At 41.3% G+C, this 72089-nt stretch overlaps 1 long non-coding RNA gene across 2 annotated transcripts; it reads right to left on the bottom strand.

Annotated features, from left to right (window-relative positions):
- Positions 1-23801: 23801 nt before the first annotated feature.
- LOC134293668 (uncharacterized) lies at positions 23802-43861 on the bottom strand. 2 transcript variants are annotated; one of them, XR_010000624.1, is made up of 4 exons: positions 43676-43861; positions 25141-25295; positions 24891-24968; positions 23802-24397 (listed from the first exon to the last, which is right to left on the bottom strand). It is a non-coding gene; the product is annotated as an uncharacterized LOC134293668 (long non-coding RNA). The 2 variants fall into 2 exon arrangements; XR_010000623.1 differs by lacking the exon at positions 43676-43861 and having other exon boundaries at positions 25141-27687.
- Positions 43862-72089: the final 28228 nt, after the last annotated feature.

The raw sequence follows: 72089 nt of genomic DNA, 5'->3' as shown, positions 1-72089 counted from the left end.
AGCTTTTGCACCATGCACCCTTTCTTGGGGAATTCAGGTCTGATCACAATGGTTCATACCTTAGTTACCACTCAATTAGGTTATTGTAATGTGCTCTATGGGCAGCTGCCCTTGAAAATTGTTTGGAAACTGCAAAACATATCATATATCTGCCAACAATTTGAGATTTTCGTAGGAGGCCCTGTTGTGTATCCCGATGCCTTCTGGAGTTAGGCGTTATACATGGAAGTTCAGGATATGGGAGTTGGAAGTTAGGCTAGAGGGTTCTTATAGGCAAAGTGTAATCTGATTTACTATGTTACAAAAAAGAGAAATGGAACCTAATTCCAACATGACTGTGCCACAATTTAATGGAACCAAGCTGTAGCTTTTAAATCTCTGATTCCCGACTTGCCAAGAATGATTACTTCGTAAGGTTCCAAATTTTATTTTCCAAATTTAAATTGGGAATACAGTATTATTGACATGATTATTGTATTTAAAAAGAATAGATTTTAAAAAACCCTCCACAACTCATATTGGATAATAAGATTATTATGTCACTATCACTTGTGGTGGGATGGGGGGTGAGCTCCACGCACTACATTTCACCTCATCATTTCTTTTAGCTTAAATATTATGCCACATAGTGATTAATACCAGACCAATAAAATCATCTTCACAATCTGGTTAGAGTCTTTTGTCTACCCAGATGGCCTGCAACGTTAATGTGTGACAATTTCAACAATGAACTAGGACTGTTTTATGGAACAAACATTTGTTCCACTGCTTTTACTTTTTAGGCTTCAGATTTTGACACAGATGGTATAAATTACTAAAAAACAAAAAAGGAGAGGGAGCTTTCCTTTAGAAAGCTTAACTATGTGCTTTACTCTGGCCATCAGAATCCTTACAGTTCAGTCAAATTACTTACAATTCTTTATAATTATAGTCTCTAAAATATCTCCTCACCCCAATACTAATTTTTATGCTGACAATTAATACTTTTTAAACAAAAAACCTAAAGAATGGGATTAATGTATACTGTAATAAAAAGACATTTCATCTAACAACATATTTATCTGCTGGAATTGTTTAAACGTTACTGAAACATGAAGAATCAATGAATATTATGGGAGAAATACATAACATGCATATGCAAGGAACATAAGCTTAGCTGCTGCTTTGCTCCTTCAAAAGAGAGAGCAGAGAAGCAAACACTATTCATATCTTTGCTCTCTACATCAGACATTCATCAAATATTTTTTATGCACATGGAAGATGGGGGGAAATGGAGAATCCATGACTTGTGTGGTTGAAAATAAGGATTGGAAATGTGGACCACCCCCTTGAGAGAGTTCAGCAGCGGGAAATGTCTGGGCTGGTTATGACGACCTCCCACAATATTGTGTGGGATGTGTGCAGTTTTAACGGGGTCACTGCTGGGCAACTGTTGACTCGGAAAATGTGATACCAAATAGATTTTTTTTCATCAGCTTAGATATGCCCAGAGCCTGACAACATTTGGGGATAGTCAGTTTTTTTTGTTTTTTTATTTATTTGTTTTTTGTTTGTTTTTTGGTGTCAGGAGCAATGAGAATCATTTTTAATACAGTACAATATGAATCCCGGCCAATAAAGGTATTACACATGTGCATAGCAAACCAGCTGATACTTAAGGAAATATTTCTCTCTATGTATGGGATTATATCCTAGGAATGGAAGTACAAACAAAGAATTTCATGTTGGAATAAATCATGTTGCATTCTAACACAACTTCTTTTCTTAGATAGCCTTAAAAAAACTGTGTCTGTTGGACTCTTTACCTTTAAAAACCTGAATCTGGGCTGATTCCTGAGTGTGGGCTAGCTGTAATTAAGGCTTGCTGTCTGCTGTTGTTTGGAAGCTGAGGCAAGGCTATTGTTATTGAAAGTGTTGGCTTCCTGTTGAAGCTTTCTGAGCCAGTGTCGCTTGCGCCTGATGGCGCTCGCGAACCCACCCCTACACTACAACACGTTCTTACAGTATATACAATAAACAAAACAACATTAAAAACACACACACACAGGAAGGTGGATAGCATTCTGCCCATAACACACACAATCCTGCTCGGTCACTTCACTCACCAAGAGATGGATCAACAGCAAATACTTGCCACCACATGCACAAGTTGTGGCATGTTCACCTTCTTTGCACAACTACTCAACTACACCTGCACCAAGTGTAAACAGATTACTCTGATGGAGCAGAGGATCGAACAACTCGAGGCCCGCATTAAGACCCTTAAGGACATTCAGGCACTTGAGCTCTTCTTGGACACTGCACAACACGCTGCTGTAGATCTGCAACCTGCATCACACCAACACCACCATGATCAGGAACTTTATGGGGAGATCAACTCAAAGGTAGACAACTCTCAGGCTCGGAAGGAGGTCACCCATAGAAAGAGACACAGGACCAGGCAGCCTCCACAGAACTCCTCTGCTCAGCTGCATTTGCACAACAGATTCCAAATTCTCACACCATTAACAAACAATCAGGAAACACATCTTGTGGAGGACCACAGTTACTTAGATACCACTCAGTGGGCCACTCTTGATCAATGCGCAGGGGATAGCCCTGACGGGGACAATGCATCGCCACATTCAAACTTATGTAATCATGCAAATGCTCCATCCCCAATTGTAGACGAGGCACAGCAGGAACACCCTTGGGAGAGTGATGGGCTCTTGGACGCATCTCAATGGATTGTCATTGATGAATGCACTGGGGATGTCGAGGAGGAGGGCAACACTTTACACCTACACAATTCACTCCAACAGGAACACACTTCAGGGGACATACACACTGTCTTGCACAAAAGGGACCCTGTCAATCCTCAAAGGAAACAGGTCTTGGTAGTAGGTGACTCCCTCCTTAGAGGAACGGAAGCCATCATTTCCAGACCAGATGGGATGGCTCGAGAAACATGCTGCCTCCTGGGGGCAAAAATACACCATATCACTCAGAGGCTCAGCAGGCTCCTAAAGCCCCATCACCCTCCCCACCTTATGTTGATTCATGTAGGTACCAATGACACCGCTAGGCATACTTTTCAAAAGATCACAAATGATTTTCGAGCCCTCGGAAGTAAGCTAAAATTGTGTAATGTACAGGTGATCTTTTCATCCCTCCTCCCCGTTGTAGGACACAGCTCTACAAGGGCCGGAAAAATAGTACAGGTCAATAACTGGCTCAGAAAATGGAGTCAAGAGGAGCATTTTGGCTTCCTTGACCATGGTCTACTCTTCCAGGAGGATGGCCTACTGGCAAGTGATGGAGTGCATCTCACACAAGTAGGAAAACATCTTTTTGCACACAGACTCACAAACTTCATCAGGCGCACTTTAAACTAGATCCACTGGGGGAGGGGAACAACAGCCTGGCAAACACTATATCACCCACGACCACAGGGAACTGCCAAAAGGCTAAATGGAGGGCTGCACAAACACAGCAAGGACCAGCTACCGAGAGCACAATAATCCCAAATAAACAGCTCAAGGGGAGGTCACAGGGGCTTACATGTCTTTACACTAATGCACAGAGCATGGGAAATAAGCAAGACGAACTTCAACTTTTAACACAGCACCACACGTATGACGTCATAGGTATCACTGAAACCTGGTGGGATGACTCCCATCACTGGAATGTAGCCATTGAGGGCTATAACCTCTTTCACAGAAATAGAACAAAGGGGAGAGGAGGGGGAGTAGCTTTATATGTCAAAAACAGTTACGTTGCAGAAGAAATGCAAGACTGTAATCTGGGAAACCAGCTTGAAAGCATCTGGATAAGAATCAAGGGAAGATCAAAAAGATCTCTTCGTGGGTGTCTACTACAGACCTCCGAACGAGGATATAGAACTTGATGAAGCCTTTTGTCAACAGCTGACCAAACAGGCACAAAGAAAAGATATAGTAGTCATGGGCAACTTCAACTATCCTGATATCTGCTGGAAAACAAACTCGGCCAAGAGCACAAAGTCCAACAAATTCCTCACTTGCCTTGCAGACAATTTTATGGTCCAGAAGGTAGAGGAGACAACAAGGGGATCAGCAACTCTTGATCTAATCTTAACAAATGTGAAAGACCTGATCAATACAGTAGAAGTCGTCGGATCCTTAGGGGCAAGTGACCATGTGCTCCTGCAGTTTGTGATACAATGGAAGGCTGAAACTAAGACAAGTCAAACACGCATTCTGGACTTTAAGAGAGCTGACTTCCAAAAAATGAAGGAAATACTGAGCAGCATTCCATGGATGCCAATATTAAAAGACAAGGGAGTTAACGATGGATGGGAATTTTTTAAAAGTGAAATACTCAAGGCGCAAATGCAAACAGTGCCAACAAAGAAAAAAAATATGGCACATGCGAAGAAGCCAGAATGGATGTCCAAAGAACTTCTAACTGAGCTAAAACTCAAAAGTGACATGCACAAGAAGTGGAAAAGGGGAGAAATCACCAAAGAAGAATTCAAACGTATAGCCAACTCCTGTAGGGAAAAGGTTCGCAAGGCTAAAGCGCAAAATGAGCTCAGGCTTGCCAGGGACATTAAAAACAACAAAAAAGGCTTTTTTGATTACGTTGGTAGAAAAAGGAAGAAAAAGGAGGTGATAGGGCCTCTGCGAGGAGAAGATGGGGTGATGGCGACAGGGGACAGGGAAAAGGCAGAACTGCTTAATACCTTCTTTGCCTCGGTCTTCTCACAAAAAGAAAGCCATCTTCAACCTCAGCAACATGAAATGGACGAAGGATTTGGGGAAATCCAACCCCAAATAGGGAAAGAAGTTGTCCAGGAACACCTGGCCACTCTAAACGAATTCAAGTCACCAGGGCCAGATCAACTACATCCAAGAGTACTGAAGGAACTAGCGGAAGTTATTTCAGAACCACTGGCGATCATATTTGAGAGTTCTTGGAGAACGGGAGAAGTCCCAGCAGATTGGAGGAGGGCAAATGTGGTCCCTATCTTCAAGAAGGGAAAAAAGAACGACCCAAACAATTACCGTCCGGTCAGCCTCACGTCGATACCAGGCAAGATTCTGGAAAAGATCATTAAGGAAGTGGTCTGCAAACACTTAGAAACAGATGCAGTCATTGCTAATAGTCAACACGGATTTACCAAAAACAAGTCATGCCAGACTAATCTGATCTCTTTTTTCGACAGAGTTACGAGTTGGGTCGATACAGGGAATGCCGTAGATGTAGCGTACCTGGATTTCAGTAAGGTCTTCGACAAAGTCCCTCACAACCTTCTGGCAAACAAACTAGTAAAATGTGGGCTAGACAAAACTACAGTTAGGTGGATCTGTTATTGGTTAAGCGAATGAACCCAAAGGGTGCTCACCAATGCGTCGTCTTCATCTTGGAAAGAAGTCACGAGTGGAGTGCCGCAGTGGTCTGTCCTGGGCCCGGTTCTGTTCAACATATTTATTAATGACTTAGACGAAGGGTTAGAAGGCACGATCATCAAGTTTGCAGATGACACCAAACTGGGAGGGATAGCCAACACTCCAGAAGAAAGGAGCAGAATTCAAAACAATCTTGACAGACTAGAGAGATGGGCCGAAACTAACAAAATGAAGTTCAACAGGGACAAATGCAAGATACTTCACTTCGGCAGAAAAAATGGAAATCAAAGATACAGAATGGGGGACACCTGGCTAGACAGCAGTACATATGAAAAAGATCTTGGAGTCCTTGTGGACAACAAGTTAAACATGAGCCAGCAATGTGATGCGGCTGCTAAGAAAGCCAACGGGATTTTGGCCTGCATCAATAGGGGAATAGTGTCTAGATCCAGGGAAGTCATGCTCCCCCTCTACTCTGCCTTGGTCAGACCACACCTGGAATACTGTGTCCAATTTTGGGCACCACAGTTGAAGGGAGATGTTGACAAGCTGGAGAGCGTCCAGAGGAGGGCAACTAAAATGATCAAAGGTCTGGAGAACAAGCCCTATGAGGAGAGGCTTAAAGAACTGGGCATGTTTAGCCTGCAGAAGAGAAGGCTGAGAGGAGACATGAGAGCCATGACAAATATGTGAGGGGAAGCCATAGGGAGAAGGGAGCAAGCTTGTTTTCTGCTGCCCTGCAGACTAGGACACGGAACAATGGCTTCAAACTACAGGAAAGGAGATTCCACCTGAACATCAGGAAGAACTTCCTCACAGTGAGGGCTGTTCGGCAGTGGAACTCTCTCCCCCAGACTGTGGTGGAGGCTCCTTCTTTGGAGGCTTTTAAACAGAGGCTGGATGGCCATCTGTCGGGGGTGCTTTGAATGCGATTTCCTGCTTCTTGGCAGGGGGTTGGACTAGATGGCCCATGAGGTCTCTTCCAACTCTACTATTCTATGATTCTATGATTCTATGATGATTGCAGAACCTTGGTAGCAATTAAAATAGCTCACAAGGAAATCTTGGAATTTTTTTAATGCTAGGTTACTACTATACATCAAGGTTACGAATCAAAAAAACCCTGAAAGCTTCTCAGTTTCAATCCCCAAAACCTCAATCCTGAAAGTTCCTCTGTCCAACCTTCATGTCTTCCAGTCTGATCCCATTCATGTTATCGGGCTCCTTCCTGCTCATTCCAGATGTTTTCATTCCTTGACCTTGGCTATGAAACCCATGGCTTGGAGGTGTTCTGGTCTCTCAAACACTCCAGATACGGATCCATGACATTCTTGTCAAATAGTATTAGCTTCACTATTAGGATGTATTCATTGCTTTGCCCATCCTGATTTTCTGAGAGATTAGTGGTATCTCTACTCACTGACAATTCACAATCTGGGCCCTTATGTGCCATAAAAGGGGGTGCATATGAACTGCAGAAAGATACCTGAGAGGCAAATAGATTCTGGTATATCAGTAAGTCTGACATCACATATTGAGCCAACAAATTAGTATTCACTGTTTCTATTCCCCAGAAGCAAATTGAGTTCGAGTGCACAGGGATTAGCCGTGACTCTTTGTGGTCCCAGCTTCAACACTACAGGCAGCCCTTCACATTTGCTGGGGTTAGGGACCTCCAGCATGAGTCTGTGGTGAATTTCTCCCAGAAATTTGCCATAGCATCATGCTGGAAGACTAACAATTTCCTAGAGAGGTGCTCTCTCCAGAAAATTCTAGGTCCTAGGTTCACCTCTATGGTAGATGTGTGATCCAGTGTCATGCTGGAGGACCTAGATATCTTAGAACATATAAATCAAAGCAAATAATAAAATCTGCAAAAGTGAAATCTACAAATGGAAAAGCCAACTTCACACACCCATGGCACCACTGATTGCTTTGGTGAACACAGATATAGACCCAATGTTATATAATATAAACAAAAAGGCATTACTGAACGCCTTTCCAGAATATAATTTATTTGAGCTTCAGTCTTCAACTCAAACAAGATTCTGTTAAATCTGCCAAACAAAGAAATGTATTTCGGATTCGCTGTCCATTAGAATCAATCACTCTATACAATTAAGCTGATAGTTGCACCGTTTTTGCTGCTATGAGCAAAAGCATCCTAAATTATATTGATATCTCCTATACAATGACACAAATTAGGTTGAGAGGGCATATGCCTAAATGTCACCAATGGGAATATATCAATTACTCTTTTCGAAGGCTACCTGATTTTCATACCCCATAAGGCCTTGTAGAGAGTTTCACTGCACTAAGGGCATGCATTAATCAATGTTTTGCATGCTACAATCAATAGCACACTTATGTTTGAGTTTTTGCACTCTTTTACAATAAATATTGATATGTAACAAACTATGTAGAAATGTTCATTGGACTTTTGTTTGCAGTATGTACTGTATTCATTCCACAAATAAGTTAACTAAATGCTGTTTGTTACAAAACAGATGCCAGATAAAATTATGCCATATGTGCTATTAAACACTTTCCTTACTTCTGCTTGCTTTCTTTTTTTACATCAAAACCCAAGACACAATTTTAGAACTGTATTTGGGTTTTCAAGGATTTGAAACATGAAAGCAATATTTCTGAATATTTTTAAAACCTACTGTGCATCATGTAAATCTGAGTAAGTCATTTTAAGGGTATGTTCAAAGAAAAACCCTCCTCCCTGTAAAAGGAATCTCCAAAAAAATGAAAAATAAATAAGAATTTGAATTGTATGCTCCTTGGAGCAGTACTTGTATTTTGCCAATGCTTTACACAGGGATACCCCAATAGATGAAATAAATGTGTTCTTGAGCATTACTTCTTTTAACAAAAACATTGGTACCAGAGGCAGAAATAATATGGAAAGAAAAGGGATAGGTTCCTACTCCTCAAAAAAGAAGAGCAATTCAATATATTTCAACAAACTTTTTATTCAAAAATATTAAGATCAAGGAAGCCATGTATAGTCAAACAAAAACATTTTGAGCCTTCTAGAAATGATTTGAAGCTTTTTCTAATATGCATTCAGGGAGAATTGTTTTTCACCAGCCTGTACCTTTTTATGAGTTCTGTTTTGGCAGCCAACTTACAGATCTATACCATTTAACATGCTACTAGTAATATGACCATACCTCATCACTTACAATCCAGGAACAATGTATTTTTGTTCTTTATTGGGGGGGTTTTATCATGTCAGAAACGACTTGAGAACATACTGCAAGTCGCTTCTGGTGTGAAAGAATTGGCCATCTACAGAAATATTGCCCAGGGGATGCCCAGATGTGTTACCATCCTGCTGGGAGGCTTCGCTCATGTATCTGCAAGCTACAGCTGACAGACGGGAACTCACACCATCTCGCAGGTTCGAACCGGCAACCTTCAGGTAAGCAACTCAACCTTCAGGTCAGCAATCCAGCCAACACAAGGGTTTAATCCATTGCGCCTTCTTGATTGATGTGAAGGCTCTGGTTTATCCTCCCGTTGTATACAATCTATTGTTTTTGACCACTTAACTGACACATATATCTACAACCTGTAAAGATTACCCTGTTATCTTTCTTGTTTGACAATTAAGAAAACATCTAAGTTTCAACTTGTGTGCTTGGACACTTTAATGACAAACAAGCAAAATGGAGCAGTATAATGTATATCACGGGGCGTCTGCTGTCCAAATGCAGAATGAGCACATTGCACAAAACAAAATGTTAAAAGCCATATAGTGGCACAAAATCTGGTTATGCAAAAGACTGACCCTGGTATAAAGTGAGAAGAAATGTAAATGCACCAAAGAAAATAGAGTGCTCTAGTTGTGTATACTTAGTGAAAAGAAGCAGATGCAAGAGAGAGATGAAACAATGGAATTCTTAAGTCACCCCCTTAACACATATATGCAATCCTTTCAACTAATTATAGGAAGCAAAGGGATGAAAATGTTTTTTCAATACAATGGATGCTAGAAAAGCCAAAGCTGGAATCCAGCATGGGATTTACATCTTCATAAAGAGATTTGTGAGTGGAGGAAACAGGACAGAGCACTTTTGCAATATCTGTATTCACCTAGGTTCTGGGGTGAGTTGATTGCAAAGGGGAAAGTGGAAAGAGGGGAAAGAAACTGGGACATTTCAAAAGCTGAAAAAGTAATGTAACAGAGAATTAATTGGGACTGTCTCTACCAGATCCAAATATTAGGAGAGTCTGCAATTCATCTTTTCCTCACTTACAGCAATTTGAGGCACCTTGCATATAGAGAAATCCAAGATTCAACAAAGCACAGGTTCTTCCTGCAAACAGATGCACATGAATATTTAAACTGCACTGGCAAGGCCCACTGCTTGTGTCTTTCCTGCCTGGTTGTCATCCAGTGAAGACTGAAGGGAAGAATTGCAAAAGGAAGACCCATGCATTTAGCCTCATCCAAAAGCTCTCACGTGTACACATTCTGTTATTAAGAAACTACAGCACTATGAATCCATTTCCAATTCTGTAAGGTTGAGTCAGTATATGAAACCACGGATTTCTTAAGCGTCTTTGGCCTCTTTTCTTTTCCCCGGCTGCTTTATTAAAGCAGGTAAAGCACTGGGTCTGTTGTACAAGTCTTATAATATTTCTTCCTATTTTAAAGCACAATAAGGTCAATAAATTGTGTTTACGAAAAGAAGCGAGTAGGGAGGGATTTCAGCAGAGAGAAACAAAGAAGATGATTACAAAAGTCAGACCTCAAAATGTTAATCAGATTCAAAAGCATAAAACATGACAACTTAATGGTGTTTGATTAAAACTGGGGGAGGGATTTAAAGTTCTAAGCATCTGACATTGAATCCTAATACTTTTTTTAATTATAAGATATAAAATGCTTGGAATTTTCTCCAGAAAAAAATTAGACTTGGTAATTTATTTTTCTTGTTTATACAGTACAATTTGCTGATGAAAAAATGTGCTAAACTTATTGATTCATGACCATAATTGTTTAATTATTTATCATTGCAGAATTATATTAGCATTTATAATAATGCAGATGTGCACAAAGGCTAAGAAGTCATATACAGCTTTTGTTTTCTGTTTGCTGTGCTGAAATTAGGTTGATCGGGGTTGTGTGTGCACACGGCCTTATTTTAAGTGTTGCAGTTTTGCAGCTCCCAGTTTTATTGGACTTGCAGCACATATGCCAATAAGCTGTCATCACAAAAATGCTCCCATATTGAATAGGAAAATCTATAACCAAAGCCAGCACTATCTCCAAAGAAATCTTTCCTGAGATTGATTCCTTTGTTATGATGGGCATTAAATCCTCCCTGCACCACAGGTACAGCTGTTTGCCTCCCTGTACCACCCACAGCAAAAAAAAAACAGCCCTTGCATGTTTTGTATAATAGCAACACCAGCACAAATAATTAAACTTACGTGCAGAAAATGTCAGCCTTGTGTCGGCTGAAGTCGTACATGGAAATGACAGGAGAGGAATAGACTGATATTCACTTCATTATTAATCTTTCCTGTTTCTTATAAGCCCAGGACAAGATAAACAAAACCTTTCCTCCAGCCTATGTTCTGTTCCTCTCTTTGAGGAAAATCAATTTCCACAAGAAAGCTACCAGACTTGGGCTGACACCCATCCCTGCCTCAAAAGCTGCTAAAATAGCTTTGCCACGGGCTTCATAAAGAATTTGTTCCCACTAAGTGCTGCTTCCCAGCTTCCTCTTCTTAAAGCGCTGATATTCAAGGCTTTGCCTGCCCCTCTTCTTGCGTGCTCTTTTCACCTAACACTATTTACCAGCAGTACCTTTTCATAATTACAGTCCGTAGCAAAGCAGTTGTAACCCTCTTTAAGCAGATTTTCTGAGGGATCAAATCTCTGTGAAAAAAGCAAAGTATACCAATGTTCCATCTTTTTACTGTGCTTAACTGATTTGCTCTGCGTTTTATCCTCAAGGAGTTGCAGATTCCAAAAAGAGAGGCGAAGATCCATTCACAAATATATACACAGATGCATCTCACAGAGGCAACGTAAAGCATCCTTTCCCATAAAGGGACTCTAAAGGGGTGCCAGTAACAATGCAGGAGGTTTGGTCAAATATGTATCTTTTCAAAAATGTATTCACTGGACTTTCAGACAAGTGTGGCTGCTTTTAAAATGTCCCTGTTTCCCTCTTTTGCTACTACTTTCCCTTCTTTTCCTCAGGTTATCGAGTTCAAAATGCAGAAGGAGTTTGCAATTAACTCAGCAGGGAAAAAGGAGTGGGAGACAAAACTTTGGTCTTCCCAGTAGAATCAAGAAAAAGCAAACTGCCTCTCCTTGCTTGTATGTTCTTCCACAGTCATAATTTTTGCCATCTTGACCAAGGTCTAATTGTGAATCACTGAAAAGTGTACCACTGAAGTAGCACCCACTGAAACCCTTAACTGGATGCTGTGTGAAGAAGTACACTGTTTTTCTGTTCTGAATCTCCCATTATTCAGCCTTACTTAACAAACTCTACATTCAAGTGATATTAGAAATGAAGGAAAATGCTATCCATGCATAATCTCCAAACTTGTATTATGTTATGCTTACCTTTTTTTCTAAAATAATAAGTCCCACATGTTGTAGACACAACAGACACACCGTTGTATCCCTCTGCCATCATTTTGCTACTAGAAATCATAGAATCATAGAATCATAGAATAGTAGAGTTGGAAGAGACCTCATGGGCCATCCAGTCCAACCCCCTGCCAAGAAGCAGGAAATCACATTCAAAGCACCCCCGACAGATGGCCATCCAGCCTCTGCTTAAAAGCCTCCAAGGAAGGAGCCTCCACCACAGCCCGGGCTGTTGAACAGCCCTCACAGTGAGGAAGTTCTTCCTGATGTTCAGGTGGAATCTCCTTTCCTGTAGTTTGAAGCCATTGTTCCGTGTCCTAGTCTGCAGGGCAGCAGAAAACAAGCTTGCTCCCTCCTCCCTGTGACTTCCCTTCACGTATTTGTACATGGCTATCATGTCTCCTCTCAGCCTTCTCTTCTGCAGGCTAAACATGCCAAGCTCTTTAAGCCGCTCCTCCTAGGGCTTGTTCTCCAGACCCTTAATCATTTTAGTCGCCCTCCTCTGGACGCTTTCCAGCTTGTCAACATCTCCCTTCAACTGTCCAATTGCATTGGACAAAGTAGGAAACTTTTGTCTCCTATATTAGTCACTTCTTTCTCTAGTTCTGCTGAATTTTCATAAATGCCTCAAATCTTTTAGGCTACTCACTGAAATTATCAGAACCCAGAAAATACTGTTTTATCTGCACTGTTCCATTATTCAGGTGTAGGCCACCAGGGATTGCTAGAGAGAGAAGGATAGTCCTTTTTATGGGGGTGGAGGGTGGGTTGAAGGAGGAAAACAATTTTCCTGGTTTTCCTGTCCCTGTCCCCCCCCCCCCCCCCAATGTCCCTGACATGGAAAAACCCTCATTTATGATATGGGAAGGGGGGAGAGGAATAACCAGGAAAAATGGGGAAAATTGTTTTCCTCCTTTGACACTCCCCTCATAAAATGGACTATTCTTCTCTCTCTACCACCCACTAGTGGCCTCCACCCAGATGATGGAACAGTACCGTTTACCTTGAAAGAAATCCTGTATTCTCATTCTAGGTCTCCTAGCACAACTCTACATTCAATTTCCACTGAAAGCTGGCTATAGAATCACATTGGAGAGTTGATCTCTCTAGAATCTCTAGGTCCTCCAGTATGACTGGAGGAACCTGACCAAAGAATCACACAGGAGTACCTAAATGTTTCTAAAGAGAACATTTTAAATCAAAACCATCAAAATCAAAACTGCAAAAGTCAAAACCTCAAATGTGGAAGCAGTGTTAGCTGCTTTCCCCAGTCAAAAATTGTAACTACCAAGCCACTTCTCTCTTTGCAGTGAGAACTTATTGGGACTGACTTTCTGCCTGTAGGTAGGAAACATATTGGAAGAGATATTCTGAATGGACGAACTGTGGAACTGAAAGAGTTCATTAACCCCTCTAGTATTAGTATCCTCAATTTTGAAACACCTGTGTTTGTTCCCCCTTTTTAAGAACTTGAAGAGGGGGAAAGAATATTGCAATTACATTTTATGTGTAATTTGGTCCATAATGACCTTCCTAAAGGATAGCCATGAGGGTGAATAAGATGACTGCAAAACATTTTGCTCAATAAAAATTACTATTAAGAGGATTAATAGTCATCTTGCCACATAATTAAAGTGATGTGCATTTGTAGCTTACCTACCTGCCTACTGATGGAGATGCAAGTTACAAGAATGAGAATTGCCATGATCAAAACCAAGTACACAAGGAACACATTGCTTTGTGTGAAGCCGTGAAAGCCATCATGCCCGTATGGCTGTGGTGACAGAGTTGCCAGGAGAAGTGATTGTAGCTACTGTAGCTCTGCACTTGGTGCCATGACAGAAAGAAAGATGATGGAGGCAGAGGAGAAGCTTGGAAAAGGCTGTGAGGAGAGTTGTGTGTGTTATTTCAACACCACATCACAAATGCCAGACAGTAGGAGTGTCCCATTAGAACAGAAAGAATGGACAATGGAAACCCACAAAAGTGTGACCCTCATACTTCTTGGTGAAAGAAATCTAACATACGAGGCTGTTATAAGAGAGGGAAAATACGATCACCCAGAGCACAGAAAAGGCCCTAGAGCTAATTAATAGCTACATTTAGAAGATTAAATCCAAGGAGGAAGGCTATGAAACTTTAGCATCACATGGAATGCATTGTTAGCATTCAGCTGTACTCACACACAGCTGTGATAGAAATACCTTGCTCTAAATTCTATACATACCAGTATAAGATATTAATGGTTTAGATATATTCATTTAACAGATGCCATTACAAAAACTGTGAACCATTATGAGTCAAGGTAGATCAACTTGCAGGTATGCTTCAAAAGGAGAAATAAAAAGGAGACATAAAGGAATACTTCAATCATTTCTAGATGGAGATGTGGAACCTATAGCTCCATGAGATAATTTAGTAAACTCTTATGTATATTACTCACTGTCAATACCTTAAGAAATGATCAAATATGGTGAGTTGGAATAAGAATGTATTGAACAAATGGAGGGTAAAATCAGAGCTATTCTCATTAACACTGCCCAATACACATACAATTATGGGAAGAAAAAGAAAGGAAGATAACAAGTAACAATATCTGAAATGTTCAAAGAATAGCATGCCAGCACTTAGCCGGTAATACTTGAGATGAAGGAGATAATTGAAAGGATGATTGCACTAGCTTCTTGTACTTCATTCATAAGAAAGGTTTTGGAGAGTCTACTCACTCTGCTCAGGGCTCAGCTATAATACAAGACAACTAAAGAGAAAACAATGTGGTGCTGCTCTAGAGTGGCAATGCTTGGGAGCTCTGAAATGATAATATGAAAGATAAAGCAAGGCTCAAGAGAAGCAATTGTGGGCAGAATTACTTGCTACTGAACATTTATGTAAATCACAATAAACCACCAAATGTGCAACAACAAAATGCTGAAATGTTTTGATTTAGAATTTGTTGTGTTGTTAACTACCATCAAGTAAATTTTGACTTATGCAATTGTCATTGATTGAGTCTATCCATCTGTAATGTGACCTTCCCCTTTCATAATGCCTTCTACCTTGCCAAGCACTGTTCTCTTTTGTAGTGAGTCATGTCTTCTCATGATATATCCAAAGTACAAAAGCCCCGGTTTAATCATATTGGCTTTTAGAGTGAGATGAGGCTAATTTGCTGCAGGATCCATTTATTTGTCTTTTTAGCAATCCATAGTATTCATAAAATTTTTCTTCCAAATCATGTTTCAAATGGTTAATTTTCTTCCAATGAGCTTTCTTCATTTTCCAGTTTTCACAACCATATACAGAAATGGGAAATATGATGGCATGAACAATCCTAACTTTAATATTCAATTACGGTATATATCTTACACTCCAGAATATTGTCTATTTTCTTCATAGCTGCTCTTCCAAGTCCTAGTCTTCTTGTGACTTTTTGTATGGAGTGTCCATTCTGATTAATAACTGAGCCGCATTATGGAAAATCTATAACTCTTTAAATAATTTACTATACAGTTTCATGAACCCATTGTTTGCTAGCAAAAGAATATTGTGAGCCTTAAGTGTTGGGTTTTGTGGCATAATTTTTCATAAGCAAGGACTTTCTTCATCAAGACCCTAGCATTCAAGACCTGGCTCTTTACTAGAGCTTTTAATCTATGTTAATTTTATCAATATTTGTATGTATGTATTTTTATCCTTTACAATTTTATCTTGTAAATCGCCTAGAGCATCTTGGATGGAGGGCGATTAATAAGTAATTAAATGATGATGATGATGTTGTTGATGATGATGAAGTGTATTTGTAAAGGGTTACCTTACAATTCCAGAAAATGGAGGTGGGTACGAATGATGTAATATCTATGATGGTATTACATAATCAGTCATTTTACTGTACAACAGTATTCTTCAGTTGTCTGTTGTTAGGGAACTGTGTTTTTCTCCTCTCAACCTGCTCTGGCACCATATTAACACTGTGTTTTCTTGCTGCTGAAACTGCTACTGATCAACCTTCACGTTTCTCCAACCTTCAGAACAACTTGTGCTACTTCCAAGAAGCTAGAGAATTAACTTAGAGCTTTTGCTTAAACAACTTTGAATACAATTTGTACTTTTTCCTTTCTCAGTTTCTATATACATGAAGAGACAGGGAATACGCTCACTGAAAGAGACAGTGCAGCAGGCATACATTAAAGCAGAGCTTTGATTTGAACTCTTCCTCCTGAACTCTGAACAAAGGACACTTATGAATCATTTGTGCCACACAGTGCAGCCTTTTGAACAAGTAACAAGAGAAATCAGTTTTACTAATACAGATCTCACTCTAGATCCCTGTCATGCAGATTTTAAAAATATGCTTTTTATAATACATTTTGATTGTCTAAAAAAACATCAGAGGACCAAGTTGAACTCTTTAAACATACAGAAGAGACCGTAAAGATAATATACTCAACAACTTGAAGAATTAATGTAGACCAAATATGGCATGGCTCCTTGACTTATATCTACTGCATTGGTTATTTTAAATGCAAAAGAGTGAAGATATTGCAAATCACATTGTACTCGTAGACACTCTAATGCAATTTCTGGTTGTACCACTAGGAATCATGAGAACACATAAACTACTGTTTATACAACTGGTGGGGAAACAGAATTCCCAGATGGATTTTGGATTCATGTTTCTCAAACAGCAGTGGTACCATTTACTGATTTGGCTACCAATGTTTTACACAGATGTGACACTACCATTAGAACTGTTAAGAACATGGGAAAGAGGCTTCTTGGTGGCTTTTTTGTTCAGGCAGATCTCAGCTCTGAAGTTATCATAGCAAAAGAATGTTTTAGTAACATTGTGACTTTTAGTTTTACAATATTTCAGTGAGTTTTCAACTGCTCCTGTTCAGGTTTAAAAAATAGAATTGCTTATTTACTTGTTTTAAAGTTTTGTATCAAATATGTTTCAGTTGTGCTTTGTTTTGAATTAGCTATGAATTGCTTTGGCTTCTGTACAGGGGGAAAGGCCAGGCATAAATAAAAAAGCAAGAAACTTTGAAGGTCAGAGAATATTTGCATCTTTTGATCCTTCGCTAGCATGAACGATGTTGCATTTGACACCTATTTTTGGTCTATCACACCACAGTATTTGTCTTCATAAAAGATCATAGAATCATAGAGTTCAAAGAGACCACAGGGCCCATCCAGTCCAACCCTTTGCCATGCAGCAAAAGTACAATTGTGTGAATAAGGTCAAAGAAAGTAAAAGTCAATACAATTCCACTAGAGCATTGTTACCATCATATTAGGTTTAGGGTGCTACATACAGTGATTATAGGAAGCTGAGAACAACTACAAGACATGAGCAGATGCTGAAACCTGAATTAGAAAAAGGATTCTAGTCCAATATCTAAGATCTACTGACAAAAAGGTTCATCTTCCACTATATATGGAACACCTAAGCATTAGGAAGAATGTTCTGGTTGTAAGAGCTATTTGACAACAAACTTGCAAATAAACCAGTAAAATGTGGCTTGACAATACTACTGTTAGGTGAATCTATAATTAAGCAACTGAATCCAAAAGATGTCTCTCTCCAATAATAATGTAATAATAAAACTTTATTTATACCCCACCACCATCTCCCCAACGGGGACTCGGGGCGGCTAACATGGGGCCACGCCCAGAGCAATACAATATAATAACATATAAAAACAACATATCATAACACAATTAAAAGCAATACAATAGATGACAATAGACATTACATCAAGAAATAAAAAAACAAACAAAAACAAAACAAAAACAGTAAAACAAGGGCAGGCCGCATGGACACAAGGATAAAACTCGGAGTCAGAGGGACAGAGGGGGTACTCCATTGTGGACAAGGACACATGAAAGTAGGGCAGTCTAGAAAATAAATGCTGAGGGGGGAGTAATGGTTCCTCTTCATCCTGGAAAGAAGTGACTAGTGGAATGCCGCAGGGTTTGGTCCTGGGCCTGATCAACATCTTCATTAATGACTTGAATGAAGGTTTGGAGGGCCTGCTTATCAAGTTTGCAAGTGACACCAAATTGGGAGGGATAGCTAATACTCCAGAAGACAGGGTCAGAATTCAAAATGACCTCAACAGATTAGAGAGCCAGGCCAAAACTAACAAAATGAATTTCAACAAAGATAATTGAAAGATACTATACTTAGAAAAAAATGAAACACACAGATACAGAATAGGTGACACCTGGCTTCACAACAGAGACTCATGTGAAAGAGATCTTGGAGACTTCATGGAGAACAAGTTGAACATGAGCCAACAGTGTGATGCAGCAACTAAAAAGCCAGTGGGATTTTGGGCTGCATCAGAAGGAGTATAGCATCTGCTGTCTAGATCAAGGGCACCAGGGAGCCTGGAGACTTGTCACCCCACACCACACACTGTCCCAGTTTCCCCCCTACTTCAGCACATGGGGGATGAATGTTTAAGCCGGCTTAACCCATCTTTCCCATTGGAAAGACGGGTAGCCTCCTGTTGTCCTCTGCTGGCAATTTATCAACAGTGGCAGGGGTTTTGTTCCAATTCTGCCATGAAGCCACCCTGGAAGTAATTTTACTGAGTGTGATGGGAGCCAGCAACCTCCATGGCAAAAGGGCAAAAAAAGTTACTACCGCCAAATTTTGGATGATGTGAAGAGTTCTTAAAACTCAATGGAGCCATGGGTTCAAGTTACAGAAAAGGTTTCACCTGAACATTAGGAAGAATTTCCTGACTGTAAGAGCTGTTCAGTAGTGGAATTATCTGCCTCCACGTCCAGTGGAGGCTCCTTCCTTGGAGGCTTTTAAGCAGAGGCTGGATGGTCATTTGTCAGGGGTACTTTGGTTGTTCTATTCTTGCCTGGCAGAAGGGGGTTGGGCTAGATGGCCCATGCAGCTCTTCCAACTCTGATTCTATGACAGTAGAATATACTGCCTCAGAGTGTAGTGAAGCCTCTTTCTCTGGAGATTTTTAAAGAGATGCTGGTTAGCTATCTTTCAGGAGTATTTGATTGTGTATTCAAGTATGAAAAATGAGGTTTGACTGGATGGGCTTTGTGGTCTCTTCCAACTCAAGGATTCTAACAGGGACCTCCAAGGAAAAATGGCAAAGAAACTGGTCACAACTGAGTTTGTACAGAATGGAGGGGAACTAAGAGTAAAATAAGTAAAAATGAAAATTAGGTAATATTCCTTATTTACAGTGCTAGATATGACTTACGATGAAAAAAGGTTTTTGCACATTAGTGTCCTTATGTAAGTTGCATAGGTCAACATCAGTCAATTTGTGCATTTGGGGGGAAAGACCCAACCATCCACAAGTGCCTTTTTCCTTTTCATTTCAGCAATGCATCAAGTCCTAACTGAAAACCCTTGAAATAACTGCTGGCTCGCTCGTGGCCAATTCTGTGTCACTGCTATGAAATTAGTCCTGAAATTAAATGGCTCAACAGCGCTAAGACATTCCCCAACTACTCCAGCAAGCAGTCACTCACCTCTGAGGTTAACAGGATAAAGGCTGGATAAAGAAACTACTCATTATGCCTGCTCTACAAAGAAGCAATTATGCGACTTTATAAAGTGGTTTCAAATATATTTTGCAAACTAGGACTCAAGACAAATATTAGAGGCAGCAAATTACAGTACTTAGGAGAATTATCACCCAAGTAAAGAGACTCTTAATCTATAAAAAATATCAACAAAAGATGTAAATATGGACTCCTCTATGGGTGGCATATCTCCAAGAAAATATACATCTAATCTCCCAGTGTGTAGCCTATAGTACCTGGGGAGAAGGTTAACAATTCAGAGCTGTTTCCTACAGCTATAGAATATATTTTGATGTAGATTTGCAGATATCAGAGACTTAAAATCTATTATATAATCATAGGGCAAAGGTAAGAAACCCGTGGATGCACTTTTCTTAGGAAAAGAACTACAATGTGGTTTTTCATTTTAATCAATTTTACACTGGGATTTTAAACAGATTATGCTTTATTCGGGAGCATTTAGTTTTGACAATATTTTCACTTCTAAGGATAAAATTGCAGGTTACATTACATCGTTAACCGTGCATTGTATATTTTACATAGAGATATATGAAAGCAAGACAATGCAGTAACTAGAACTACTCAACTTCTTCTATCCGCATACATCTACCCAAAGGACAATAATGTAACTAAGGGCATATCTACACTATAGAATTAATGTAGTTTCACACCACTGCCATTGTTCAATGCTATGGAATCATGGGAGTTGTAGTTTGGTGAGGCGCCATCATTATTTGGCAGTGAAAGTAAAATATGTTGTAAAACTACAACTCCCATGAGTCTACAGCATTGAGCCACGACAGTTAAAGTGGTGTCAAACTGCACTAATTTTACAGTGTAAATGAGCAAAAAAAAAAGAGAGAGAGAGAGAGAGAGAGAGTGATACTACCCAGGTCATATATTCCTCCAAAATTTCATAGAGGATAGGCAAGATACATGTAGTCAACAAATGTCAGTGTGGTCAAGATGTCCAAAGTTATTAATGGGGAAGAACACATAAGGTAGGAGAGGCCATAGCAGTTTGCTTTTACCTGAGCCTACTGGGAAGGTCAAGTCCCCATCCCAGCCTAGTAGCTAAGTTTAGTCTCACAACATTGTAAAGTTTTCTGATCTCTGACGGTGTTCCTACAATAAAAGTAAAGTTCATTTCCTATTACCATTAGTGCCAATAGGTAAAGGTAAAAGTTTTCCCCTGACATTAACTCTAGTCGTGTCCAACTCTGGGGGTTGGTGCTCATTTCCATTTCTAAGCCGAAGACGCGGTATTGTCCATAGATGCCTCCAAGGTCATGTGGCTGGCATGACTGCAAGGACCACCGTTACCTTCCCACCAAAGCAATACCTATTGATGTACTCACATTTGCATGTTTTCAAACTGCTAGGTTGGCAGAAACTGGGACTAATAGCGGGAGCTCACCCCACTTGCTGGATTCGAACCACTGATCTTTCGGTCAAAAAGTTCAGCAGTTCAGCGGTTTAATCTGATGCGCCACTGGGGGCTCCTATTACTGCCAATACTCCTCCTTAATGATACTGACTAGCTGTTGCAGACATGCACTTTCTAACAAAGCCCACATCACAAGTGTGGCTCAGATTGCAAATTGAATTGTGATAACCATTCAAGTAACGTCAGAACTTATAACTACAGTATAATATGAAGTTGGGATAGGATGGGGGACATATGCACTGGGGAGGTGATGGTGATTAGCTTCTCAAAATTGAATGAATTGTTGATTTAAAAAGACAAGTAGGACCTGAACCAAGTGTTGTAATGTGCTGTGCTCCTATTTGCAATTTCTGTTGGGCAGCCATGTCCTCATTCAAATTATTCAATTCTCCTGAACTATGGGGGCAGTAAAGCAAATCTTTGTTGCAGACATTTTTCTTTAGAACTAGGATAATAATCCAGCTCTTCATTCTCGTTTCTTTTTATCTTTAGAAATCATTTAGGGATGGTAACCATATTTCAAATCCATACTTCACAAAGAAGCTTAATTTTACCTTTTCACAGACTGAAACCCTGCCTCACTTAATCACATTAATATGTAGTGGTTGACTCATCACCAGAGGATCAAGTTCAGTTTGATTAAGAACAAGGGGGGGACCTCCCAATGTTTCAGTGGAGGAAAAATATGAGGCAGAAAGTCCATCACATTATATGGAATTTCCACTGGCTTTTGAAACTTATTGCAAGGGTTTTCTCACAGTACTCCAGCTTTTAATGGTTTGGCTCCTTTTGATCTCACCAAAGAATGCATTAAATGTGCTGAGCTGCTGTGCTTGCAAGAATTTCTTTCTGCACATATTTCCAATAGTCTTTGACTACTTTCCAAACCAGACAATTAGGATATCTGACAGCATCAATACTATTTTCCTAAGTAAGAGCTCCTATTCTGTGTATCAAACATATCAGTATATTTTCCGCCACATGTATGGCTTTCAACCGACAGTAAATGTAGTGATATGATTTCTCCCCCATCCCTTTGCATCAATTGCAGTATCCCATTTGGTTTTCTTGCCCTCTTTCAATTATTTACATGCACATCTAGTTGCATAAGCATGTATGTTGGCAGAATGATCCAAGAATTTATTTGTATGTGTGTAAATTCACAATTCTGATCCATGCAATATTGGAAAAGATTACTCCACCTAGCAGCAGATACTGGGTACACCTACACTGTAGTTTTAATGTAGTTTGACATCACTTTAACTGCTGTGCCTCAATGCTCCTGGGGTTTGTAGTTTGGTGAGATACCACCAGTCTTTGGCAGAGAAGCTAAAGACTTTGTAAAACTACAACTCCTTCATGATTCCATAGCACTGATCATGACAGTTAAAGTGATGTCAAACTCATTACTCACTGACATTTGAGCTGCCAATTGCGAGAGAAATAAGGTTGAACACTGTGAAAGCTACCCACTGTATGGCTATCAGCTTCCTCCCAGTAGATTTAAATCAAGGAAAAGTTTCATGAGAACCACCACTCCTCTAAATGTCCCCCCAGCAACAGCAAGAATATCCCTGTGGGCAGCAAAATCCAACTGGACCCCCCCCCGGGCCCCCCGCCCCGAGGGTCTTCCTTCATGGACAAACCAAGAATGGGCGGCTTGGAAGTCCCTGAACAGTCTTCAAAGTGGAGTTGGCAAATCAAAAGACAACCTGGCAAAATGGCACTACCTAGAACAATGGTTCCCAACCTTTGGGCCTCCGGGTGTTTTGGACTTCAGCTCCCACAGTTCCTAACAGCTGGTAAGCTGGCTGGGATTTCTGGGAGTTGAAGTCAAAAACACCTGGAGGCCCAAAGGCTGGGAACCACTGGCCTAGAAGAATCCTCCACTTTGTGCGACTGTGGAGTAGAACATACAACTCAACATCAGCATACTTGCCCACCATGCCCTGCCTCATGTACAAAGGAAGAACTGTTTAAAGCTACAGACATTGCAGTCACTGTTGCCCGTTTTTGGTCTAAAATTATTTAGCTGCTTGTGCTCCCTTTATTTCATCAGTTTTAAACTTATTTATGCAATGCTTTTGACACAAAATATATAAATTTGAGCTCAGGGAAACAACAGGCTGAAATGTTGGTCACTTGCTGATGATTGTTCCAAAGACAATAGTCATTCAGCTTTATCACACTATCACCATTCTTTACCCTTTGCCTGGGATAAGGTCATCCCTTGCAACAACTCCACCAGTAACTTCCTGCCTTGTTTGACCAGTACTTTGAATGGCAGCAACTGCCTCCAAGGTGTTTTCTAGAATGTCTCCAACATGTCTAATTCTTTAATAATATGCTGCATTGGTTTGCACTATAAATGTTACTTAGCTTCACTTCCTTAATACCACATGTGACCACTTGTTACCCTGGATTGCATTAGGTTGATAAAAGGAGGGTTGATTCCATCCTGTTGCCTGGTGGCAAGGGACCTGTGCATACATACAACAAAGGTACATACATGCACAGGGCCAGTTCATCATGGAGACTGTTGAAGCCGTCGCTTGAGGCGCAGCCCTTAGGGGGTCTCTAGGCGGCGGCGGCGGCAGCAACCATTGGGTCGCTCGCCATGGAACGAGGAAGTCCTCGCTCTTCTCGTGAGATTTTGCAAAATATCACGAGATTTCTGTGAGATCTCACGAGATTTCTGAGAGATTTCGCGAAATCTCGCAAGAAAGCAAGGCCTTTCTGGAGAGCGTGCTGCTGCTGCCACCCGTATATTGGGGGGGGCGTAATTTTGGGGGGGCGCACGGCCCTAGGCTTGCTTCCATAGCGAAAAACCTAGGGCTGCCTCTGTACATGCAGAAGGATGCAGTAGGTGCATACAACTGAGCATTTCCATGGGTCCTGCTTCATAGCATTATCATCATCCATCCATCCACCCTCCTTGCTTTATCCCTCTCCTCTTTCCTCTTATACAAGAATTGACCATCCAATGATCCATCTCCCGCTTACTATTATCTCACAAGCTGCAGAGTAGAAAGAGCCACTCAAGAAGCACACATCTGAAAGTCAAACCACAATATACACATATCCATTGTAGCAAGTTACTTATAGTTTAAAACAGTATTTTAGCTTCATTTAGCATAACCAGATGTTCCAGTTCTTTGAATTTCATTGCACTCTATATAGATTAAATGTCTTTACACACATTTTTCTTTCCTGTATTAGTATACCTATCCCAGACATTTAAAATAATGACAAATATTAACAGATGGCTGTACCTGAACATTACAGCTACTCAGCAGGATTTTTCACTTCTGGTGGTCATTTCTTCTCCTCAGTTGTCAAATCTCAGTACAAGACGGCACGCAAATGGTACAGTCCTTTTCTGTTTGGCTGAAAAGAATATGATATGCCTTGGAACTCTGTCTACATCTCAGGATATTACTTTTTAAAATCTGTCTGTCTCCTGACATTTATGGAGTACATTTTATTCTTGCTAAGTTTGCTAAGTTTGCTAAGAAGATAAAAGCTTCTGTATTGCACCACACAGCCATAAATGTTGAGAAATTATTTTAATTTCACATTCTTTATATGAATGACATAGTACACCACAAAATCAATAGAGAGAATGGGAGAAGGTTTGGCTAAGATTTTCATCATATTTATTTATCAATTTTTTAAATATCCATATGCACTAAAAAAAATTCCTATTTCTAACAACTCCAAATTATCTGCACCAGGCTTGGATGTTCATAACAAAAAACCACAAATAAAGATAAAAACACATAAAAACACATAAGTAAAACATTTAAGGATTTATTGTTAAGATGCAATTCAAGTGCATAGGTACCTCTAGACAAATATTTTTTGACATCTTGATACTCACTTTTGCATTTCTCTTTCACATATTATGATTCAACAACAATCGAGAATGAAGAGTCCTCTTCCCAATTCAGATCTAGTTCTGGAAAACGACAGATTTATATTGCGATCAAACAGGGCCTTACAAAATATTTTTCTTAGTTTTTGCCTCACTTTAAAAGTGTGAGTATAACATATATGCTGTACTTCATTTGCAAGAATAGCTTAGCTGCAAATTAGAAAACCCACAAACAAAACAAAATTCTTCCACTTACCATTTTAAATGCAGCATTCTGACAGGAGAACATTAAAACACCTCTTTCTGTTTTCTTTCCCGTACCATGGTGGAACACATGAAAGGTCAAATATATAAGATAGAATTCTCACACAAAAAGATTTCTCTCCCATGTTAATGCACCTCAGATCAAGCCTGCAGAAGTGAAAATAATAAATTTAGGAAAACAAGCAAAATGACCCTACTGGTTGGTTGGTTTCCTAGATATCATCTACATATTTTAGAAACGTACAACCTTCTAATAGAAATGAATAAACTACTCAACCATAAAGTTGCTATAGAAGATATTCTTGTTCTGATTGGAAAGGGCATCTGCTATCTGCAATATTGATAATACTTTTCAAATTTCATCTGCTTTTGTTTGCATTCTGTGTCGTCTGTTTAAACACACTGGGAATAATAATGAATCCCAGCATTATCTTCACTTTTTCAAGGCCGAACATATAACTTTATCACAAAAATAATTAAAATTCTTTGGCACTCTTGTATCTTTTCCATTAAATGTTATCAAGCAGTGACAATAAACTAACATCAGTCCAAGGCTGCCCATATGCTGCTTTTTAAAAGAATGCATTTGTCCCAGGGTGAGATACATGAATTTTGTGTTTACAGGGTCAAACAATCTGAAGTTTTTTACAATGTTAGGAGCATAAATCTAGACTCTCACACATGCACACATCCAAGGATCATTAGGTAAAGCTGGAATAAGGATAAGATGGCTTGTTAAAATGGCTCTTAATAGACAAATCTTTGCCACTCATAACTCAGGGTGCTGCAAATGTAGAAGTCTGGCACATTGTCACGGCCCAGCTTTCTTTTTTTTTTCTCCCACACTTTTGCCTTTACATAGGGAATACATGTAATTGGGACTTAACTCAAGAATTTGTCTTCAGTTTTAGTATTCCGTCCTGAAGTGTCCAGATAACTGACTGCCACCGAGCATGTGCAGAGTACCTTTTTCTCTTCCAGGAAAGCAAATGCTCACATACATTTAGGGTTGTGGAATGAGTTATTTTGAAATTTACTGTTACAGCAGTAGTTGTTTAGAGAGGCAATGGAATGTAGAGCATCGGACTTTGCCACTTAGTCATGAAAACTACTGGGGAAGTCACACTCTCTCAGCTTCAAAGGAAGGCAAATCTTGCCTAGAAAACAAACCTGAACAAATCTTGCCTAGAAAACCCCACAATTAGAGCCACTATAAATCAGAAAGGACACCAATACCAGGAGTACATTCTTAAATATTGGAAGTCACCAGGCATGTTTTCTTATCGTTGAAAGAAAAGGAAAGATAGGACCCTCTTCCAAACAGTTCCAATCTAAATTTAGGCAGTAGGAAACTCGATAAAGAAAGTAGATATGAGGGAATGGTTTCAGTTCAGCCAAAGAACACGATTTCCTTACAAAAGAGCTCCTGTTTTCAACAATAGTACAACACTCAAACTACTATACAATGCCGACTCTCAAAGTTAGCAAAACTATCACACGTCATGAACCTAAATCTGTTCCACTTACTTCAGTACAGAATAAAGTAAAGGTAAAGGTTTCCCCTGATGTTAAGTCCAGTCATGTTTGACTCTGGGGGTTGGTGCTCATCTCCATTTCTAAGCCGAAGAGCCAGCGTTGTCCATAGACTCCTCCAAGGTCATGTGGCCGGCATGACTGCATGGACCACCGTTACCTTCCCACCGGATCTACTCACACTGGTATGTTTTCGAATTGCTAGGTTGGCAGAAGCTGGAGCTAACAGCAGCTCACTCCGCTCTCGGGATTTGAACCTGCAACCTTTTGGTCAGCAAGTTCAGCAGCTCAGCGCTTTAACACACTTCGCCACCGGGGCTCCTCAGTACAGAATACTGCATAGTAATATGCGAGCCTTACTAAGCAAGTAAATAGTACTGCCTTACTAAACTAATCCATCAGTACAATTGAAGAACTCATTCCAGGGAATATACCAATATGAAGGCAAAAACATTAAAGAAATGTTAGATTTCCTGACTTTTTAGGTTTTTTAAACTCTCTCAATAATCAGAGGCAAATTTCCTACAGTCCTGCATTTCATGTGGAATGCTTAAGCAAGAAATCCATAACTTTTAATATGATGAGATTGTCCTGCTTGAGGAGATGGATTTCTTCCAATATCCTTGCTAGCAAACAAGCTCAGTTCCCTGTATCAGCACTTTTCTATTTTCTATTCTACACTTGTGTTCTTCATTTAGAAGTAATACATAACTCAGTATTTTAACATTACCTTTAAAATGATCATAGAATCATAGAATCATAGAATCGTAGAATTGAAAGAGACCTCATGGGCCATCCAGTCCAACCCACTGCAAGAAGCAGGAAAAGCTCATTCAAAGCACCCCCGACAGATGGCCATCCAGCCTCTGCTTAAAAGCCTCCAAGGAAGGAGCCTCCACCACAGTTCGGGGCAGAGAGTTCCACTGCCGAACAGCCCTCACAGTCAGGAAGTTCTTCCTGATGTTCAGGTGGAATCTCCTTTCCTGTAGTTTGAAGCCATTGTTCCGCATCCTAGTCTCCAGGGCAGCAGCAAACAGGCTTGCTCCCTCCTCCCTATGACTTTTGAAGAATGGTAAAAAGGATGTTTTTCAAATGGCAAGATGAGAAGAATCTTGGGCTGATGAGAATCTTCACAGGTTGGGACCAGGGCCGTAGCCAGAAAAAAAAATCGGCCGGGGGGGTGTGTTGAACCCTAGCCCCACCCCCCCCCCTCCGGCTACAGGCCTGTCAATATTTGCTTGAGATAGTGCTTGTAGTTCTGGAGGGACTCTGTCACGACCCAGGCGGCAGAGGCACCAATAACCATACACAGAGGCCAGAATCTAACTAATATCTTTATTGAAGGAATATATAAAGTTAATAAAAACAAGTATAGAAAATAGTCCAGAATTAGACCCTTCAGGAAAGGTCAGAATTAGTCCAAAAAAGCAATGTCCAATAAGAAATATTAAGGTCCAAAGTTGTAATCCAATAACCGAAACACTCACTTTGCCAAGCAAAGTGAGGGGAGATGACAAGGTCCTTAGTCCCTAAAACTTGAGCGTGGCTAGGAAATAACTTGATACTTGAAACAAGGCTTGAACGTGGAACAAGGTAACTAAGAACAAGAACAAGGTCCGTGGAATAACTTGGTGAAATCCGTGAAACAAGGCAAGGATTAGTCCTGGGAAACAAGGCAAAGTCCGTAGGTAAACAAAGGCTGGGAAGCAAGGCGAAGGCTGGATAGCAAGGCAAGGCTTGAGCTGAAGCGAGGCTTGAATCGGAGCGCGCTGTCCAGACACAACTCGCTCCGTAGGCTGACGAATTGACTCCGCGAAGTTGCTACGCGGGCAAAACACCTATATAGAGTCCAACTTTCTCACCAAAGCGGTTCTCTGGGAATCAGAAACGAAAGCTAAACTCTGAGACCAGATGTTAAACTCCTTAAAGATTCTCACGAGAACCAATGTTAATTGGCAACATTCTTAGCTGCTATCCTCGCACTCCTGCGCGAAGCTGAATCCAAACTTCTCTGTTGTTTACAAAACTCCCGGCGCAAGAACACGGGAGAAGTAGGCTCTGGGGTTGTTTGACATACTTCTGGGGCACAACTTTCTTGCAGGTGCAAGGTTTCCAGATCTGCCTGGGAAGGATCTGGCTGAGAGGAATCCAGTTCAGACTGGGAAGGTAAAAAACCCAAGTTTTCATCTTCATCAGGGATTACAATGTCCTGAGCAAGACTACAAGGCCCATGGTTCATCACACTATCCCCCTCCTCAGGGCCCCTCCCAAACTGGGGTCCTCTCCCCGAGGCGCGAGGTCGCGGTTTGGTGGGATAGGTCAGATGGAAGCGACGGGTTAGATCAGGAGCATGGACTGTGGAGGCGTCTTCCCAAGAGCGTTCCTCAGGCCCAAAACCCACCCAGTCAATGAGATATTGTAGGCGGCGGCGATGAAAGCGAGAATCCAAAATGTCCTCAACCTCGAACTCCTCCTCCCCATTCATCAAAACAGGAGGGGGGGCCGGTTGGTCTGTATCAGGACGCACACCATCCGCCGGAAGGAGCAGGGAACGGTGAAACACTGGGTGAATGCGCATTGAACGCGGAAGTTGGAGTTTGAAAGTCACGGGGTTTAATTGCGCCACCACTGGATAGGGGCCAATGAAGCGGGCATCTAACTTCCGGCATGGGCGGTGGGAGGGCAGAAAGCGAGTGGACAGAAAAACCCGATCTCCTACCTTGATTTCGGGGCCCGGCTGGCGGTGTTTGTCAGCGTGGCGTTTATAGTCCTCCTTGGCTTGGTCCAGTTGCTGGAGCAAAAGTTGTTGCACCGCTGTGAGTTCCTGCAGCCAATCCTCTGCTGCGGGAACTTCTGAAGTTTCAATGACAGGGGGAAAGAAACGTGGATGGAAACCGTAGTTTGCAAAGAACGGCGTTTCTTTTGTAGAAGCTTGAACTCCATTATTGTAGGCAAACTCAGACAGTGGTAACAGAGAAGCCCAATTGTCCTGTTGGTAGTTTACATAACAGCGAAGATACTGCTCCAAAGTGGCATTGGTGCGCTCCGTTTGCCCATCTGTTTGGGGATGATGAGCTGAAGATAAGCGAGAGTCTATGCCCAGTAGTTTTTGTAGTGCCTTCCAAAAACGAGAGGTGAATTGAGATCCACGGTCTGTGACTAAACTCTTGGGCAATCCATGTAGTCTGAAAACATGCTGAAGAAATAGATCCGCAGTTTCTTTGGCCGTGGGGAGGCCTTCGCAGGGAATGAAATGGGCTAACTTGGTGAATAGGTCCACCACCACTAAGATCGTGGTGAATCCACAGGAAGGTGGTAGGTCAGTGATGAAATCCGCGGAAATTATTTCCCATGGGCGAGATGGGGTAGGAAGGGGGTGCAAAAGCCCTGAGGGCTTCTCCCTTCGTATCTTGGAGCGCTGGCATACTGGGCAGGTGTTGACATATTTTTCCACATCCTTGCGGATCTTGGGCCACCAAAAATCTCTTAGGATCAAATGCATGGTTTTAAATAGTCCGAAGTGTCCTGCTGGTTTGCAGTCATGACACAGACGAAGCGCTTTTTCCCTGCCCGGTCCGGGTGGGATATAAACATGATTTCTATAGCAGAGCAGCCCATCTTTAAGCGAAAAGGGAAAATGCAGACCTTGGCGAAGTTGGTCCTGCGCCCAGGCATCTGCTTGCTGACTAGCCCTGATTTCTTGAGCACAGATGGGTCCTGGAGTAGGGGAAGTTGAACCAATGGGACTGGATTTGGTGTTCCTCACTGTGAGCGTGGCAAAGTTCTCAGGTTGTAGCAGTTGGGATTCAAAGGTCTCCTTGCGTCCTGCAGCGTATTCCGGTTTACGTGACAGGGCGTCTGCTTGCTTGGTTTGAGCTGGGGTCACATAATGGATCTGGAAGTTGAAACGTTCAAAGAATAAAGCCCAACGTTGCTGCCTCTGATTTAGTTTGCGGGCAGTTCTTAGATGTTCTAGATTACGATGATCAGTGTGGACTTCAATGGGGAATTTGGCCCCTTCTAGCCAATGTCTCCAAGTTTCAAAGGCTGCCTTTATGGCCAGTAGTTCTTTTTCCCAAATGGTGTAATTCCTCTCTGGTGTGGTTAGTTGACGAGAATAAAAGGCACAGGGGTGGAGGTGATCTCCCACCGGTTGTAAGAGTACAGCCCCAATTGCCACATCAGAGGCGTCCGCTTGCACCACAAAAGGGGTTCCAGGATTTGGGTGCTGTAGAATTGGCTGGGAGGTGAATAGTTTCTTCAGTTGCTGGAACCCTTTCTCTGCTTGATCAGTCCAGCGGAAAGGCTGCTTTCCACGGATGCAGCTAGTGATGGGGTCGGACCAGCGGGCAAAATCTGGAATGAACTTGCGGTAGTAGTTCGCGAACCCCAAGAAACGCTGCACCTCTTTCTTGTTAGTTGGCGCCCGCCATTCCAATACTGCTGAAACTTTGGCTGGATCCATGGAAAGCCCTAGAGGCGAGATGCGGTAGCCAAGGAAATCTACCTCTTGTAGATCAAAAGCGCATTTTTCTAGCTTGGCATAAAGTCCATGATCCCGCAGTCGTTGCAACACCATTTTGACGTGGTTCTCATGTTCTGATTGTGATCTGGAAAACACCAAAAAATCGTCCAGGTAGATTATCAAGAATCTGTCTAGATAGTCCTGAAAAATATCGTTGACAAAATGCTGGAACGTTGCGGGAGCTCCGCATAAACCGAAATTCATAACTCGGGACTCGAATAATCCGAATTTAGTCTGGAAGGCGGTCTTCCACTCGTCCCCTTCTCTGATGCGAACTAGATTATAAGCCCCCCGAAGATCCAGCTTGGTGTAGACCTTGGCTCCTCGAAGTCGGTCCAGTAGATCCGAGATTAAGGGCAGGGGATAGCTGTTCCGCTTGGTGATATTGTTCAATGCTCTGTAGTCCACCACCAAGCGTAATTCCCCTGACTTCTTCTTCACAAACATCACTGGGGAGGCGGCTGGGGATTGAGAGGGTCTGATGAACCCCTTGCGAAGGTTTGTCTCTAAGAATTCCCTGAGAGCTTCTTGCTCTGGTTCAGTCAGGGAGTAGAGATGCCCTCGCGGGATCGGGGCCCCCTCCACCAAGTCAATGGCACAGTCATAAGGTCTATGTGGGGGTAATTTTTCGGCTTCTTTCTCATTGAATACATCCCAATACTCGGAGTACTTCTTTGGCAAGGTGATGATGGGCTCGGAGTCTGTGGCATGGCATACCTTGGCTACGAGGCAATGGTTTTGGCAGTACGGTGAAGCAAACTGCAGTTCTCTGTTGGACCAGGAGATGTTAGGGTCGTGGAGTGTCAGCCATGGAATTCCCAAAATCACAGGGAAATGGGGAACCTCGGTAACAAAGAAGGAAATCTCTTCCATATGTTCCCTTATCCACATCCTGGTGGGTTCCGACCACTGGCTTACGGGGCCCGTCTTGAGGGGACGGCCGTCTATGGCTTGCACCACACGGGCATTCTTGAAATCATGATATTGTAATCCCAGAGAGTCGGCATACTCTCTATCGATGAAATTGTTGGTAGCTCCAGAGTCTATCATGGCGTGGATCATGACGGGTCCCCTTTTTGCTGACCATAATGTGACCACGAGAAGGAACAGGACCCCGGTTGGCGGCTCTTGGATGGATTTTTTGACCGGGTTGGCGAGCCTCTCTACACCCGGTCGTTGGCTTCCCCCGCCGGCTGTGTGCCAGTCGGCTCAGACGCCTTCGACTCCGTGGAGGACGCCGCCGCAAGACGGGCGGCAGGCTTCCCCTTGGCTGGGCACTCTCTGGCGAAGTGGCCCCCGTTCCCGCAGTACCAGCAGAGGTTCAAGCGTTGACGACGGGCCTTCTCGGCGGCATCTAGTCTGGGACGCACATTGCCCAACTGCATCGGCACCTCCTCGCCTCCTCTGGGGTATGGGGTTGGCGGCGGGGGTCTCCACACCGGACGTGGCTGAACACTGGCGGGAGCGGGGGGTTTTGCCCCGGCTCTACCGCCCTGGCCTCGAACCCATTGTTTCCTGTTGGCAATCATGACTTCAGCCCGTAAACATTGATCAATGAGTGCCTCGAGGGTCTGGGGAGGATCCACCTTGGAGATTTCTTCCAGCATTTCAATGTTGAGACCCTCCCGAAATTGTCCTCTGAGGGCTACATCGTTCCAGCCGGTGTTGTGGGCCAGCACGCGGAACTCGGCTATGTACTGAGACATGGGTCTGTCTCCTTGAAGGAGGCGCCGGAGTTTGTGACCGGCTGCCTCCAAATTGTCCTCGATTCCCCAGGTCTCCTTAAGGTGATCCAAGAAGCGTTGTGCTGAACTTAGGTGGGGGGAGGCTTGATCAAACAGGGCCGTCGCCCAGCTAGCCGCTGGTCCGTCTAGAAGACTGTAGACCCACGCCACCTTGATGTCTTCTTGGGGAAACTCGGCATCACGGGCCTCTAGATAAGCTTGACATTGGCGGCGGAAAACATGAACCTTAGCAGCTTCTCCAGAAAACTTGGTAGGCAACGCCATGGCCGGGAGGCGAACTCCGCGCTCCCTCAACCCTTTTATTTCTCCATCCTGCGCGTTGAGTCTGTCACGGATGCGGTCCACTTCGTCCTTGCTGATGGTGTAACTGAGCGGCTGTCCAGCCGGCGCGGCTCCGGTAGACATCCTGGCCTCGGTTAGTTGGTGCTTATGGGTGGCGGAGTCAAACTGTCACGACCCAGGCGGCAGAGGCACCAATAACCATACACAGAGGCCAGAATCTAACTAATATCTTTATTGAAGGAATATATAAAGTTAATAAAAACAAGTATAGAAAATAGTCCAGAATTAGACCCTTCAGGAAAGGTCAGAATTAGTCCAAAAAAGCAATGTCCAATAAGAAATATTAAGGTCCAAAGTTGTAATCCAATAACCGAAACACTCACTTTGCCAAGCAAAGTGAGGGGAGATGACAAGGTCCTTAGTCCCTAAAACTTGAGCGTGGCTAGGAAATAACTTGATACTTGAAACAAGGCTTGAACGTGGAACAAGGTAACTAAGAACAAGAACAAGGTCCGTGGAATAACTTGGTGAAATCCGTGAAACAAGGCAAGGATTAGTCCTGGGAAACAAGGCAAAGTCCGTAGGTAAACAAAGGCTGGGAAGCAAGGCGAAGGCTGGATAGCAAGGCAAGGCTTGAGCTGAAGCGAGGCTTGAATCGGAGCGCGCTGTCCAGACACAACTCGCTCCGTAGGCTGACGAATTGACTCCGCGAAGTTGCTACGCGGGCAAAACACCTATATAGAGTCCAACTTTCTCACCAAAGCGGTTCTCTGGGAATCAGAAACGAAAGCTAAACTCTGAGACCAGATGTTAAACTCCTTAAAGATTCTCACGAGAACCAATGTTAATTGGCAACATTCTTAGCTGCTATCCTCGCACTCCTGCGCGAAGCTGAATCCAAACTTCTCTGTTGTTTACAAAACTCCCGGCGCAAGAACACGGGAGAAGTAGGCTCTGGGGTTGTTTGACATACTTCTGGGGCACAACTTTCTTGCAGGTGCAAGGTTTCCAGATCTGCCTGGGAAGGATCTGGCTGAGAGGAATCCAGTTCAGACTGGGAAGGTAAAAAACCCAAGTTTTCATCTTCATCAGGGATTACAATGTCCTGAGCAAGACTACAAGGCCCATGGTTCATCACAGACTCTTAATTTTTTGCATCTCATAGACTTAGCATGGGGAGTTGGTTAACTGGTTCATGAGCAAACCAGTTTTTTTTAACCTGAAAAATTTGGGGGGGGGGGGGGTTGAACCCCTACCCCCCCCCCCCCCCCCCCGGCTACAGGCCTGGTTGGGACTTATTCTGCATTAAATTTGGTTATGAGTGCTTTGCATGAAAACAAAAAACATTTTCTGCACAGAAAATAATATTTCAACTCAGGAATATGAATTCCAGAAGATGGTACTATTTTCTGCATAGGAATTAATGACGAAAAAGAGGAAAAATAAATATATAAAATAAATTTGTCAGTCCTATACACAGTCTCTCTCTTTACAGAAAAACCCTCTGTTTCAAGAACATGCTAAATACGAAAGCATCACTTCTCACCTCCATTCTCAAGTAACACTAATACAAGCACTTGTCAGAGGATGTAATAGTAAGAGCAGACAAGAGTTTATTTTTATAACTCACAGAACAGCTACTGGTGAGTTTCCATAAATTACTTTATATGTACAAGTAGTGGTAGGATCCCCTTCTGATTTTCTTTCCTCTCATGCCTCATTCAGAATTTTAGACCTCTGACATTCTAATATCAACTAAAATATGGCAATTACTTATGCCTTTAAAGCAGGAGTTCAGTATAAATATTCTTATCTTTTCTTCAAGGTTGACTAAAGGCAATAATTTCTTGGCCTTGTGCAAACTGTTATTTTTCTGCTCCCCTCTGACCCATCTAAACCCTGAAGGGAGGCGGGAGTCCAACTGGATCCCTGGGATTTCCTTATGCCTCTGGCACTGAGCCATTGAAAACACAGTGCTTTTGAGGAAACTGGTTAAATGTGTATTGCTCTTCCAGACTCCTACAATCTCTACCAACACCCTAAGGAGACAGAAAAATGAAGAGTAATAATTTTACAAAACTTCCTTTAACCAACCCCACCCGCACCCCCCACCCCCACCCCCCAAATTACATGCCAGTTCTCTGGCCTTTTATTACATGGTTCTGTTGCCTTCAGGGGCACGTTGCCTGAAGATGATGTTAAACTTAAGAAAGACATGAAGATCTCATAATTTAAGAGAATTCATAGAAAGCTCATATTAAATTAAACAGAGATGACCCAGGAATTAATCATTAGACAGTGCATTTGGAGGTGATGGATAATAGAAATGAAAAAGCTAGCTTCCAAAGAAAAGCACCAAGTGATCGGTTGTCATAAGGTGGAGCTGAGTTGAAGGCACACAAGAGCAGCAAATTGTTACAAGTGTGGGTTGAGATAACTTTGTTAAAGTTAGCATCTTTCATTAAAGTACTGGAAGCCACCTGCATTGACTATAGAATTTCTGCAAATCCAAAGGTGCATCTGCACTGTGTGATCTCTTCCACAAACATTAACTGAAAACATATACAGAAGTTTTTGTCCCATTCACTGTTGTTTTGAGGCTAACATAGATAATATGAAAGATACCATTATTCAAAAACTGTCACAGAGACATTGCACATCTGCACTACACCATTATAGCAGTTTGATATCACTTTTAACTGTAAAGTTTCAATCCAATGGAATTTTGGAAATTGTAATTTGGGAAGGGGCAAAGAATTCCACCAGCAGAGCTCTCTAGCAAAGATTTTCAAGGACCATAGTGCAGATATGTCTGTGGACCTAGAAACCAACTCAAGGACCGATGCCTGGACAGAATATGCATTTTGCAATGATTGTATGAATTCCATCAAGACAGACATTTTAAGAGTGCCAGATTCTTGACTGCTTAATAGTACTCTTCTGCGACATTGAATTCATTGCTCCACTGAGCTTCTACCCATGAAGTTCCTCCTGATTTATGCAGACATAAATGTCATAATTTAGTTTATGACTTAAGAGTTGTGTATTTTTGAGAATCTAGCTGAAGTTCCTCTTCCAGGTCAATTTATTAAAGCATTCTGAAGCAAGCTCTCAGAATAGCCAAGAAGCCAATGCCAAGAGAAAACTGGCCCAACATGAACAAAAATCACAAAGGATTGGCAAAGAGTGAATGTCTGAAAGAGCAACTTGTGAGTAGTACTAATTGGACTGTACCCTGATGTGAAAGACTAAATAATAACAACAACAACTACTACTACTACTGCTGCTGCTGCTGCTGCTGCTTTAATTTTTTTTGCCTGCCTTTCCTCACAGCTCAAGGCAGGTTACAACATTAATTTAAAAACATTCTTTAAAACACACATTTATCTAAAACATTCTTTAAAATACACATACTGTATTAAAATATATTTCCACAAAATACATATTAAAATACACAAAACAAAGATTAAAAATAAGATGCAAGTTTAAAATTCGTCATTAAAACTCTCTGGGTTGGCCTGCCAGAAGAGATAGTTCTTCACTTAAATTGCGACAGCTGATCTAACTGTCAGAACAGAATATGCACTTCTGACCGTCACATCTCTCTGAGCTGACATTTGGAGAGAGGGATACAGGAGCACTCCCAGAACTGGTTGATGCACCTCCATCCACAGATTAGGACTCTTGATGGCAAACACCTCTGTTTTGTCTGGATTCAGTTTCAATTTGTTTTTCCTCATCCAGCCATTACCTCCGCCAAGCATTCATATAGCTCAATTGCCATCCTCTAAGATTTAATATGTAGTTAGGCTATTATGCAAACTAAAATTTAAAAAATACTTGAGATAGCAGATCAGTCTATGTAAAAATCAACACAGAACATTTCCCTATGAAAAGGTTAGGCTATTGAGCCATCCAGATCTTTCAGTATGTTTACAATGTTCTTCCAGAATTTCAGACAGAAGTCTTCCCTAGTCCTAAGCCGGATGCTGGAGATTGAAGCTGGATTTTTTTTTGGGGGGGGGGGGCGGAGGGGGATTCAAAGAATCCACTGGATCATAACACAACAGTTCTGTTACAATATATGCTGACTAAGAAGAAATCTCTGACTAAGGAAGCTTGGGACCTGTTCATCATTTTTTCACACCAACGGGAGCATTTATCAGCTGTAGAATTCATGAACTAGTATAGTTTTGTATACATTAGCTATTATTGTTTAAAGGGAATAAGACTAATAAGGGATAGTAGTAACCATCTGATAGACAATGGAAAGTTTATATGCTTATTTGATAGTTGCTTAATTGTGCGAGTTTAGTTGTAATGTACAGTGTGTATGTGCGTAGTTTCGATAGCTTTATATATCTAAAATATCTGTTTGCGTGTTTTATTTTGTCTTTTTCTTGAATAATTTTTTAAAAATCTTAGATGTTGTCTGGTAAGCTCTTTGCAACATTCAGTATGCTAAAACGGGGCAATCTATTACACAGTGGCAACAAGTCCCATTGAATTCAGTGATTTTAGAATCCACACACAAATAAGGCTGTATAGCTTCTGGTCCTTTGCTCAAGAGTATTATCTGTCTTTCTGATACATAATGAAATCAGGGATAGGAGGGCTAGTCAGTCCTAGGATACTTCTAACAGACTTTAAATAAAGAAACATGCAGAATTGGGTTGCCATCCTTTTTTATTCTTAAAAGTGTCACAATTCCACTATCTTGCTTTCCATTTTTTGTTAGTTTGTTCCTTCTTCTAACCTTCTTCTGTCGCTCTCAGATCAGTCCTTCTACAACATTTAATTAGCTCCAGGTATAACAGATATAGGCCTCAATCCAACATTCCCTTAGCATATCGTGAATATCTGCATACGGAGATAAGCTATGCTAGCATTATGCAACTATGCAGAGCATCAGCATTGCACAACACATGTCAACGATGCCATTAAGCACAATGCATGATGCACAACTGCAATGCAAAGTATAGGACGTGCAATCACAATACACAACATGCAAATAAAAGACACAAATTAACATGTTGACAATGCAACTTTGATTCTCCCTATATCAGAATATGTCAATTTGTGCAATGGTGACTTTTTGTCCTCGTTTATGTAGTGTGACTCAAGTGATTTCCAGTCATAGTTACCTTAGCTTACCTAGAATGTTATGAACCCCACTGGTGTAATGGTTTAAACCTTTGTGCCGGCAGGACTGCTGATGGAAAGATCAGCAGTTCGAATCCGGGGGTGGGTGAGTTCCCATCTGTCAGCTCAAACTTCCCATGTGGGGACATGAGAGAAGCCTCCCACAGGATGATAAAACATCCAGGCATCCCATGGGCAACACCCTTGCAGACAGCCAATTCTCTCACACCAGAAGCGACTTGCACTCCTGACATGGAAAAAAAAACCTAAAATGTTGTAAATTATCTAAATATTGTAAATATTCTAGTCCTTAAACCATCTTGTTTATTAAATGTGCTTGGGATAATAACTGCAGGCAAGGAATTCACTTTCTTGCCTTTCCCTGAAAATATTATAGTCATCCTCCACATTTACAGGTTTACTCTTGCAGATTTGATTATTCACCAGTTTGTCTAGGAATCTCTATAGTCAGCTTTTGCCAGAGGTTAAACACAGAATTGTGCTGAAGGACTTAGAAATCCTGGATAGAACATTTATGTAGGCCTTTCAAGTTCCTCCAGCACAATTCTTTGGCTGAGAATTTCACTTGGGACCCCTAAATGAAGCCTGTGGGATCCCCTGAGAAGCCCCCTAAACCCACCAAATCCCCAGGCTGATCTGGGGGCATTTTAGTCCCCAGGACTACCCCAAAAATGGCATAAAACAACTTTCCCCCTCATTATTGAGGGGTAAAGTCACAATAACTATATGTTAACTCCAGGATCAGAAGCAGCATGGCTTTGAACATCAAATGCCAGGAGACAACCACGAGAAAGCATTATTCTGCTCACAGCCTGCCTGTGAGCTCCCCATAGACTTCCTAGGAACTGCAGTAGTGCAATGGGTTAAACCCTTGTGCCGGGTGAACTGCTGACCTGAAGGTTGCCAGTTCAAATTCCAGCTCCCACCTGTCAGCTCTAGCTTGTGGGGACATGCGAGAAGCCTCCCAGCAGGATGGTAACACATCTGGGTGTCCCCTGGGCAACGTCTTTGCAGACAGCCAATTCTCTCACACCAGAAGTGACTTGCAGTATGTTCTCAAGTCGCTTCTGACACAATTAAAAATAGGCTTCCTAGGGTGCATCTATACTGTGAATGAATGCAGTTTGACACCACTTTCGCTGTCATGCTTCAGTGTTATGTAATCATGGGAATTGTAGTTTTACAAGATCTTTAGCCTTCTCTGCCAAAGAATGCTAGTTTCTCACCAAACTACATATTTGAGGATTCCTTAGCATAGAGTCATAGCAGATACAGTGGTATCAAACTGCATTCATTCTACAGTGTAGATGTACCCCTAAGTTGGCCACTGCAGAAAGGGATGCTGGAATAAATAGATACTACATAATTTGATCCAGCATAGCTGTTTTTGTTTGATATTAACAGTTTTTCCTGTTTTACATTCTACTATATTAAAAAAAAGATTCCAGATACTGCCCCCTCTCCCCCTAGGAGCATAGTAGGAGAAGGAGCAAAGAAAATCCCCATAGTATTCTTTGGTGTTTTGGGGCAGGATTTTTAGAATCATCTGGCACAAGTCCTTTTATCATTACTTCAAACTCATTTCCCTTCCTACCCACTTTTCCGAACATTCAAAGGCAATCAGCAAATTAATAATTTCACATTTTCCAACCATTACATTATTTGTTGCTTTTGTCAATGGTAACTTTTTAAAAAGGTAAAACCTCTTTGCATATTGACTGCCAGCCTTGCACAGATGTAATGGCATCAGCCACTGCACCACATGATGAAATAAAAATTAAATTGTAGTTGGGGGCTTTTAAATCAACTCAATTAAAATAAAGAGATTCTTGGCTTGATATAGGGAAATATTTGTATTTCCAATTCTATTTGTTAATACATTGACATATGTGCTATTTTTTAAATGTAGCACTAAGTGCACTTTCTGTCAATGCCATAGATTTTTTAATAGACTGAGAAAATGCATTTCATTTCTTCTTATTTTCCTTCAATACATCATTTGGTTCTGCTTTTTGCCTGCATGAAATTCATTTTCTAATGGAAATATTTGTTTTGTAAATCAAATATGTATTATGCACAAAATGCAAAGCACAAATTAAATTATGTTAATGAAATGAAAGAGATATGAAATGCATATTTCATGGACAAAACATAACCTCAGCAAACAACCATTTCTTGATAAAATCTTTAAACACAATCTCATTCTGTGACAGACATATTGTTAAAGCAGATAGCACCTCATTTAAATGGTTTCCTTTAATATTAGTGCTTAGTATATAATTGTAAATAACTTTTGGGATGAAAAACCAATAATGAAATACTGTCTTTAATAGTTTGCTATTGATGTCAGCATAAAATTTGTAGTAGTTGAATATTGGAAATTGGGAGTGTGAACACAATATAGTCAAAAGCTGTAAATGATTGCATATTTAAATAGAGCTGACTAAGGCAAAGATGTTATAGATATTAGTAATAGGCAGAAAATTATGCTGACCTAACATTATTTGACAAAACCCACTGTTTTAAATTATATATTGGTTACACTTAATGAATAATAGATTTTGTAGGTGTTGTTTCTCTGATCATAATGCTGATGATACCATATGCAGGATATTTCTCAGTCATCCATCTGACAATAAAACAGGTGGACATCACAAAAGGGTATTGTTAAATATATATGCATGGCTCTGTATAAATCAATGGTGAAGCCACTCCTTGTGTGCTTCTGTATACAATTAAAAACACACGTATTAAAGAAGAGCATAGTAGAAGGACTAGGAGGGGAAAGCATAGAAGAATGTAACAAAGTTTAAAAGATGTATGGGATAAAAACATAGACTCTTCTTAGAATGGGCAATGATGAACTTACTTACTTAGGCGATTCCTTGTGTCTGATTATGATTGCCTTCCATCTTGACGATGGGTCCGAAGATGACTTTAGAGACCTATTCTTGATCTGCATGTTATTTCACAGTGAGAACATTGATTTCCAGATGGAAGTCGGTCCTGACCAGGGTTGGCTTGTCATGCCTTCCTCTTGACATGTTTCTCCTTTTTGCCCTCCATTCATGCCTCTTCAAATTCCACAGCACTCTTAGTATCAGCTGACCTCCAGTTAGATTGCTCAAGGGCCAGGGCTTCCCAATTCTCTTTTGGTGTCTATGCCACAGTTTTTAAGGTTAGCCTTAACCCATCTTTAAACCTCTTTTCCTGTCCAGCAACATTTTATTTTCCATTCTTGAATTGGGAGTGCAGTATCTGCCTTGGGAGACCATGATCGGGCATTCAGACAATGTGGCCAGTCCAGCAAAATTGGTAGCGAAAGATCATCATGTCCATGCTGATGGTCTTTGCTTCTTACAGCAGGCTGACATATGTCCACCTATCTTCCCAAGAGATTTGCAGGATTTTTCAAAGGCAACACTAATGGAATCGTTCCAGAATCTGAGTATGACGTCTGTAGATGGTCCATGTTTCGCAGGCGTATAACAGAGTTGGGAAGACAATAGCTTTATAAACAAGCATCTTGGTATCCCTATGAATGTCCCGATCCCAGTGATGGACAGTGATGTATTCAAAATGCTTACCCACTAACTCAGTTTATCCTTCCATGGCTCAGTGTCCTCAAACTCTCCCATTTTCGTCTCTTCAAGCCCTCGTTAGTGGAGACGCCTTTGCCCATTCTGGGCACTAAGCATGATCAGCAACAGTTGTATGGGCTTGAAGAGAGAAGGAAGGATGCTGCAGATAGAGGTCAGGAGGGGCTCACGCTATTCAGGGAAGTACTCAGTCTTCCACTAAAAATCTCTTCCTCCGCTACAGTACTGCCACTCCACTACTCCACTCCCTTACCAACAGCATGGGGCTAGTGTTGGGAAGATGATTCACAACTGCTTCATGTGAAAAAGTGCAAACTAGCCGAAGCACACTGTTGAGGTTGGAGTTGTGCATGCGGTGGTTATAGATCTTGATTTAAGGAGCTTGTGTGTCAATGGTTTGGAGAAAGAAATGAAGCTGTTCTGTAGGTACTCTATTCTAAGATAGGAAAGTTACTCAGGGTGCTGATCTAACCTAGCTACACCTTGGAGGGTCATGGTTACTCGCATACTAATGAGTGGATCCCACTCAACACATACAAATCTAGTTTGCTAATTGCACCCTTTACACTTGTTTAACAGACAATGGTTCTTTCCTCCCACCTTGGTATATATACTCCACTTGCTTGACCACCATCAGATCCTCTGAAGGTACCAGCCACAGATGCAGCCGAAACGTCAGGAGAAAATGCTGCTAGAACACATTGGCCATACAGCCTGGAAACCACACAACACCCCAGTGATTCTGGTCATGAAAGCCTTCGACAATACAGAATAGTTTACATCATTGAGGGGTCAGGATGAGTACACATAGAGGGAGGATACTTCAGTCACTCAAAAAAAATTGACCCTATTACTATTATCCAGTGTAAAGCATCCTTCAGTCTTCAGTGTTGAGCTTTGTTGCCTTTCCAAGAGGGCAGATACAGATAGTAATAATAACCAGGTACTGTGAATAGGAATATTTCCCAAGCAGGAAGATAAGATGTGCAGTGGAAACCTGAAATTCAGGACTGTAATAGAAAACAGGCATGCAAGACAGTACAGCTCGCACGGCCGAGTAACTTGTGACCAAAACATTCTTCAGGCCTGAATAGCACAGAGAACACTTTACACATGCCTACTGCAAGCTTAACATGCATTACTATACGAAACATCTCCCACATGCATTGAACTCACTAGGTGGCTGTGTTCATACCTGATTATACAAGTTGGTCCTCAAGAGGTTTATTTCCCCAAGTACATTGGAAGCAATTGTTAAATATCTGGCAGAATTACAGAATTACAAAGCACTGCATAAAATGCAACCTTAAATACATACACTCTGAAAGTTGCAAATGTCATTGACTCCACATGGAAAATAATAGCATTGATACTGGATTTTTAAAAACAGAAATAGGGATGATCAATATACATCTTTTTTTTTAAAAAAAACTGTACTTACCATATATCTTATAAAAATATGGAGTTTAATTGGACTCATGTTCTGAGCTATTATACTTTTCTCCTCAGAGCACTATGCTGTAATACAGTTGATCACATTTCTGCTTTTTGTCCATCATTTCTTTGAGAGGTGTTGCATAGAATTACTTGATACTTACTTTTGCCCTTGCAAAGCCGGGGTATTCAGAAGTACAACCTAATCAAATTGATTACAATGCAGTTCTATGAACATATACTCACTTTAGTCCTGATCTTCAACCACAGTTTTTAATTTCATTTCAGTCTGTTTCACGACAGAACTCCATTTTTTGTGCCTGGAATTTGAGAAATAAAAGCAAATTACTAGGGCTGTGTGATAAAACCAGTCAACTCCCAAAGCAAACAGAGTCAATTCAAATCAGCTGCAGATTGGATCAGGTTGGCCCAATTCAATTCTGGAATAAAAAAGCTCAATACAAATATTCAGACCATTCCAGAAATTTGGATACCATACATAAGTAGGGAAAGGTCAGCAATACGTCTCTAATACGATCATATGAGGGTTTTTTTTTTCATGTCATCAGCGACTCGTGAAACTGCAAGTTGCTTCTGGTGTGAGACAATTGGCTGTCTGCAAGGACGTTGCCCAGGGAATGCCCGGATGTTTAGATCTTTTTACCATCCTTGTGAGAGACTTCTCTCATGCCCTCGCATGGAGCTGGACCTGATAGAGGGAGCTCATCCACGCTCCCCCCAGATTGGATTTGAAACTGCAACCTTCAGGTCAGCAACCCAACCTTCAAGTCACCAGTCCTGCCGGCACAAGGGTTTAACCCACTGCACCACTGGAGGCTCCTATCATATGAGTCAAACACCAAGGTGGTGTGATGTAGTGGGGGGAAAGGATGCACAGTTTTGCTCATAAATAATTCTGATATGCATTTTGGAGTATGACTTTTACTAGCTTTCTTCACAGTGCTTCTAGGGAGGGACTGTGTGAGGTCAATGACATTATGTAATCAATTATCTCTTGCAACCCTTTGTTTGCTAGATTTAGTTGCTCATTGAAAGAGTTGTGAGGGTTTGGACCGTTGTTGATTGTCATCTGAGTTTGATGTTTATAAGTCCCTCTCTTTTAATTTTCTAGCCCTGTGCTTTGATGAACAAATTAGGTTAATCCTCTGTTTGCATTTCTTGTTGATTTGTTAATTGGAGCAGCAATTTGTTTATCTGCTTATGTGTGTTTTAAGAAGTGAAACATACTTTCTTCCTCACCTGGGTCATTGTCCACAGCTGTTTTTAGGTGTCCAGTTCATCAATGTGATTCTTTTTTTACAAAATGTTTTCAGTTTTGCCTATCTATACAATATTGATTTGTCAACCAGCTTATTTATTTAATTCACACTGTGTATATATTATCATTATTTTGCACATATGATTCCTATTGTGAAACAAATTATCTGGCTAGCAGTATTTCAAAGAATCTAAAATCAGGACAGTAAATAAAGAGCAACACTAAAAAAAACAGAGAAATTCTGGACAGGAAACAATCAGGGCCAGCTAACATCTCCCAACAAAGGATTACCCCAGGCAGGAAGCAGCCAGGCTTTGAAGCTGCACATCCATTCAATGACAATCAAGGTGGCCAACTGTAACATTCACACTTGCCTCTAACAGACAAGAGTTCTTTCTCCCACCCTGGACCTTCCACAGATATATAAACCTCACTTGCCTAGTTTCCAACAGACCTCACAACCTCTGAGGATGCCTGCCATAGATGTGGATGAAACGTCAGGAGAGAATGCTTCTGGAACATGGCCATACAGCCTGGACAACTCACAGCAGCCCAGTGATAGAATATTGGTGTTTTTCCCCCACTTTTCATTACAGTTATGATGGGAGTGTCAGAGCCCTAATAAGTTTTAGTTTTAGTTAAATGTCCTTTTCCCGCTCTTTTTTCCCAGCCCTTTATTTCACTGAATGCATATTAGTTTGTTTGTGAATTAGACTGTGTTTGTTAAAAATCAATTAGAAAGGTTTGACAGCTTTCCAACTGACAGTATTTCCTCACAGAACTCGGAAATTTATCCAGAGGAGCCATTTCAATGTGTATTGTGTGTTACAAAAGGACACAAGGCTAGAAAAATGTTGTGTTCTGACAGAACAGACTCCATTCTGGTTTCAGTTGGGCCTTCTGACGCCATTTACAGGTCACAGGAGTCAACCTTTAAAGGCCAATCTTGACTTGAAACAGTTTCCTCTCCAAATGTAAACAACAACAACCTCTTCAAATGCAAACAAGTAACCTAAACTTTTACAATTTAACAATTTCATTTCTAGTAGGATCATTCAACTTGATGTCTAATGATATAATATTGTGTTGTCAAAGACTTTCACGGCCGGAATCATTGGGTCGCTATGAGTTTTCTGGGCTGTATGGCCATGTTCCAGAAGCATTCTCTCCTGATGTTTCGCCCACATCTATGGCAGGCATTCTCAGAGGTTGTGAGGTATATTGGAAACTGTTTCCCAACAGGAAACAATCAGGGCCAGCTAACACCTCCCAGCAAAAGATCCCCAGACAGGAAGCAACCAGGCTTTGAAGCTACAAGGCTATTCAATGCTAATCGAGGTGGCCAATTGCAACATTCACACTTGCCTCAAGCAGACAAGAGTTCTTTCTCCCACCCTGGACATTCCACATATATATAAACTGTGATTGAATGAAAAAATCAAAATGTAGAGTCGACTCACTGCCTTGCCAGAGAAAGAAGATATGTTGCACACATGTGAACAATAAAGAAGTGATTTATTCTTCTTAAACCCAGAACAACATATGTACGGTGTGCTCAGTTGCACCAACTCACATAATGTCCTCTTATGAGAAATTTAAAATAGCCTTTTCTTTGTCCATGTGGATAAACTCCTTCCAGCAGCTCATGAAGCAACAGCACACTTCAAACTCTGTGTGTCTCTCTCTTTGCTTCTCTCTTCAAACTCACTCTGGACCTGCTGAGCTCAAGCCTGAACGAAATTGCAACAGTATCAAAAACTCCCAGGCTTAACCAACTCTCCAGTCATGGCTCAACCAATCAGCTTCATGCATCTTATTTTGCAGTTGACACACACATATTAACTGATTTCTTACATATTGTAACATAAACCTCACTTGCCTAGTTGGGTTTATGTTACAATATGTAAGAACCTCTGAGGGATGCTTGCCATAGATGTGGGCGTAAAGTCAGGAGAGAATGCTTCTGGAACATGTCCATACAGCCTGGAAAACTCACAGCAAACACCCAGTAATAGAATATTGTTTTTTTGATGGGAGTGGCAGAGCTCTAATATGTTTTAGTCAAATGTCCTTTTTGTTTAAGTGGGAATGATTGTACATAGGTTTGTTTAAATGTAATTGAGTTATAGTGATGCAATGTGAGCTGGGGATTGCATCATGCACTGTCTGCTGTCCACTATGCAAGTGTGTAAAGAGTTAACTGAGTGTTGCATCATACAGCAGAGGTGTTTATATATATAGCCTTCTGCTTCCTGTATTCTCTCTCTGGTTATCTGCTCTCTGCACTCTGTCTGTATGTGTATCGTCTTGTGAGAGTTTTCCGTTCACCAGTAAACCTGTTTATAGATAGTTGAAGTCTCAAGCCTCGTTACTGGTGCCAGTGCTCCTACGTGGATCTTCTGCTGCATGTGTCCAAACCACGCTCTGACACTTTTCCCCCTCTTTTTTTTTCAGCTTTTAATTTCGCCAAATGCATATTAGTTTGGTTATGAATTAGTATGTTTTTTTTCCCAAGTATATTTTATTGGTGTATATAACAGTTAAATAACAACGAAAGAGTGAGAACAATAATTTTGACAGAAAGTGAAGAAAGTATAAAAAAATAGAAGAAAGATAAAAGAGAAAACAAAAAAAGAAAAAGTATATATATATATGTCATGGGACCGATTCCAAGAGCTGAGTCTGCAAGCTCTTGAATCGGAGCCATAACAATTCGCACTCCTCTGTAGTTCCTACGGACACCTGGCAGCAAAGCATGGGAAATTCTGGAGTGAGAATCAAAACAATTTTAATGAGTAGTTTGTGTTGTAGTGATGATAATGATTCATGGGGTGGGGCTTGGGTGATGATATTTACGTGTGGTGTGACGTTGTAGCAAAGGTAATAAAGATGATTGTATGTAAACATTATGTCATTCTCGACTTTTCCAAGTCGTGTGCTCTTCAATAAAGATTGGTTTTGATAGCAGCTGCCTTTGGTCTGTGTTCATGCTGATCGTTTGAAGTAAGCGTGACATTAAGTCGAGAATCCCATTCTCACCCTCCTGCGGAGCCGCAGTGAAGTGAAAATGAGTGGAGGGGGCGATCGGAGCCCGAGGGGGGCAGAGGGCCCCTTACCAGATGTCCGGCCGCTGGGAGAGGAAACGCTACAGGCCATCACTTCCTCCACCGGCTACCCCAGACCGAATGGAGTGACCCAGAGGATCCCCAGAGGAGGGAGAGGAGTCTCAGCGGCTGCGGAGACCAGTTGGGGGTCCGGGGGGAGCATGCCGGAGACCATGGCGCTACGGTTGTCCATCTTAGAGACCAACTTGTCACGGCTGTCGGAAACCGCGGGACGATTGGTGCCGTTGTTGGAAGAGAATCTCCAGAGGGAGCCCACCCAGTACGGCACCGAAAGAGGACCGGGCAAGGATGAAGCCTGGAGCCAGAGGGGCCAGCGTGCGTCAACGCAGAGCCCAACGGCAGTAGGCGGTGATGGAGACGAGGAGTATTGGCAGGAGCTGGAGTTCCGAGAAAGGATGGCGCGGGAGGTGGATCGCCAGCGAACCTTGGGAACTCTGAGGCCGCCAACCCCAACAGGACTCCCAACCCCCCGAATTGGTATCGGAGTCGAAATACCGCTAGGACCCGGGATCGGGTCCAGTGGGTTGGTAGAGGAGGGCGGAGAGGAACCGGAGACCCACGGGGACGGAGAGGATGCGCCATCCGACGACGGAAGACGGAACGAAGGGGCTACAGCAGGGCCTACATTTAGGTGGATGGAAGGGCCGACGGCAGCGGCGGATTTCCGAGGACCGCGGGGGGCGACCGCCGGACTGGGGCGTGGCGTGGTCAAAGGGCCAGTTCAGGGGAACCTGATGCAACCCCTCCCCATGCCACCCGTTCAAAGGCAACGTACCGCAGAATGGATGCCTAGGAGAGAGGAGCTTAAACTGGAATACGGAGGGGAATCATCCGAACTGAACTTTTTCCTCATTGGCATCAGAGGATACATGGAGGATAACGCGCATACATTCCCCTCCGAAGGAAGCATGGTTCGGGCCATCGGAAATACCCTCAAAAGGGGGGCGGCCAGCTGGTATGTACAATTACACGCCAGGCACGACCTGTGCTTGAGATCAGTGCCCCAATTTCTAGCCGCGCTGGAGAACCGTTTCAGAGACCCGCTGGAGCAATTAAGAGCTCGCGACCAATTAAAAGTCATAAAGCAAAGGGACAAGACGGTACCCGAGTATGCAGAAGAATTCCTCCATCTTGCGGAAAAGGTACCAGAGTGGTCCGAAGTGACCAAAGTGGAGATATTTAAAGAAGGACTGCGCCCTGAGATATTTAGCTGGGCGGCGCACAGAGATGATCCAGAGACGTTACAGGGTTGGATTCAGCTAGCAGGGCGCGTCGAATCTACCCTGTCCCAAGTAAAGCGCTTTTGGAGCGGCGGCGCCCAGCAGCGACCGGCAGCGAGAGGTCGTGGAGAAACAAGGAAGCAAGAGCGACCGGGGGGGGGCGGCCCGGGATCCCCTCCAAAGGCGACGACAACAGAACCAAGCCAGGATGCTTTGTGTGTGGGAAGACGGGCCATCGGGCGGCAGAATGTTGGGCCCGGAAGGGAGAACCGCCCAAAACCACGAAACCCACGCCCGCAGCTGGGAGACGAGCAGAGGAGGAGATGCAAGCCCCAGAGCATCCGGAGCAGCTGGTGAGTCAAGACAAACGCATGATGGTAGTGCCAATCTGCTTATCGGGACTAGAGAATCGAGCCACCTGTAGAGCATTCGTGGATTGCGGTTGCTCTAGGAACATTATAACTCCAGAATTAGCGGAGGCGCTAAAATGCCAGCAGACTGCACTTAAAGTTCCGATTGCGTTCTCGCAATTGGATGGATCGGTTGCTGCTGGGGAAGTATCCACGAAGGAAATACAGGGGATCCCATGTAAAATAGGCAAATGGGAGGGAAAAATACCCTTTGTAATAGCCCCTATTGCCACGTATAATGTCATACTGGGGATCCCGTGGTTAGAGCAGGCAAACCCCGAAGTAGATTGGAGGGGAAAGAGCATGTCTTTTAAAGAACAACAAACGGAATGGGAGATAGGCAAGATAGCAGAGGAAGAGAGTGAGGGAGATGAGTCGGAAGAAATAAGCCAAGAACTATTGCCCCCGGAATACAGGGACTTTGTGGATGTGTTCAATCAGAAAGAAGCAAGCAAATTACCTCCCAAAAGGAATCTAGAAGTGGGAATCGAAATAACCCCAGGGGCAAACTTACCAAAACCCAAAGTTTACCCCATGTCTGTTCAGGAAAAAGAGGAATTGAGGAAATATATTGATAAAAATCTGGCACGGGGATTCATTAAGCCCTCCAACTCCCCTTTGGGGGCCCCCGTGTTATTTAGGAGGAAGAAAGACAATTCATTCAGACTATGCATTGACTATCGAAATTTGAATGCAATTACGAAGGATAACAAATACCCTATGCCCTTAGTAAAGGACCTAATTACCGTGTTGAAGAAAGGGAGCATATTTACCAAGCTTGATTTGATCGAAGCTTATCATAAATTGAGAATCAAGCCCGAGGATACTTGGAAAACTGCATTTTCCTGCGCTTTCGTACTTTTTGAATATTTAGTTTTGCCTTTTGGATTAAAAAACGGCGGCTCCTGCTTCATGCAGCTCATAAATGAGATCCTACGCCCACTGTTATATCGGGGAGTATTTGTATTTTTAGATGATATCCTTATTGTGAGCGAGGATAGAAAACAGCACACTGAATTGGTCCGGGAAGTCTTACAAAAACTAAGGGAAGCTAAACTATATGCAAAATTTTCCAAATGTGAATTCAACAAGACACAAATTGACTTTTTGGGGTATCGGATATCTTCGGATGGATTAGCTATGGACCCGTCCAAAGTATCAGACGTAAGGGAATGGGGAGTCCCTCAAACAAGGAGACAATTGCAATCGTTCCTAGGATTCGCAAATTTCTATAGATCGTTCATAAAGGACTTTGCCCAACTGGCTGCACCCCTTACCGAACTTTTGAAAACGAAAGGGAAAGGGGAAACGGCAAAAGTAAAAGCCCCTGGCGCTAAACTAATTTGGACACCAGAATGCCAAAAAGCTTTTGAGACTCTAAAAGGACGCTTTACGGAAGAACCTGTCCTAAAGCACCCAGACATGCAGAGTCCTTTCATAATACATTGTGATGCTTCGGACTGTGCCTATGGGGCAGTATTATTACAAAAGGACCAAAACGGGAATTTGAAACCATGTGGGTATTTATCACGGAAGTTTAGTGAAACTAAAAAATGTTGGCCCATATGGGAAAAGGAAGCGTTAGCTATACTGAAGGCATTAGAATGCTGGAGGCACTTCCTCGAAGGAAGCAAAATCCCATTCGAAGTCTCGTCTGATCATAGAAATCTCCAGTACTTGAAGTCCCCACGAAAACTATCTCCCAAACAAATTAGATGGGCACAGTACTTCAGTAGGTTTAATTTCCAATTGAAGTTTTTCCAAGGGAAACAAAACATTCTGGCCGATGCCCTTTCTCGCATGCCTCAACATGAGAATATGACCGCAGCAAAGGAAGGAACTTTATTTTCCGAAAAACAATGGGGGTTAGCAGTCAGCACGAGGGCACAAACGGAAAGAGAGAACTCAGCTGCAGTCAAAATTAACGAAGGAGGCATTTGGGAAAAAGAACTGGCGCAATCATACGAAGGGGACCAATGGATTTTATCCAACGCAGAAAAAGGGGAACAAAAGGGGGGATTATGGTTTGTGAAAAGGAAATTGTACATTCCTGCGATACTAAGGACCAAGATTTTGCATCGTTTTCATAATAACCAGAGCGCAGGACACATGGGGATTACAAAAACGACGAAATCCGTAGCGAAACATTGTTGGTGGCCAGGGATGAGAAAGGACATAAAAAATTATGTTACCCAATGTGACGATTGTGCCATGAATAAATCGCGGGGAGGGAGACCAATGGGACTATTGCAACCTGTGGCAGAACCTACCAGACCTTGGGAATGTGTAGCCATGGACTTTGTGGGGGAATTACCTGTCAGCAAGGGGCATCGTTATATATGGACTGTATTAGACTTGTTTTCCAAAAAAGCTCACTTTATAGCGCTTGCAAAGCTACCATCAGCAGAGAAACTAGCTGAATTATACATAAACCACATATACAAGCTACACGGATGTCCTAGCCGGGTGGTCAGTGACAGGGGTGTCCAATTCACAGCAAAATTCTGGGAGAAATTCTTAGAAATATTAGGAGCAGAACGGAGCATGAGTTCCGCTTTCCACCCTATGACAAACGGTGCGGTAGAACGTACCCAACAGACACTTGGGCAGTTCCTTCGCATATACTCTAATAAAAGACAAAACGATTGGTCTAGGTGGCTAGCATTTGCTGAACTAGCGTTTAATTCTACAATCCACTCCGCAACTAACAAATCTCCATTTGAAGTAATTTATGGGTACGAAATTCAGCCTTTACCCCAATTGCCAAAGTGGCCGGAGAATGGAGAAACAGGGGCGGGGAAATGGAAAACTCAGATGCAAGAATGTTGGGACCAAGTGACTGCGTCCTTAAAGGAAGCGCACAAAAAATACAAAACCTTCGCAGATCGGAAAAGAATGGAGGGCGATAAATTGGAAAAGGGGGACTTAGTATGGCTAAGCACAAAAAACATAAAACTAGGTCTGCCCTCAAAAAAGCTGAGCCCCAAGTTCATCGGACCCTTCAGAATACAGGAAATCATAAACGAAGTGACTTTCAAATTACAATTGCCAAAAAGTCTAGGGAAAATACACCCTGTGTTCCATCGCAGCTTATTAAAAAAGTATATGGGTACTTTGGATAAAATGGATACATAGTGTTCATGTCTATTCTGTTTCAGAGTCAAGGCGACCAAGGTACAGGAGAAGAGATCGGCGAAAGGGGGAGCACCATGTCATGGGACCGATTCCAAGAGCTGAGTCTGCAAGCTCTTGAATCGGAGCCATAACAATTCGCACTCCTCTGTAGTTCCTACGGACACCTGGCAGCAAAGCATGGGAAATTCTGGAGTGAGAATCAAAACAATTTTAATGAGTAGTTTGTGTTGTAGTGATGATAATGATTCATGGGGTGGGGCTTGGGTGATGATATTTACGTGTGGTGTGACGTTGTAGCAAAGGTAATAAAGATGATTGTATGTAAACATTATGTCATTCTCGACTTTTCCAAGTCGTGTGTTCTTCAATAAAGATTGGTTTTGATAGCAGCTGCCTTTGGTCTGTGTTCATGCTGATCGTTTGAAGTAAGCGTGACATATATATATATATACACACACACACACACACATACATATATCAAAAAAGGAGAAAAAAAATGGTAAAAATGACTTCCATCTTTGCCTTTGCGTTTCCCATTCTATATAAACGAAAGAGGGTGATCCAAAAAAAAAAAACCCAATATTGAATCAACCTCATTGTCCATAATAATAAGGACACACCCTAAAAAAAAGAAATATTGTCCTTTATTTATTAGCTTAGTCATTGCTTCTTTACCTTACCAAAAGCTTACGAAGAAAAGTACAAAAAGGTTTCGTCCTTTTATTCTTCATCACTTATCCTTCAACTTCTTTTTGTTTCAAATTCTTCTACTTTAGACCAGTCTGTGTGTCTTAACGGAGTCCCTGTATTTTTCTTTAATAAAAAAGTTAGTTTATCCATATCTTTTATCTCTTTCACCTTCTGCAGCCAAACTTCCATACTCGGTGTTTCCTTTTGCTTCCATTTTTTAGCAAAACTAATTCTAGCGGCTGTTGTTAAATATGTAAAAAGGATATCATCATTAATGTCTAAATGAATGTCCCGGTCTGTTATACCTAATAAATAGAACTCCGCTTTCCTGGGGAAATTTATTATATTGACCTTCTCCCAATACTTTTTTGTTTCTTTACATGTCCACCACATATGAAAATAACTTCCCTCTTGTTCCTCACATTTCCAACAATTTTTTTGAGTATTCGTATACATTTGGTTTAATTTCTTTGGTGTGATATACCAGCGGTGGAACATTTTTAGCCAATTCTCTTTCAAGTCCATTGCATAAGTATATTTCAATTTTTTAGTCCAAATTGATTCCCACTCTACTAAAGTTATTGGTCTTCGTATATTTTCAGCCCATTTAATCATACAATTTTTTACTGTTTCCTCTTCTGTGGACCACTCCAATAATTTATTGTAAATTTTTGTAATTATCTTGTTTTCCGTTTCTAGAATTTTGTCCCAAAATTGCTCACTTTGGCTAAATCCAATTTCTCTATCTTTATTAAACTGCTCCTTAATTTGCAAATAATGTAACCAGGAGATATGGGTAAATTTTTGTTTCACCTCTTCATGAGATTTCAGAGTTGATGAACCTTTTATTAACAAATCCTTGTATGTTGGCCAGTTAGACCAACCTAAGAGTCTTCTTTGTTTGGCTTCCATTGTTGATAACCATAATGGTGTTCTTAAATAGAATAACTTTTTATACTTTTGCCAAGTCCTAAGTAGGGAAGACCGAATAAAGTGGTTCCCAAAATTTTTCTCCTTCTTCTCTCTTTCGTACCAGACATACGAATGCCAGCCCACTCTCAAGTCATAACCCTCCAAAGTGAGTAGTTTTTCTTTTTTGAGATTCATCCAATCTCTGATCCAGTCTAGGGCACAAGCATCATGGTAAAGTTTTAGATCAGGGAATCCAAAACCTCCTCTATTTCTTCTATCTCTTAGTATTGTATATTTAATCCTAGGCTTCTTCCCCTTCCAGACAAACTTCATTATATCTTTGTTCCATTCTTTAAATATACTATTCTTTAGTATTATTGGAATATTTTGGAATAAGAATAATAATCTTGGTAATATATTCATTTTGACCAGGGATATCCTTCCCAAGAGAGATAGATTTAAATGCTTCCATGATTCTAAATTTTTTCTTATATCTTTCCACACATTAACATAGTTATTTATTAAGAGTTGGGAGTTTTTTGAGGTAATCCAAATCCCCAAATATTTTATTTTACTCACACATTGAATACCTGTTTTTTTACTTAGTATTTCTTGGTTCTTTTTTGACATATTCTTCGTTAATAACATTGTTTTTTTCTTGTTCAGTCTGAAGCCCCTGTATTTTTAGGAGCCAAGCATCTAGATTTTTACATGGATTTTCAATTATACCTATTATATCATCTGCAAATGCCCTCGTCTTAAATTCATGTTTCGCAACTTTTATTCCCTTTATACTATTGTCTTCTTTTATACTTTTATACTGAATTAGTATGTTTTGATGTTAAAAATCAATTAGAAAAGTTTACAACTGACAGTATTTACTCACAGAACATGAACGGTTGTCTAGAGGAGCCATTTCAATGTGCATTTATTTATTTATTTACAGCATTTATATTCCGCCCTTCTCACCCCGAAGGGGACTCAGGGCGGATCACATTACACATATAGGCAAACATTCAATGTCTTTTAACATAGAACAAAGACAAACAAACATAGGCTCCGAGTGGGCCTCGAACTCATGACCTCCTGGTCAGAGTGATTCATTGCAGTTAATTGCAGCTGGCTTGCTCTCCCACCTGCACCACAGCCCGGGCCTTGTGTTACAAAAGGACACAAGGTTAGAAAAATATTGTATTCTGACAGAACAGACTCCATTTTTGTTTCAGTTGGGCCTTACAGGTGTCAACCTTCGAAGGGCAATCCTGACTTGAAACAGTTTCCTGTCCAAATGTAAACAACAACCTCTTCAAAGGCAAAGAGGTAACCTAAAGTTCTGCTTAAAATAACAGTCTGAGAAGAGTCAAAGGAAAGGCTAGAACAGGGGTCCCCAAACTAAGGCGGATGCGGCCCTCCAAGGCCATTTACCTGGCCCCCGCCCTAGTTTTAGAGTTAGGCTCACGCAAAGTCTGAAATGACTTGAAGGCACAACAACAACAATCCTACTTGATTATCTCATTGGCCAGAAGCAGGCCCACACTTCCCACTGCAGTCCTGATAAGTTTACAGTATGTTGGTTAAAATTATTTTTATTTTTAAATATTGTATTGTTTTTTCATTTACCAATATTGTAAATGAAATATTGTAAATGAATGATATGGTAATAATATAATATATTGTAATAAAAATATTGTGTATACATATAATATTGATAATAAATATTTTAATGTAATACAATATAATATTTATTTATTACAGTATTTCTACCCCACCCTTCTCACCCAATAGGGGACTCAGGGCGGCTAATAATAATAATACAATATAATAATATTGTATAATATAATAATATTAATTATATATTATATATTAAATGTAATGTTACTAATAATATTACAGTATAATGGTATAGTACAATATAGTAATATATAATGCTAATATTGTGCTATGCTAATAATATAATATATTGTATGTACATACAATTTGTAAGCCGCTCTGAGTCCCCTTCGGGGTGAGAGAGGGTGGGGTATAAATGTAATACATAAATAAATAAGTAATTGTTGCTGGGTTTGTTTTTTTTTTTTGCACTACAAATAAGACATGTGCAGTGATCATAGGAATTTGTTCATTTTTTTTTCAAATGATAATTTGGCCCCTCAACAATCGGAGGGACCATGAATCGGCCCTCCACTTTAAAAGTTTGAGGACCCCTGGGCTAGAACATGATTGGAAACAATGTTTGGAAGCATCTCTGGAAAAACGAAGCCTTCATCTCTTAATGGGGGCCAATACACGAGGCAAGGGCAAACTTTGTCCCTTCGCTTAAGCGGCTGAGGGGGAAAAGGAAGGGGCCTGAGGCTGTTAGGGATGGTGGGAGTTGAAGTCCAAAACACCCAAAGGGACAATACACCAATTGCAAGGGCAAGCTGGCTGGGATTCTGGGAATTGCTCCCTTTTTAAAAATAAATCAACTTTTCCAAGCTCTGTCTTTCACATATGTGAAGGGAAGCCATCAATAGACGTTTCGTCAATCTGCCGAATGACAACTTTGGTGACCATTTTTGGCTCGGGATTTATCACGGAGCCCCACGCCACCTTCCTCTCTCCAGCCACCTCTCAAAAAATGAAAATAAGGAATAAGCCCTTGAATTAATTCTATCTGATTTTAAGGGCAATGAAGTGCTTATTAAAACCACCAAAGGGACATCTGTCTCTTTTCCTTGATACTATTTTTATCTACAGTATCATGGGAAGAGAAAGAACATCATGTACAAGGAAAGAGAGGGGGGGGGGAGAGAAAACAAAAGCCAACATTGCGCCCAAAACAAGATCCGTTGTTGTGATTTGGAAGAAGATAATCGCCATCCATCAGGTGATGATAAGTAGATGGAAACATTTATTTAAAAATTTCTTTTCTACTTAGTAGCAGGGCAACAACAGCAACAACAAAACCCCATTCAGTTTGGAACTGGGATTTATCTCATTCGTTAGGCAGAGCATTAACATTTTTTATTAAATACTAGATGAAACAGTGGAGATGGTAATGATATGGCATTGCAACTGTTTAGCATCTTTCTTCCTTATCGGGAAACAAGGAATTCAATTAACATGTTCTACAGTTAGCTGCAACCCTTTACGTTAACCCTTTATCTCAGCCAACGTCACGTAAATGTTAGGTGTCTCTCAAAATAGCCCTTCATGGCTTTCAATGGATGTATAAGCAGGGGTGGCTTTCGAACTGGACGGGTTTTCACTTTGGTATGTTTTTCATTGGTCTGAAAATGCACAATATGATTTTAATGATACCTATACCTTGGGAAGTCAGACTGGGCCACAGTGGTCCACGCTCTGGTTACATCCCATATACGAGGGTTATCCAGAAAGTAGCTTACGTTTTGGAATTAAAAATGAACAAAGTATAGGAGAAAACATTTACCATATGCAGTTCAAAGCCACACCCAAATACCACTTCTCAACATAGCTGGCATTCAAATCTAGGCACATCATAGTGATGAATGAGCTTGGCAACTCCTTCCCCACAAAACTCTGCCGCTTGCATCCTCAACCACTTCCCGCAGCTGCGATCCAGGATGAACGTGGGGGAAAGTTGAGCGTGGGGATTTTGCACGGCAGATGAGGAAACAACTCCCACCCAGAAGATTTCAGAACTTCATGTGTGCGACCTGCCGTGTGGGGCCGGGCATCTCCATGAAACAGCAAAATCCCAGCGTTCAACTTTCTCCCACTCTCATCCTGGATTGCAGCTGTGGGAAGGGGTGACTGGCTGGTTGAGGACGCAAGCGGCAGAGTTTTGTGGGGAAGAAGTTGCCAAACTCATTCATCGCTATGATAAGTGCCTAGATTTGAATGGTGACTATGTTGAGAAGTGGTATTTGGGTGTGGCTTTCAACTGCATATGGTAAATGTTTTCTCCTATACTTTGTTCCTTTTTAATTCCAAAATGTAATCTACTTTCTGGATAACCCTCGTAGATTACTGCAACGCGCTCTCTCTGTGAGGTTGCCTTTGAAGACTGTTCAGAAGCTAAAATTGGTCCAACAGGCAGTACCCAGATTATTAACTGGAGGCAGGATACAGGGAGCACACAACCCCCCTGTTGCGCCAGCTCCACTGGCTGCCAATCTGCTACCGAGCACAATTCAAAGTGCTGGCTTTAGCCTATAAAGCTCTAAATGGTTCCAACCCAGCTTATCTGTCTGAATGCATCTCCCTCTATGAACCATCCCAGAGTTTAAGATCATCTGGGGAGGCCCTGCTCTCAGTCCCGCCCCCTTCGCAAGCACGACTGGTGGGGACGAGAGACAGGGCCTTCTCAATGGTGGCTCCTCGGCTATAGAACTCCCTCCCCAACGAAATTAAATCAGCCCCCTCCCTCATGGCCTTTAGAAAAAAAGTAAAAACCGGGTTATGGGACCAAGCTTTTGTGCAGTAAGCAATACAATGAATGATCAAGAATTATGTCCAATAGATAGGACATTCGAAGTGGCCTGGACCATGATTGCTGGATTATGTGATTTTAATATTGATATGTTTTTAATTCTACATGTTAATGTTAAATGATGTTGTTTTATGGTTTAATCGATGATTATATGTTACTATTGTTGTGTTATGTCTTTGTATGTAAAGCATTTAGTTTTGCCATAATTATGTTGAAAACCGCCTTGGGTCCTCGTTGGGGGAGAAAAGCAGTATACAAATGAAGTAAGTAAATAAATAAATTTTAAATTGTTTTTTTAACCTTTTGTTTCAGAAGCAGCCTTGGGTACCACTCTGGGAGAAAAGCCATATATCAATATAAGTAAATAACACTATTATTTATTTACTTACTTACTATATTTTGCCCCGCTCTTCTCACCCCGAAGGGGGTTCAGGGCGGCTTATAAATATGGCAAAATTCAATGCTGCATTACAATACAAAATGAACAAATAGACATATAGAATAAGAACAGGTAAAGGCATATAAATACATTTAAAAACAGATTAGAAACATAGTGCCTAGACCCATTGTCGGTGTTAGTGCTGCATTCCATATTGCACTTTTCCCCAAATGCCTGGTGTCATAGCCAGGTCTTCAACTTTTTCCTGAATATGAGGAGGGAGGGGGCCAGTCTAATGTCATTGGGAAGGGAATTCCATGGCCAAGGGGCAACCACTGAGAAGGCCCTGTCTTTCATCCCTGCCAATTGTGCCTTCAAGGGGGGTGGGGGTGGGGGGTGGAATTGAGAGCAGGGTCTCCCCAGCAGATCTTAACGCTCTAACCGGCTCATAGGGAGAGATACATTCAGACAGGTAAGTTGGGCCAGAATTGTTTAGGGCAGTGGTTCTCAGCTTGTGGATCCCCAGGTGTTTTGACCTACAACTCCCAGAAATCCCAGCCAGTTTGCCAGCTGGGATTTCTGGGAGTTGAAGGTCTAAACATCTGGGGACCCACAGGTTGAGAACCACTGGTTTAGGGCTTTTATAGGTCAAAGCCAACACTTTGAATTGTGCCCGGTAGCAGACTGGCAGCCAATGGAGCTGATGTAACAAGGGTTTGTGTGTTCCCTGTATGTGGTTCCAGTAAGCAACCTGGCTGCTGCCCATTGGACTATTTGATGTTTCCGAAAAGTCTTTAAAGGCAACCCCATTAGAGCATGCTGTGGTAGTCTATTCGATATGAAAGCCTTATATCGATAGATATAAATGACACTATGAAAGCCCTATATAAATATAAATAAATAACACAATGTAACATGATTTTTGTTCCTGGGTTATAAATGTCCTTTCCTAATTGGTTCTAACATAAAAACATGGGGAAAGTTTATCAATCTGCAAGTACTTTGTGTCTGTGGAAGGGACTGCAGTTGCCGTAGCTTTTCAATACAGTACATATCTATCGATCGAGTCTCAATCAATTCAACCTAGTTTGTGGCAGCCACAAAAACAAAGTTTCTAGAGTAGGACTACTACTTCCAAAGCAGTGACCACACAATTAAACAGGAATAACACTTTCAAACCAAGAACAAAACATTTTTCAAATTTTGTTACATAGTGTAATTGCTGTCTTCCAGTCCCTCCAAAACAGCTCTGATTCCCATAATAGTCCCTCTGTTTCAAAATGCTTTGCTCTTCACCATAGCCTGCTTGGTTTGTTGATCATTGGCTCAGTGCACTAAAATCCCAAAGGATGATCAGTACACAAGTATCTGTAATATAGAATAGGGTGACTGATATGATTATGCCATTAGCAGGTTGGGCATCGATGTGGGCATGAAATTAAGCAAATGACTCAAAGTGTTGGGTGGAAATTTCAGGAGTCATATGGGGCCAAGAAGAAACAGTAGGAAGTACTTTGTGGAGTTTAAGTTCCATGTTCAAACAAAAAATTGGAGAAAGCATTGTATGAGAATATTTACCTCTTACCAATAATAATCAGCCAGCACTAGCTCAAACATGTTACCAGGCATGATTATAACCAGACAATTATCTTTTCAGAAAACAGTCAAGAATTACATTGTGCCAATAATGACGGATGTCTGGACAAAATCCAAAAGTCCTTCCCAAAATTCCTGGATAATGCCACCTCTAAATTAATTCATCTTTCCCTTCAAACCCTTCCTTTTCAGTGAAGACTGATACACCTTTTAAGCTCCCATATCCTACTTCATAAATCAGCAGTAACATAGCCACATGCAACTAAAATGTTGATGTTTTCATATCTCTTCTTTTCTAGTCTTATACATTCTTTGGGGCAGAGATATTTTATGTTGCTGTACTCTAGTAGTGGAGAATCTGTGATCTGCCTGATATTTTTTCGTCCCTGTCTTCCATAGCTGCAAACCCTTCATGGGATGATCAAGATGAAGTGCTATACCCTGCTATACCATGTCAAGCACCCACGCTCTGATGGAGAGATAGCAAATCATAACAATAAAGATAAGGAAAATGATGATATCGCTAGACAGACAAAATGTTCATTCTCCTTTAAGTACACATGCAATAATTATTTCCGTGTGCCTTCAAGCTGTTTGCAGTTTATGGTGACTCTAAAGTAAAACCAATCACAATATTTTCTTAGCAATATTTGTTCAGAGGGGATTTGCCGGGGGGGGGGGGGGGCTGAGAGAGTGTGACTTGCTGAAGGCCATCCAGTAAATTTCCATGGCCAAGCAAGGATTCAAACACTAGATTCCGAAATTGTACATCCAAGCTACTTTGGAAGGAAGCTATTATCAGACTACTGCTAGTCCCAAATAAAGTAGAACTGTTGAATGTTATGTCAACACATAGGCAAATACTAGGCTTGAGCGATCCATGAAAAAAATTGATTCTAAACTCGTTTCAAAAGTAGGGGGCGCCAGCGTTTCGTTACTGATGTCATTTCCAAATTTTGCCCCCCAAAAAATTCGAAATTAATGAAAATTCGTTATTTTCTAAATTAATTCGTTAATGGCGGACGCGCATGCGCAGTGGCCAAAAAAAACAGCATGAGGGGAGATTTTACAGGACTCTCCCGCCCTCATTTTTTGAGTGATCTTCTTCAAACTTGGTACAGTGGTAGAACACATTTAACACTGATAGCTCACCAAAATTTGGAACGTTTCCCTTATCCTCTGATTTTTGGCGAATTTTCATAGCTTTTATAATAAACCATTTTTTAATAATTGCAGAAATCTGTTCCTGGTTTGAAAGTCTTATTTCCTGTTTCATTGGGTTGTCTTTACTGTGAAAGTCATTGTTCTACTTCAGAAACTTTGTTTTTGTGGCTGAAACTTTGTTAAATTGGTGGACCAAACCATAATATGTTCCATCCATGTCGCTTGCACAAAGTTCAGGCAGTGTCATAGATTTTGCCATGTTTCTATGACAGAACCAATTAGGAAATGACATTTATCACCCAGGAACAGAAATCATAGTACACCATCAAATCCTTCCTGACAGATGGCCATCAGCCTCTGAATAAGGAAATTAGTTCCTGGTTTGAAAGTGCTATTTCCTGTTCCATTGGCTTTTCTGGGCTGAGAGTGTGTGACTTGCCCAAGTGGGTGGCAGAGTGGGGAATCATGCCACAATTGGAGTCCAAAATTCAAACCTCTTCCTCCCTCCTTCTCTCTAAACTTCTCATACCTTCCAAGAATTCACATACTGTATGAAAGTTTGGTCAAGATGGTCAGAGGAGGGCAACTAAAATGATCTAGGGTCTGGAGAACAAGCCCTATAAGGAGTGGCTTGAAGAACTGGGCATGTTTAGCCTGCAGAAAAGAAGGCTGAGAGGAGACATGATGTATAATATGTGAGGGGAAGTCATAGAGAGGAGGGAGCAAGCTTGTTTTCTGCTGCCCTGCAGACTAGGACACTGAACAATGGCTTTAAACTACAGGAAAGGAGATTTCACCTGAACATTAGGAAGAACTTCCTCACTGTGAGCTGTTCAGCTGTGGAACTCTCTCCCCGGGCTGTGGTGGAGGTTTCTTCTTTGGAGGCTTTTAAGCAGAGGCTGGATGGCCATCTGTTGGGAGGGATTGGATGGTGTCTTCCTGCCTGGCAGAAGGGGTTGGGCTGGATGGCCCACGAGGTCTCTTCCAACTCTACTGTTCAATGACGCTATGATTCTAAGTGAGGACAAAAGGGGGTGGGGAATGTTAAGAGGAGAGAGGGCCTGGAACACCTGGGAATTGTAGTTTGCAAGTGGGCATAGTACTATTGGAGAAACGTTTGCTTCAGCCCAATGCTTTTATAAATGGTCAATATTCAGAGGCTTCCTTCTCCTGCATTTTGAAAGCTTATGATGAAATTTGCCAGAATGGAAGCAAAAATTAAGTACTCTTAGCCTATCTAGTTTCATAATGTTTGACCCATCCACTGATTTTTGGGGATTTCTGAAGCAACATTTTTTTAAAATGTTAGCAGATCGATAGCCACGCCTCCCTGTCCTTCTTCCTTCCACTTTGATTGGCTTGCTAAGGCTTCTGGGAAATGGAGTTTTTTCTCTCGTTATGGCGAATTGCTTCATTAATGGTCAATATTCAGAGGCTTCGTTCTCCTGCATTATGAAAGCTATTATGATGAAATTTGCCAGAATGGAAGCAAAAATTAAGTACTCTTTGCCTATCAAGTTTCATAATGTTTGACCCATCCACTGATTTTTGGGGATTTTTGAAGCAACATTTTTTTTAAAATGCTAGCAGATCGATGTCCATGCCTCTCCCTCCCTCCCTCTTCCGCTCTGATTGACTGAGAGGCATGCCAACATGGCTTCTCCTCTCAGAGGGGCTACAGCTTCATCCGAAGACATCAGAAACAAACGAAAAAAGGTACTTTTATTATTCAAATTCGTAATATTTGTAAGGGCAGTGAGCAGATGGTTCAATATTAATTCAAAATTGCTTACAAAACGAATTTTTAATGAATTTAACGAAATAACGAAAAATTTGCTCTAGCCTAGCAAATACCACTGAGTCAATGGGTCTACTTTGGGTCATACGAACAACAGAATTTAGGTCTTTGTATTTTACTTGACAGAAATCTTAACAAGGAAAATCTCATGGAACTGTTTTTTCCAGGAGGAATTTATGCTGCTTTCCTCCTCTTCCTCAGTCTGTCGGAATGGCTGATGGATTACTTTCCTTGAATCCATAAAATAAAGCAGAAGCCCAGGTTTACCTTGAACCTTCTACATATACTTCATAAGAAATATATTTTATCGTGGTAATCAGTGTTCCCAAAAATTAATCTGTTCCCTTCTTTCATTACTGGCATTTGGATTCAGTATCACTCCACCCCACCCGACGTCCCAGACATTCAGGAGTCCCCATTTACATCCCATGGTATTAATATTAGTTTTTTGTAAAAAGGAGGATATTAGCTTCTCCCGTATATCTGTCAAAATTAATAACTTCTCTATCACAGATAACTCCAGGTCAATATTAGATTCACAGATGTGAGTGGCAATAAAATGTATGGAAATATAATCTCTGATTTGTCGGTATCCCAAAAGTGTTTACATTATTGAATTTTGGGCTGCAACTATTCAAAAGGTCAAAAGACACAGAGAGATAGAAAGAAAAAAACACCTTTGCTAGAAGAAGGTGGGATCCTTGCACCAACTACCAATGCTATATATTACAAGGTAATACCAACTCAATGCCAAGAAGAGGGCGAAAAGTACCAGAAAAAAGGAGCTTATCTGGACCTCTAATATAAAGTCTGCAGCCAGGATATCAGAAGACATTTACTTCTTGGGAGGAGAGCAATGACCAACCTCGATAAAATAGTGAAGAGTAGAGGCATCACACTGGCAACAAAGGTCCGCATAGTTAAAGCAATGGTATTCCCATAGTAACCTATGGGTGCGAGAGCTGGACCATAAGGAAGGCTGAGCGAAGAAAGAGACACGCTTTGGAATTGTGGTATTGGAGGAAAATTCTAAGAGTGCCTTGGACTGCAAAAAGGTCAAACCAGTCCATACTCCAGGAAATAATGCCTGACTGCTCACTGGAGAGAAGAATATTAGAGGCAAAGATTAAGTACATTGGCCACATAATGAGAAGATAGGAAAGCATAGAGAAAATAATGATGCTGGGGGAAATGGAAGAAAAAAGGAAGAGGGGCCGACGAAGGACAAGGTGGATGGATGGTATCCTTGAAGTGACTGGCTTGAACTTGAAGAAGCTGGGGGTGGCGACGGCCAACAGGGAGCGATGACGTGGGCTGGTCCATGAGGTCATAAAGAGTCGGAAGTGACTGAACAAATAAACTACAAATTGGTGCATATGTAAACATTTTATGATCAGCTATTTACAATTTATGGACACTTCCAACTGCAAGCCCTCTAATCTCCTTTTCTTTAGCTCTTGCTATATATGTTCCGTCTATGCATATTATAAAAGAGATTAAAATATTTGCTTGTTACATGCCTCAATGTTTTATCCTCAATTTATCCATGGGTCGAAGCCATCCTTTTTTCCTCAAAACCTACCCTCAACATTATTACTATTATTATTTACATCACTTTTACCCCGCCTTTCTCCCCGAGGGGACTCAAAGCGGCTTACAATAAATAGGCAAAAATTCAATGCCTAAAAACAATGTAAAAACAACAATTCATATAAAACAATCTACCAAACAACAATTCATATAAAACAGATACCATTGCAAAATAAAATCACATTATATAAAATTTTAAACATGTCCAAAATTAGAATCCATTCATCCAGAATCCTCAATAAGTCTTCGTACAGGTCATGTGAAGTCCATGTTCCTGTGGCTGACGTACACATTGATATATACAGTATGTCTTTTACAGAGAGCTCTCGTTATCTTCAGAGGATCTTTTTCCATTAATACATAGCTGGAGAGCACTGATGTAATCATATCTAAAAAAAAGTCTAGAATTCTTTTTCAGATGGGATATATTATTATTTACTAGCACTCTACAACTGTTCCAATTTGGCAGGGACAGTCACAATTAATCGTTGGTCATTTCCCTTCACATCTGCTTTTAAAACATCCCAGTTTCTCTCTCCTTCCTCTCAATTTCCCTCTTTGTCCTAAGCTTACTCCAGTTCTTGCAAACTGTGTTCAAAGTGCAAAAGTGGCTTTCACTGATTTAAATGGAAAGGATTTTCTTCCCAGGAACAACAAACTGCTGCTGCTTCTTCTACCTTGTCTGTTCTTCCTTATTAGTAACTTTTGCTATCCTGACCATACTCCAGTGTTATTTGGCCACATGTATTCCGGTTCTCAGCTGCAAAACATTGGCGTAATTATATGACACTGATTGGAACATTTGGGACATAACCCTCCAAAGGATTACAGAAACCAACCACTGATAACCATGGTTAAGATGCTATAACTTCAAAGCCTATAACACAGGCATTCCTGACTAAAGAGTGTTGTGGTTATTGCAATGAGAAAGTACTTTTGTTTACCAGTTCTTACAGGAGCTGGACAAGATGCCCCCCCCCCCCCCAAAAAAAAATCCCTCCTTGTTCTCATAATTCAATTTTCCTATTGACTAGCTCTGTCCAGTAAGACCAGGTTTTTGGATTAAGTACTCATAACTGCTGCCGAGAAAGCTTTTGTGAGATGGGAGGAGGGGCAGGGAGGGGAACCAATCTCTTTTCTTTTCTTGCTGAACCCCTCAAACTCTGGATGACCCAGAGCAAAATCCCTTTTAACAAGGCTTAGTTCCTCAGTGAACCAGTTAAAACGTTGCAAAAATAAACAAGAGCCATTGTTTGCCCTTTCTAAGACTTTGGAATTCTCTTTGAATAGGGAAGGAGTAAGCGCTTTACCCTACTACCTGCGCAAAAAACGGGCAACAAAGAAATGAAAAGAAAAAGTGCTCTTTGAAGGGGAAGGAGGAAACAGCTCTGCCTGGGCCTGCATTTTCAAGAAATGTCTGATCAGAACTTGATTTTGAAAAAGAAACCTGACCGAAACCTAAAATATGTTTTGGAAAGATTTGTCCTAACCCAATAATGCTCAATAAGGATAACCAGAATGTTAAACAGTTGCAGCAAGAGAGAGGAAAAGAGAGAATTCAGTAAAGAACAAACCTGCTTTAATGTGCTGCTGCGCGGAATGGGAAGTACTTAGCCAATTGTAGATATAAAGATGATCAGAGCAGCCTAGCCGATGGATACCAAAAGCAATCCAGAGTTATAGCAGCTCAGACAGTGACAAGCACAAACCTTTTTGGGTAAACAGCTCAACCGGTTACAATTCATCAGAAATAGTAATTTATTGGATAACATGAATTTAACAGCCTTGCGCATGAGATTTTCCACTCTCCAACAAAAAAGACTATTTACAAAGCTGATATTGTTATGAGTGGTAGTAGTAGTAGTAGTAGTATCATCATCCCTGCTGTCATATACTGCCTTGGTCTTTTTTCACACAGGACAATTATAGAATTATGTTCTCATTTTTAACTGCCTCGGCTCCATCCTATGGGATTCTGGGGCTTGTAGTTTTGTGGGGTTTATAGAATTCACTGCCATTAAACTGCAAGTCCCAGGATTCTGTGGGATAGAGCCAAGTTAAAAGTGACTGCAAAATACAGGATGGTTGAAAAAGAACTCCCTATTCACCATTTAATTTAAATGGTGAATAGGGAATTCTTTTTCAAACACCCTGTACTACAGTTGGCCTGTGTGAAAGACCAAACCAAGGCCATGTATGGCAGCAGAAACTAAACAAGAACTACAACAAAATGAAAAGCTTTATAACTGATGAGGGTGCTATGAATGTGTAGAATGAAAGAGACAATGAATTAATCTTTTCAAAAAAATAAAAAAACAAGTCAAAGATCATGGTCCAGGAATAAGCTTTCTGGGAATTAAAAAAAAACAGTATCACCAGTGCAGGCCTAAGACATTTTCTTTCTTGCATGAAAGCTCAAAACTTTCTACATACCATAAAGGCACCAGATCCCATCTGACTTTCAAACCTAAGCAGGGCCAGCTGTGGTTAGTACTTGGGTGGTGGACCACCAAAGAATACAGAGGAAGGAATTGGTAAATCTACCTCTGAGGACTCCATCCCTAACAAAGCCTGAAATAATTTGTAAGGTCCTCATAAGTCAATAAGCAACATGAAGGCACAAGCACAGAGACACCCACAGCAAAGCTCAGATCCCCCTCTCACTTTTTAAAGGACCAGCACTTGAGATACCAATTCTGAACAACCCATGGCGTTACCTAAAGCAGTTTGCATCAACCAGCTTGGTGAAGATTTGGTCCAAAACATTTTGCGGCCTGACTTAAAAGACAAAGATAGCAAATAGGGTTACCAAAGTCATAACTGGAAAGAACTCTTTGTTGTATAAAAGGAGGGATTTCAGCAGGTGTAGTTTATCACGCCATCAAGTAATATGCAGCACATGCTGAAATTCCCTCTTTTACACAAGCATTAAAGGTACATGAGTCCTCCATGGCTTTCACTCTGATGCCCTAAATGGCAGATACACACACAGCTCTCCAATTCTACTTGCACAATATGAGAGGGCTGCCCAAAGAATCTTATATAGTAATGGTAGCAGAACAATCTCAAACACAGTGAGGCCAACAGATTCGCTTAACAAGAACACAGCTGTCTCAGCAGTGGAAAGTAACCAGGGTTCCTCTGCCTGAATGACCGCCTCACACTGCTTAACAATAAGCTGGCACTGGCTGCTTGAGGAACCTACCCACACACTTCCACAATTTTTCTTCTTTGCAATAGACGGAATAATTACTTCTTAATTGCTTTTGAGTCATTTGGGATATTTTAGGTTTTGGCTCGCTTACTTAAGAAAAAGGGTAGTTGGCTGCCAGATAAATCTCTTTTCTTGCCTCTTGGATATTTTAACATATGTACCTTGGACCATTCCCATTTTGGAACAGTCCAAACCCAACAAGTGTTAAACCTTCAGTGTTGTATTTGTTTGTGTTTTCTTTTGCACACAAATACGTCTCTGCATATTACATCTTGGCAAAAACATTGCTTTCTTTTTTAGTCAGACTAAACATGTAGTAACGACTGCCCACAGCATCAAGCAAGGTTTAAAAACTAGGACACCATCCATTAACATCTCCGAGGTCAATCTTTGTTTTTTTTGTGTGTGTGTGATTGAAATCCCTCACAGAATGGTCCCATTCTTCTTTCAAGGTATAACCTACAGAGAAATATAGTGATACCTCTTTATAGTGAAAAGCAGTGGATGACCTACCCCAACATGATTCAATCTGAAGTGCTGTTTGTCATCTAAGTATTCCTTTTATAGAAAAGGACTGATTTTCTCCTTTGAACTGCTCTTTGCTTTAATAAAGTATGAATCTCTAACGCATTAATATAAAACCATGATATAATTATAACAGTTAGTCATACCTGACTTTTAAGAGAGAAATACAAAACCATAGCAAGTGACCCTTCCTCACTTGAATTTGATACCATATTGCACACACACAAATGCATGCACATCAAAAGCTGAGGAAAAGAAGCTATATACATAAACATACAAAAGGGTTCTTTTTTTCTCCATTCAGAGAAACAGCAGTGTCCATCAACTTTTTTCCTCTCCAATCTTCCAGTAGTAAGTAGCTAGCATTGCCTCTGCTGATGTGCGACAGGAAGTTTCTGCCGATTGTGAGAGAAATACAGTTGAACACTGTGAAAGCCACCCACTGTATGGCTATCAGCCTCCTCCCAGTAGACTTAAATCAAGGAAAAGTTTCATAATAACCACCACTCCTCTTAATGTTCCTCCAGCAACAGCAAGAATATTCCTGTGGGCAGCAAAATCAGGCAATTCCAACTGGATGGCCTCCCTGGAGGGTCTACTTCAGGGACACATCAAGAATGGGCAACTTGTAAGTCCCTGAACAGACTCAGAAGTGCAGTGTGCAGATCAAAAGACAACCTGGCAAAATGGTACTACCTAGAAGAATCCTTCACCTTGTGCGACTGTGAAGTAGAACAAACAACTCAGCATCTGTATGTATGCCCACCATGCCCTGCCTCATGCACAGAGGAAGAACTGTTTAAAGCTACAGACAATGCAGTAGCTGTTGCCCGTTTTTGGTCTAAAATTATTTAGCTGCTTGTGCTCCCTTTATTTTATCAGCTTTATACTTATTTATTTATGAAATGCATTTAACATCTTTTTTCCCCCATAACTTTAGAGACCAAACTAAATTCTCTCAATGTTTCAAAAGTACCGTAACTTATGTTACTCAATGTGTTGTTTGTTGCCTTTCTGCCCCTTTTTTCAGACCTTTAAAATCCGTTTCCTAACAATAAGGAAATGGTATCAAAATTTCCTGACATTGCCTCAAAATATACTTTTTTGGAGTATTTAAAAAAAATTTTTAAATCATAACGAAATAACTTAATTGCCATTGACTTTTTTTACACCTGCTTTAGGAAAAATTATAGCTTGTTACCAGGCAACTACATTGTAATTTGTTACTTTCAAATTCTAATGTAGACATTATGGGAAGGGAACTAAAGTGCGAAAAGAATGGCTTTCAACACTCTCAGGTATAATATTATGACACAGTGTGAGACGAACTCATAATCATGTAACCAATAAAAAATTATATTTTGTGTTGACATTAGAAACTAATACTTTATTTTTTTTTAACAAATTGCCATAGGTAAGCACATATGCTTTATAAAAAGAAAACTGATATACAGCATACTTTGATACCATCCAGTATGACTATCTTGTGTTTCATAGAGAAAATTTCTGTCAAGACATCTCTAATCTGTTTTTGATTTATATCTTATGGGCCTTTAACACAAACACAGAAAAGTGGCTTGTAGTGAGCTTTGACCCTCTAGATTTTGAGTAAAACGGATTTTCTTTTTCTCAAGCAATCTTTCACAGCAGATGCAAAACAGTTTTCTCAAACCAAAGAGATTTCAGCCGGAATGCAATATACTCCATAACAACTATCTTCTTGAACATTTATAGTGCATTTGAAGTTAAAAGAGAGACTCACTGGATGCTAAATGCCCTTTACTCCTGCTCTTAAAAGTGGTAGTGGGGGAGCTAGTGGAGAGTAAAGGAACCTGGTGGCAATAATACATGAGCTGAAAAAGCAAATTATTATCTATGTGAGAGAGAAAAGAAAGCCTACATTGTTCAGAAGCAGCTTGGTAAATGTGTTTTACACATTCTCAAATTGTTTGGGAACTGCCTTAGAGCATATCTTCACAACTCAGAAGGGCTGCTGAGTCTTCCCTTTATGTTTGGGCATGCTTCAGACCCAGCACATCAGTGTTTCTGATTTTCGCATCATCAGTGCAGTTTCACCCTAGTTAATAACTTCTCTCTTCTTTTTGAAATGGAGCATTGGCCAAATACCAAGTGGCTTCCTCCCATCCTTTGCCAACAACATTTCAGCGAGATTTGTTCTTATTACACTTTCAAAAGAGCAAATAACAAAGCCTCCTCTAAAAGACCTAACTAGTTGTACGGCAGATGAATGGCTGTCTCTGACCCACATGTCTCTAGCCTGATTTCTTTCTGATGAGACTCCATCACTCAATTATGGTGCCATGTAGTGCATTCCTTTGAGTGTGAATACTACCAGTCCAGTTACCAATTACTATCTAGCAGGGGTGGGGGGATACACAATAAGGTGACTTCTTAGTTTTGACTCAGGGCAAGCCAGGCAAACACGCCGTATCTATTCTACAACAAACACTCTTGTTTCTCAGAAGCCAGGATGACTAGACTTGGAATGGGGTGAAGAGTTCCTACTAGGAAGAGAGCAGGAGAGCCTATGGGCTCCTGATGTTATCACCTGCAGCTCCCATAACTGCCTTGTTGGCTGAGACTTCTGGAAGCTGTAGTCTAAAATGTGGTACTGTTCCATTATCTGGGTGGAGGCCACTAAGGGGCACTAGAGAGGGGAGGATAGTCCATTTTATGGGGGTGGAGGGTGGATTGAAGTAGGAAAACCATTTCCCTCTGTTTTCCTGTTCTTTCCCCCACCCATGTCCCTGCAGTGGACACAACCCTCGTTTATGATATGGGAAGGAGGGAGGGGAAATAATCCTTCAACTCCCCCCCCCATAAAATGGATTATTCTCTGCAGCCCTGAGAAAAGACATAGTGTAACCCTCCACCCCAAACATCCATTGCTGTTTTACATTAGTGAATACTTCTATAGGAATTTCAAACACCCTCATCAGATGGGCAGGAGGAAAGCAGAGGAAAGCAGAGGGAACTATCTTACACCATTTCCTCCCGTCTTTCCCCATCTTCAGAGATGGCCAGCCATCCCATGCGCTTACTGTGCAGGGGAAGCTGACCATGGAATTACCCTGGAGAACCTAAAGAGACTACTTTTAACCAAATCCGCAAAACTCAAAACTGCAAATGTGAAGGGAAGACTGTACACA

Source organism: Anolis carolinensis, unplaced genomic scaffold (genome assembly GCF_035594765.1).
Source record: "Anolis carolinensis isolate JA03-04 unplaced genomic scaffold, rAnoCar3.1.pri scaffold_9, whole genome shotgun sequence".
Classification (NCBI taxonomy): Eukaryota; Metazoa; Chordata; class Lepidosauria; order Squamata; family Dactyloidae; genus Anolis; species Anolis carolinensis.
This window is presented reverse-complemented; position numbering and strand designations above follow the sequence as displayed.